This window comes from Solanum verrucosum, unplaced genomic scaffold, assembly GCF_900185275.1.
Source record: "Solanum verrucosum unplaced genomic scaffold, falcon-dt-bn FXZP01000213.1, whole genome shotgun sequence".
Lineage (NCBI taxonomy): Eukaryota > Viridiplantae > Streptophyta > Magnoliopsida > Solanales > Solanaceae > Solanum > Solanum verrucosum.
This window is the reverse complement of record NW_026020043.1, coordinates 1,114,085-1,186,173: the sequence shown is the minus strand read 5'-3', so window position 1 is coordinate 1,186,173 and position 72,089 is coordinate 1,114,085. Positions and strand designations below refer to the sequence as shown.

Here is a 72,089-nt window from a genome sequence, read left to right as displayed (position 1 = left end):
AGATCTTACTACTTTGCATGCCAGGCTATAGTAAAATTAGAATTATAATTCAATATTTAAGTTGTTTAAACAAACAAAATAGTTTAAGATATAGAAAAGACTCACATTCATGACTTTGAAGCCATTTGCAGCTTGGAACACACTCATTCCCATGACTCTTAGTCTTTTCTCTGGAGATGTGTTTCTCCTGCCCCTACCTCTTTCTCTTTTAGTAGTACCAGCTACTGAAGATGATGCAGAAAAATCAGTAGGTGCAGTAGGTATAAGAGATGCACTAGCTGCTACTGATGATGTTTTTCTTTGTCTTCGTCTTCCTCTTTTTAGTGGAGGCTCACCTTCTGATGGTGCTGATGGAGTTTTCTATACATATAAGAGAAAAGGTAAGTCATAAATTAAGAAAAAGCAAAACAAGTTCAAATATTACCTTTGGTTTGCCTCTTTCCCTGCTTGAACCTGTTGGTTCTGCCCTTACTGATGCAGTAGGTGATGGTGCACTATGTCTTGTTGGTGACTCAACACTTTCTCTTTGAAAACACCCTCTCTTGTTATGGCCTCTAACATGGCATATACTACAGGTCATTGCAAGTCCAGTCTTAGGAAGCTTCCCAGATTTCTTAGTTTCTTCAGCTTCTTTCCTTCTAGACTTAGGTGGCCTACCAGGCATGTTTGTGATTTCTGGTGGCTCAATGGTAGGGTTTGTAGAAACTGGCAACATTTTCATGTTTGTGAGTGGTTCAATATCATTGGCATAAGTCCTCAAGTAAGTTTCCTTACTATAGCAGTTGTCTATATAGTCATAAAGAGAAAACTTCTTAAAGTATAATGCATCTACAGTATATGGACATGGTATGCCCTTTAACTGCCACACCCTACAACTACAATTTCTCCTAGCAATATCCATTGTGTGTTGACGAAGCCCTTCTTTCACTTCAAATCCAGCAACTCCATTAAACCCAATGGTACAGTCCATAGACCTACTAATGTTCTCCTATAAAACCTTCAGAGCCATTAGAGAGAAATTACACTTCCAAGTACTTGGGAACTCCCTTAAATTGGCTATTCTTGTCATCATCTTCACTCTTATTTCTTCAAGCATAGTAATGATGGTCTTGTGTCTAGCAGCCAAGATCGATGCATTAAAACACTCAGACATGTTGTTTTCTACAGAGCCACACTTCACTTCAGTATTGAAGTAAACTTTGCACCAATAATTAATGTTGTAGTACATTAAGTCATCCATCATTTTATCTGGACCTAACAACTTCATCTTCTCTATATTTTTCCTTAATTGAGACTCAAATGTACTCTTAGCTACCTTCCAAAATTGTTGTCTTCTTTGAAGACCCCTCCAATCCTTAGCCAGTTAGTTAATATGTACCTAGCACACATTCTTTATTCACACTTAGGTAATACATCTGTAATTGATGCATACATTCCCTACAATATATGATAATTAGGTCACAATTACATACATAAATTGCAAAATTACAAAATAACTTCACATAGCTTCTGCATATCTGTAATCAAGGTGAGACCTTCACCATCTCCAAGTCCCAGATCATCCCTTATGCACTTGACAAACATGATCCATGAGTTTTTATTCTCCTTTTCAACTACTTCCCAAGCAAGTGGTAGCATCTAATTATTACCATCATTGGCCACAGCAACTAACAGTTGGCCTTTACAAACACCTTTAAGGAAACAACCATCTAAGCTTATGCACTTCCTACAATGTATCCATGCCTTCCTTAAAGCATCAAAACAGATGTAGAAACTCTGAAATATTGTTTTGTCTTCTGCATCAGATTCACCAACTTTTACAACACAATTGGTCCCTAGATTGGTCCTCAACACTTCATTCTTGTAGTCAAGTATTCTTCTAAATTCCACAACATGGTCAACCATTATATCTTTCAACATTTTAGCTCTTGCTCTTCTCACAGTGGTCTTGCCAACATAAAGTTTAAACTTTTTCCTAATCATTTCCTGCAACTTGAAGTCTCTTATGTTTGGTTGCTCAGTTGTTCTTTCTCTTTCTCTGAAGGCTTCAGATAAAAACTTTGCATTGCATAAGTAATTTCTAGTTGTCTTGTTGCAAGTATGCATTGGATTGTAAGTTTTTATCATGAAATTATTTGTTGTCTTGTCAAGATATCCATACAAAAGCCATGGACAACCATCTTTGCATCTAACTCTAACTTTCTTTGGCTCATTCACCCACTTCTCCACCTGAACCCTCATTCTAACTGCATATTTAGTTACTGCTTGTCTAAATTATTTCACATCCTTAAACATCATGTCCAACTGCCACACAACTTTCTTTGCTGTAAGATCATGAATGATTTTTTGAGTTGTTGTCCTCCTTTTTCTTGACAACTTTACCCTTCTTCCTCTACTAGATTCATGGTCATCATCATCACAACACTCATCTTCATCTAACTCAAAATTATCCTCATCAGAACTTCCAAAGTAAGGCTCATCACCTCCTAGCCTTCCTTCATGACTTACTTTACTTGTTCCAGTATCATCAAAACCTAGATCTGGTCCAGCTTCACCTACTGGTACCTCTTCATTGTCAGCTGGTACTTTTTCCCTTCTTTTCCTCCTTTGAAAAGTTCTTTTTTCACCCCTGAACTCCCTAACCTCCTTATGTACATCACTATCATACTCTTCCTCATCATCATCTCCAACTAATTCAGCTTCAGATTCAACACTATCCTCAGTTGAATAATCAGAACCCTCCACTTCTTCTTCTGAGAAATCAGGTCCAGCAAGACCAACATCTATATCATCATCTCCTACAACATCTACAGTAGCACCATCTGCAGTTTTGAAAAGAGGTGTGGTAGTGAAAGGAGGTGAGGTTGAAAAAGTAGCAAAAGGGTCCTCACTGTTTAAATAGTTTTCACTTACCCCAAAGTTTAAGTTTTCACTCTCACTAGGCCTTGTATTAAAAGTTGAATCAGATTCTCTCATATCCACATGACTACCATTTTCTATTAACATGGGCCCCATAATTGGCTCATCAACCAAATGTTTAACAAATACCTCCACTACATCCACATCTTCCAAGGAACACATCATGTCTAAAATATCCTTATCATTATCAACATCTATCAAAATTCCACTGTTATGAGCTTTAACACTAAAGGTGCAGGTTGTACTATATCCCAATTCTCTAATATAGTCTCTCAACTCAAAATATGATATTTTATCTACATCAACATCCATAAATTCTGTAATTTTTTCACCATTATATATTGGTTCCCCTGTACTTAAATCTAACACCCCACCATGGAACCACCTTAGAGTAATCAAAGTAAACACATACATCTCTTACCTGAAGGCAATAAAAAAAACAAAATAGTACTTATAAACATAGTATCATTGTAGCAAATTGAACATAATACTAAGACGAACATAATACAACATAGTAGCATTAGCTTCTCTATGAACATAATACTAAGACGAACATAAATGCAACACTCCATGAACATAATACTAAGACGAACATAAATACAAAATTAGGCGACTTAGACGAGAAAGGGAAAAACCTAATTTCATGAAATTTGTGGTCTAATATGGTGTAAATGAATACCTAACACTATAATGGTAAGCCACACATAATATTTCACACAATGTTGCTCTTGATTTCACGAATCAACAGAAATCCTAAATCAGTTGATAAAGCACAAACTCGAAATAAGGGATAAAGAACTAACATTTTACTAAATCAGTTGATAAACTACGAAATCAAGTTGAAAATACGAAGAAAAAGCCTTCGATTATCACCAAAACGCATATGCAAATGGAGAAGGAGATGAAAATGAAACTCGTGAAAATACGCAGAAAGGAGATGATTTTTGTGTTTTTACGTCTTTTGGCGGGAATGAAGAAAAAACAAGAGTTGGGAGTTGAATTGGGTAGGGGATCCGGCGCGTGCAATCACGCCGGACAATATATTTGATTTATGTGGACAGGGCAACACTTAAGTGTGTAGTAAATAGAGAAATATAAAGTTCGGGGGGTAATAGGACACCCGTGAAGTTGGAGTGTGTAGTTGGAATTTCGGGTATAGGGTTGGGGGGCTTTAGACCATTTTCTCTTTTATCATATCAAAAAATAAATAATAAGATAAATAATTTTAAAACCCAAACGTTTCATAAATCTAGAAATACGAATATGCACAAATGAAACTACACCAAGACTTATTGACTCAGAACACAACACTGTTTCAACTATACAAGTGTTTGGAAATCAAAATAGACAAATTCTCAATCACCATCACAAGGTAGGGGAAAATTGATCTATTTCATACCTTATATTCTAAATTATTATGTGAGAACATAGAAACATTATAAATAATTACACAAAAAATAAATAATAAGACCAGTGTTTTAAAAGGTGGAAGCGTGAGGGCGGGGCGTTTTACTTAGTATTCGGCGAGGCATAAGCCTTGAGATGTGGGGCGCAAGCCCCATGGATCTTTAAATTTTTAATTTAAAATATAGTATAATAATATAATAACACAAAATTATAAAATAAAAAAATGCATCAATACTTTGAAATAATTACAAGGGAGACAGCACAAGTACCCCCTAGACTATGACCGAAATCCTAAAGACACACATTAACTAAACTAAGGTCCTATTACCCCCCCCCCCTCCGGAACTCATTTTTTTGTAATTTTGTACAGCTTTTGGTTTATGTGGCACACCCCGTGACTCCACACAGTTGAGGCGCGTGGGAGATATTTGGATGCCACGTAAGCCAAAAAGGTGTACAAAATTACAAAAAAAAATGAGTTCAGGGGGGTAATAGGACCTTAGTTTAGTTAAGGTGTGTCTCTGAGATTTGGGTCATAGTCTAGGGAGGTACTTCTACCTTTTCCCTAATTACAAACATGATTAAGGAAACTCGGATCCGGCTCCTCTCCATTTTCCCCAAGTTCATGCTTGGATGTGAGACATATGGCATACGTAAGAATTAATGGCTAACATTTTATTGATTAAAATAAGATTCTAATTATAATTAAGATAATTAATATTTCATAAATATAGTAATGTCACAATCATACCTGGAGTATATATTATCTTGTCCATAAATATATTATAAAAGAAAATCTCTTTTTTTTCTTTTCTTTTTTTCTCTACGAGTATTTACGTTCTGTTTTTTTTTTTAATTGGGTTAGTGTTAGATTGCAATTTTGATCTTTCTCTTCAAAATTGGTTATCACATAATTAATAGCTAAAATACTCGCAGAAAAAAAATAAAAAAATAGAAAATTTTAACATATTTAGGACAAAAACAGATGATAATAGCAGGAAAAAAATTAGAAAAAGAGATATTTTTTTTATAATATATTTATGGAAAAGATAATATATACTCCAGGTATGATTGCGGCATTACTATTTTTATGAAATATTAATTATCTAAATTATAATTAAAATCTTATTATAATCAATCAAATCTTAGTCATTAATTTTTACCTATTCCATGTGCCTCACATCCAAGCAAGAACTTGGGGAAAATGGAGAGGAGCCGGAACCAGGAAACTCAATAGAAAATAAAACTTCTAACATGACTATACAAATATAAATAATCTAATATCTTAACTTTCTATTAATAAAAGAAACATTATTCCTAAAAATATTTTTTTTATCATACTATACAATTTACCCCCATAAAAGAAAATAATTAATATACTTACTAGTATTATAATAAAAATATCATTCCATTATGAATAAAAATAAAAATTACTTTCAAATAGGTAAATAAAATATGATAATTTTGAGACATATGACAAAATCATGAAGACCAATGATAAGTGAAAAGTAAAATTTCACTATGTATTTTTACAAGAAATGTTACGTAATATATAATCACATTCAGAGTGTTACCAAATAGTAAAGATGTGATACTACAACTTGTTATTTGAGTTACTCTCAATCTTTGTATCTCTATAGATTAAAAAATTATTAAGTATCATTCACTTATGCAAGAATTATGAGGGTCAACAATGTTAACTAAAGATTTTAACACATAATTTGTGGAAGATCTGTTAGACGATCCCCGAGCGTTGGGCGTTGGGCGTGCTTAGGGCGTACACACTACAGGAAAAGTGTGAATTACATGGAGATTTTCCTAGGGATTAGTATGAAAATCCGCATGAAACTTATTTTCCTATAAATTTTCATACTGATCCCCAAAAAATCCCCATGTAATTCACCCTTTTCTTGTAGTGACAGTCGGGCGCTTACGGCGTAAGTCTTACAGAACTAAGCCCCACACTTAAGTCTCGGGGAGTTTTGATAGAGCCCCGCTCCAGGCGAGTCTCAACAGAGTTTTTTAAAATACTGAATAAGACAAATAATTTTAAAACCCAAACATTTCATAATTCTAGAAATACGAATATATATGCACAAATGAAACTACACCAAGACTTACTGATTCAGAACACAACACTGTTTCAAATATACAATTGTTCGGAAATTAGACAAATAAAATGATAGTAGAAGCTAGGCTTCGCTCCGAATGTGGGTGGCTCACTAAAGTTTTGAAGTATAAATGGCCTTGGACAGTTGGACGAGTCAGAATCACCGTAGAACGTTAGTCCCAGGATCTGCATCAACAAGGATGCAACAACATCGAATAGTATTAGCACAAAAACATGAGTATTCAGTAGGCATTATAGGCCCCAGGAGCAAGGTTTAATAATTATATCATAAGAAAGAATGTTAAGATTGTAGCAATCGATAGTCAATAAGAAGCAACGCATGCAAAGTAAAATAATCATATATGATGCAATGCAATGTCCAATGTTTTTACCGGTGTACAACTCTTTTGTCAATCCAGGATAATACGAGTGTTTATTATAACATTCGAGAAATAATTGGAGGACTATTGATTGATTGACCTAGAAAGTACAGAATAACTGAACGAGCGCTTATTCACCACCAGTCCTCCACAGAATACTCTATGAGGTGGGATCCGTGGGGACTCATGAGGTCCATATATCTCATCTGAAATCTTAATATCATTTGTATTAAAACTATCAGGAACCATTTTCCATTGGATATAAATATTTTCTTTTAAATTATTGTTTTCATAGTACCAATCTTGTGATTCATGAGGAAAATGTGCACGCATAATGACATTAATAAAATAAATTTCAAATGTAACAAGTATATAAGATTAATGTCTTATATACTTGAAGTAGATCTAACTATTGGTGAATATTATTGAAGTGGATCGAACATACCTCAAAATGAAAAATGATGCAATATATGGATCCACATCTCTGCAAAGTGCCAAAGAAAGAATAATGTGTCAAGCTATAGGCCCTTTTTAGGAGTTGAATAATCTGAAAAACTGTTTCACCTTATTAAGCAAACTGTATTATATAGTTACTCATGACTTTTCAAATATACATATCTATATATACACCTCCATCCATTATAACATGAACCACAATTTCATATTGTTAATTAAAAGGTCAAATCTCTTATCCAAAAATTAAAAAGAGAAAGAAAAGATAGATCGATTTGATGAATCCAATATGTGCGCTCACGTATATATATATATATATATATATATATATATATAATTTCTCTCTCTATATATATATATATACGTGAGCGCACATATAAATTAACCAATAGGTATTTACTAATTCTAAATATTGAATTTATCTCGACCTTTGGGAGTTCTTCATCGGTCATATGTTGAATATCTTAATAGGGAATCTGCAATTCCAAGTGCTAGTGCACTAAGGACGATGTAAAATAAATGAGGATCTTTAATATTTTATATTTTCTAAAGAGCCAACGTTCAATCAAAGAAAACTAAGAATGGCTACGTGATGTAAAATAAATAAGGATATTTAATATTTTATGTTTTTTAAAGAGCCAACGTTCAATCAAAGAAAATTAAGAATGGCTACGTGATGTAAAATAAATGAGGATATTTAATATTTTATGTTTTCTAAAGAGCCAACATTCAATCAAAGAAAATTAAGAATGGCTACGTGACCTGTGAACAGCTATCGTATAATTGGATTTCCTACCGTCTGTCTATCTCTTATCGAAAGTTTTTCCATATGCCCTATAAATTATAATCAGGCGATGGCCTTTTAAGGCTTCATATTCTTTATTTACAAGTTCACACGATGTTTGAAGATGCTAACATTTTATTCAATAAGTAGTACGTATATAAATTCAAACCATCCTCTTCATAGACAAATATTGTCCACCAAAAGAAACGTGGAGAAGAGGTTAAGAGTTTCAAATGTTTTTTAATTCAATATTTTAATATTCATTATGACAAAGAACTTGATAAATTATTCCTTGAGTGCAAAAGTTGGTAAAGAAATAAAAATAAGATGCCTCCTCGTGCTATTTTTTTTTTATACATGTATCTTGGTCGACAAATGATAAAAAGTAATTCAAAATTTTGCACTAGTACTTAATAAAGTCCTTTATTGTATAATATAATGAATCGTTTTGAAAGAAAGCTTTTTTACACTAGCTAATATGTTTTTTCCCTTTCTTAGATCAAGAATAAAAGGTTAATCTTTTAGGGTATAGCTTTAACTAAGCTGAATAAAATTGGTATCACTTTTTTTGTATTTAGATTAAGCTTAAAAAGCTTTGAATAATAACAACCTTATGTGTGAAAACTTAAATAGAAAGAACAAGAACAAAAGAATATTTGGCCTTTAAGCAACCTTTGTTCCAAGTAATTCTAAAACTCTTATTCTCTTTATGGGTAATTGAGAAATTAAAGTTGTATATTTATTTTTTCTTCAATTCAAATTTGTTTTCCTATTGTTGCACAATGGCTGTGACTCATGCTGATCTTGAACCAAGTCGCCCTAGCACCAATTTAGGTAGCAAAATGGGTGCATTTCTTATGGTTTTGTCAATACTTCTTGGCCTATTTTGCTTCATTCTCTCCCTCATTGCTGAGGCTACGCGTTCTCAGGTACGGTTTTATAAAGATTTTTTACATTATTAGTGTGTTTTAACGTGTTGTAGAGGGAAACTAAATCACACACTTTTTAGACATGTTACATATAGTTATCTTTCAGATGAACTAAAAATTTGTTTACATTCTCGAAAATATGTACAAATTTTTTTGTTTAAATTTAACTTATATTCACTAACAGTTTAAAAGTGTGAATACACGTGGACTTATGTGTTTGAGGTTTGTAGGTGACAATGAGAGGTAAAGATGAATGCACATATAGTGGTAGTGGGAAGACACCTTTGTTGTGTGCTAGTGCTGCATTTTTTGTTTTGGCTATTGCTATGGTGATTGAGCACACTTACTTGTTGATTGTTGTGAGCAAAACAACTCCTCCTCATGTACTTTATTGGGATCCTCATTCCCCATCTGTCAAAACTCTTGTTTGGCAAGCTGGCTTCTTCTTTGTTTCTACGTGGTACGTATATGGTACATTTTCTTTTTTAATAATTGTCATCGTTGATAAATAATCTTCCAAGAAAATGTATGACATGTCTAATTTATTTAGTAAGGAGTCTTGTTAATTTCCAAATAGATTTTAAAAGTGTAAAAGTTAAAGGGGATTAACTCTTTTCTTCCACGGGTACAAAAAAGTTGAAGGGTAGCCCCATACATCCTCTCTTGGGCCTTGGCCCAAATAGGGGTGCGCATGATTTGGTTAAAAATTGGTTTTGTATTCATAACTCAATCAATATTTATAAATATTTTGTATTCAATATGTATAAATATTTTGTATTCAAAACTCAATAAACTGTCTTGTTTAGAATGTAGAAACCATAAAACCAAAATTTTGGACGATCCGCCTCTATAGACTATAGTATTATTATGTTGTACATGAATATAGCTTAAGCTTTATAAGAGTAGCTAATAAATGCATGCATGCTGTGTTTCATTCTTAAACAGGGTTTCATTTGCTGTTGGGGAGATATTATTACTAATAGGGCTAAGTGTTGAGTCTGGACACCTAAGACACTGGGAAACACCAAGAGAAAGTTGTTTAGTACTTGGACAGGGGTTATTCTCTGCTGCTGGAGTTTTTGGCCTATTGACAGTTTTCTTGGCCGCTGGTTTATACATCACAGCTCTCCGTGCACAACGACTCTTACTTCATCAAGAAAGCATTAGTCGTCAAATCCTGGAAACCTCTATGCTTTTTGCATCTCCGCCAAGATCTCCTCGATCAATCATTAGACCTGTTCCTAATGAAAATCCCATTTCAAGAATAGATCAGAGTAATATTGAACATGATACTACTTCATTAGCACAGTACTTATCTGACTTTGACAAGTACTTGCACTTGGTTTGAAGGAAGCCACAACAATGTGTAAATTGTAAATGCATATACTATGTGTGATCTTGAATGTGGTGGGCAGAAAATCTTGATTCCACTTCAATTCATCATATAGCTGAGGCAAAAAACCTATAGCGCGTGTTTTTTCTGTTTTCTAACAAGATTGATATGTATATAATTTTTACCAATCTTTTTTTGGTTTATGGACATAACTGTTTCTAAGTGTAACTACTTCACATTCTTCATGTTGATACAAAAAAAAAATCAGTTCTGTGTAAGGGGGCTTTCACTTCCATAATGAAAAACTTTTATACGATTACTCGTTGTAGGTGTTTCTTAATATCCTGAAAATAAGATATGATACCTGCTACAACACATTATGATTACTTGATACATCACAGAATTGACTCATTACTACTATCTTCAACTTGAAACATATATATATATATACCAAGAGGCTTGAGACAAATACAACTGTGTTAAGGATATGCTTCACAGATAAAGGAGCAGAAGACTTTTCACAGCTCCGGAACAAAAGAAAATGACAGGCAAAACCATAGTTTATACAGTTACAAGAACATCTTCTGGTTGATGAAAACTCGCATCTGCAACTATAGAATCAGCTTAACCAGGTGTGAATCTGCACATTGTTGCATTCTTTTCTTTTTACAAAAACTGTAGAACTGCATCAAAAAGCCTGAAACCAGAAGGAAAGGAATAAGTAAAAGACAAAACTGTATTTTAAAAAGAACTTCTTTCATGTCTAAAACGCAGCATTTTGTAATGTTTGTATTCAGTATAAACAACTCAATTGCAATGTAGTAGTATCAAATGAAACTATAATAGTCATAATTTGGTTAAGAGTGTCTCCAGTTAATAATAGTAATACGAATTATAACTAGTTTGCTTATCGACAAAGGCAAGGCACTAGTTACTAATGAAGTTTTCTGGTGTCCTGGGATCATTCATCGGTAATATCATTAACAAGGAAACAATTACAGTAGTACTTGTGAATACATCATTTAGCATCTTCAGAAAAAATCTTACTGATTGTATGATAGTATACCTGTCATAAAGCACACCTCACAGTAGGATGGCTTCAAAAATTATGTCATAACAGGTTTCATCAATTCGCAACCAAAAAAAAAAGCTCCAAGTGATCTGACAAGAAAGAGATAAAGGTTTGAGCCATTTTTTCAAAAACAGACAGTTAAAAAAATACAGTAAACAAGTCTGGTTGCTTCATGTACCAGCAAACGAGAAGAAAGCATACCTTCATCGTGCAGGGAAGCTTGTCGTAGGCACCACACGTGGTGCATGAGATAGTTTTTCAAATATATGACGGAGACTCTCATGCTGAACCATGGCTTCTAGTATGTTATCATCTGACAGAGAATATGAAGGATTCATCTGGCAAGTATTCACTTCATTCCTAAACAAAAGCACATCAGAATGATACTTTTTCCTCGTCTGCTGTTCGATCTTGTCAACTTCCCATTTTGATGTCACTGGACAGTAAACATGCACAACTCTAGTCTGACCATTCCTGTAAGCTCGACTGATTGCTTGCTGTTCTACTGAGGGATTCCAGAGAACGTCAAGCAAAACCACTCTTGAAGCCCCTACAAGACTTATCCCTTCTGAACATGCTTTTATTGATGCAAGAAGCACTTTTACATCACTCTTAGGGTCATTCAGAGAGTTTATTGATATCTGCCGCTGCTTTACATCAAGTTTACCATCCATATAGAGAATCTCTCGGCCTATAGTCCAGTTGAAGAGAGAATTGAGTTGCTCCTTGATCAGCTTTAGAGGATCAAGTAACTGGCTGAATATTATAACCCTCTCATTCAAGCCATCACAAAGTCTGATCAGTTCAACAGCAAATTTCATTTTTACTCCAGCATTTGGATCCAATCGACATCCTCTTTCTTTTAACTGGCTTTCTAAGTCAGAGAACTCACTCCTATTTGCCACTAACGAAGGGTGAACAGAGATCAGAGACACCGCATTTTGGTTGTAAAAGGAGCCTGGGTTCTCAGGAATTCTCTTAAGCAGCTTCTTCTGCAAATCTGTGGGTTTCAAGTGTATCACAGTGTCCCTTATACCCGGAAGGCTTTCCTTCTTTACATTTTCACCACATCTATGAACTAGTGGTGCAATCATATCCCTAAGCTCTTCCAAGGCACGGACATTCTTGTCAATGCAACTGCTAAGAGACGTCCATTTATGCTCCAAATCTGCAGCAAATTTTGGACTAACTACAGAGAGGGTGTTGTACAACTCTTTGATATTATTCTGGAAGGGAGTTCCAGATAAAAGTATACGCTTCTCTGTTTCAACCTTGTTCAAAGCTTGCCACACAAGACTTTGATCATTCCTAGCAGTGTGCCCTTCTTCAAGGACCAGAAGACCAGGTAATTTGAGAAGTATTTCTCTAATCTCTTTGGCGTAACCATCCCCATCTTCTCCCGTCAGAATCCTGAACAAGTCATAGCTAATTCCCAAGACACTCTTACTTTTAGCCCAGGATCTTAGCTTCACCATGCGTATAAGCTGTGGATCTCTTTTTCCAGCACGTGATAAACAGTGGAAGACACTAACAGTAGCTTCATCTTCCTCGAAAGAGAAATCTTTGCTGTTCAAGTTGTGGAAGGGAATGTCCACCTCCCATTTCTTGAACTCAGCTTCCCAGTTAAGAAGCAAATTGGATGGAGCTATGATCACAGGCCTACACTTTGGGAACTGCTTCAGAAATGCCTGAAGAAAGACTATGGTCAGACGGGTTTTTCCAGTGCCAGGTGGATGCGAGATTATGCATCCTCCCCTACTACCAGATAGAGGCTCCCTGAGATTTTCAAGGATTATGTCTCCAGCAATATTCTTCCACATAAACTCAAATCCTTCACGCTGATGAGGGTACATTGTTGTTTTGGCATTCATGGGGACTAAATCCCACACAGTTCCTTCCATATAAATAGCAGAATCATGAACTGCAGAAGAATCATAATATCTAAAGCCGCCAGCATCCAAGAGCGATGATGAATCTCCAAAATACTTTCTTCCATACCTCCCTCGGGTTCTGTCAGCCTGCAGATAACACAAGTCAAAGAATTTAAGAGTGAACAAAAGATAAATTGGAGAGCAGAGTTTATAAAATCAAATGTAAGGATTGAAAAGGAATATGTAACCAGGGGTATCAAGTATAAATACAACTGTATGGAATAAGAAACTATGCCAGACATTAGTCTGGAATCAGCAAAAGGAGTACACAGATGGAATATTACTTTTAGAAGGCTACTGCATGATGGGGAGTTGGAAAGAGTTGTTGAATTTTTCAAGACCTTGGAATGATTCCAAGGGTTCAAAGACACTGAAGATTCACTTATATGGAAGCCCACTAGTCAAGGAACTTGTGCTGTAAAATCAGCTTATAACATTCTGATTAGGCACAGACAGTCAACTAATTAGTAGCCATGGAGATCCATTTGGAAGATGAAGGCTCCTTCTAAGGTGGTATGCTTTTCTTGGCTAATAATAGCAAGAAATGCTTCTCACACAGGATAAACTTCAAAGAAGTGGATTCCAACTGTGTTCTAGATGCTTTTTGTGTGGAGCTGCTGGGAAAATAAATAGTTATCTATTCATTCATTGTCCTGTTACTGGACAATTATGGCAACTATTCTTGAACATGGTAGGAATAAGATGGTCAATGCCAGCAACAAGTGTTGATTTGCTGAAATGTTGGAACCAGAATGATGGGGAAGTTAGTTAGAAAAATTGGTGGAAACTTGTCCCTTCTTGCATATGGTGGACCATTTGGAAGGAGAGGAAATATAGAGTTTTTGAAAACGAATATAATTTTGTGGAGAAAATCAAGATGAATTGCATATTTTTGTTTTATTTTTGGTGTAAAGAAAGCTATGCTGAAGAGGCTGAATCACTAGTTCATATGATAGGATACTTATCAAGCAGTAGTCTAAGCTTGGTTGGGATTTTGTAAAGTCTTTTGCACTGTTATGGTATAAAAAAAATTTAAAAAAGTATATATATAATCATTACCAGTTTCAAAAAAAAAAAAAAAAACCTCACACACTAATTTACGACTAATTCCATTTACTGCTATAAATCTTTAGCATGTCCATTTAATTGAAAGAGAAAAATTAGGATGTAACAAACTGTCAAAAGTTCCACATCCAAGAACTTATTACAACTTTCTTAGGCATAGAACCAGTTGCATTGGCCCTATTCTTATCATGCACTATGTCAAGCACACTTCCGTTCTCAATTATCCTAACCGCTAAAAAGCATCTTGTAAATTGGCATGCACAAATAGAGCAAAAACTACTACTACATACAATCATTAAGATAAAAGATGGAATCTTTTAAAGTAATAACAATAGATCTTGTAAACTGTGTTCCTAATTGGAAAGGTAAGTGCTTGACAGGAACAAAACTCGTATACTTACAAAAGAAGGGAAGATATACTTCATCTCCAAATGCACATGTGAACAAACTTTACAAATGAGTCCAATTTGTTCATCTAGAACAAGTTGGTGGTTCCCCATCTGACAGTCACTAACTTTTGATCCCTGCATTGGCAAAACAGATGAATTTGTGAAGCCAATACATGATTCTAAGGTACACATGTCCATTTCGGCAAAAAGATCTTCAATTTCCTTTTGCCATTCTTGTTTCTCCAGGGGGAGAGGCTCCTCGTCTTCAAACCGGAATATTAAAGGAAGTGGTTCTTTGACAGGAACCTGTCGCTTCTCTTCAGGAGAAGGAATTTTATCATGGTCATCGCCATTTATTATAGAATCAACAACGAACCTCAGAAATTCAGAATCTTTAAGAATCTTCTTCTGAATTTTTCTATCCTTTTGAACAACATCCTTTTGTTCCTTTTGAACAACAGCATTTTGCACCGACTCATCAGCCTCACAACCCTCTTCAGAGGACGAGGATTTAGACCCTTCGTCATCACTAAGAAGAACCGGTCTACTACAACTTCCATGGTTTAACAATATCTTTTTGGACTTGGATAGTGAGCGTGGCCGAAGAAGATATGCTCGACCTCTGTGCTTTTGTACTAGCCTCCCATTTGACTCCTTATTTCCTTCTTCCTTGGATTTTTTCTTTGTAGAACAGCTCAAATCATCATCTTCTGATTCCATTCTTCCATCATAGTCATTATCAAAACCACTTCTGATATAATCAGATCCTTTTCCTTTTTCATTGTTCTGTTCTGCAAGACAATTTAGATCAAGATCATCATCATCTTCTGATTCCTTACTTTCATCATAGTCATCAGCAGAACCACTTCTGATATCATCAAATCCTTTTCCTTCATTGTTTTGATTCTTTGTAGGAGTACTCAGATAACATTTTTCTGATTCCTTTCCTCCATCATAGTCATCATCACAATCACTTCTTATATCATCTGATTGACTAGAACTTGATGTTGATGATTCATGCACCCGGTAATCCTTGTCTTCGGGCTGATCATTATCCTCATCACTTGAAGCTTCAGATTCTGACTCAGAAGAATCTGTTGTATCAGTAAACTCTTGTTGTGATTTTAAAGGATCAACAAAGTCCTCTGATTTCTCAAAATCAATGTGCTCCTCTGTTTTACGACGCTCACTAGTCCTACACATGCTCGAGGTAGATGAAATAACATCATCTGCTTCATTCAGTGTACCACCCCTTAACCCAACAGAGCCCACATTGGACCAAGATCCTGAACCTGATCCACTATTTACAATAGAGTCTGCAGCAACATCCCCAATAACAACAACATCAGGATCGGGATCGGGATCACTCTCCTCCTTCTCCGAATCATCTTCATCATCATTGTCATCGTCATCAGAATCAGAATCTGATATTTCCTGGATGAAAGGCCTTTTCATGACGGACTCACAAGTTCCTGGACTGAACTTCTTTTTAGCACTGTCCACCTTCTTTTTTCCTTTTTCCAAACTTCTCACCATACTTGCATCACCTCCACCACAAGGTGTGTTTTTTTCTTCCACCTTTATTCTTTTTTTCCTCCCACAACTCACATGATCATCCTCTCCAATATCCACACAACAAATAGTAGAAGAGTGACTAGTATTACCATTTTTATTCAACTTGTTCCTCTTCTCAATAAACTCGACACAATATTTTAAAAACTGTTGTCTAGTCCTCCTCTTTGGAACAGAGGACCCATCCCCTGAATCCATCTACTAAAGTCAAAAATACACAATTTTCTTAATCAAAATGCTCAAAGCACATTTACATATTCTTCACAATCACAACAAAAAGAATCACACAAATACTCACTCACCTGAATAAAGACCTTTGAATTCTTGAAACTGTAAAAACAGAGACTGATCAAAAGGACCCTTGCGTGACACAGGCGAAAAAGAGAGAGCGGGGTGGGTGGGTGGTGTTTTTGGTTTTGGTAAGGAAGACAAAAGAGAGGGAATTTAATTTTTTTTCAATTTTTAAAAGCAGAGTTAAATACTGAAACGGGAACAAGAAAAAAGGGGATTGGCTTATGTTCTTTTGTTTACGTATTATTAAGGAGCATTTAATGTTTTTACAGCTGTAAAAAAAGAAAATTAACAATAAAAATTGAATTATTAGTGGTAATAGAGTCTAATCATATTTGGTAGGTTACAGTTTTACAGAGTAGCTTAATCATTTTTTTTGGTAGGGTATAGACCATTGATCCGAAAAGAACTGGATTTGTTTACTACCTAGGGAAAGTAAATTTAGAGTTTGCTTGAAAAAATCATCTTTAAATCGGGATTGGGTGGAAGACGTAAGGGTGATTATGGATTTGGTTCACCGGTCATTTGATGGGTATATTTAGCGGCGTTCACAGGTCGGTTTGGGTCGATTATTGATCAAAATGAAAATTAAATTAACTTAATCGGTTTTAAAATTATCAAAACCAAATCAAATCAAATATAATATATATTTATCGGTTTTGTGATTATCGGTTTCGGTTTGATTTGGTTCAGTTATTCGGTTATTAACCATAAACAAAAATAAAAGAAAAAATTCATTCAAAATGTGAAAAAAGTGACAACAATCCATTCAAAATGAAAATAATTTTGATGTGAAAGATTTTTGTAGTTGAATTGAACCTTTCATGAGTAAATAAGGAGTTATTGTTTTTAAAAGATAAGTTGACAAATTGAATACATGAATACTATAAAATTAACATACATTTTATCAAACAAAACAAAAGTTATATGAGAATAATAGAGCCATTTTTTCATTGTCACACAACCTACAAATATCATGCAACAATAAAAAATCGGCGATTATCAAAAACATTTCAAAAGAAAAAAGAAAATAATGTTAGTTCCAAAACTTCTGTTATAATATATAATTTTCTTTAGAATTGTCTATAAATGTAAAAAATTGATTATTTGTTGTTTTTTGAAGTTGAAATCTATGGGGAAAAAATGGAAAAAAGTTAAACAACAGAACCTACAATATAATGTACCATAATTAACAAATTATTTTTCTTATTACGACTCCACTATTAGTATTATGAAAAAAAGGTAGTACTACGCATATTTTACCCTTTCCCTTTGTACTATTATATACTTTGTCAATATGAATTTTATTAGGTTGTCACTATGCATAATATTTAGTTTACTAATTTTTTTTAAATTATAACTAACACAATAATATATAGATTTTATTTAAATAGTAATTGATTTAATATTATTCGAGCGCATACATAGTACAGTCTAAGTGAGATAGTATCTAATGTGTGTCAATCTCCATTCAATCTTTAGTCATTTTGAAGCAAGTTTTTCAGTTACTTTAAACCTGTAAAATTGAAAATTTGAAGCAAGAAGATCATAAAAGAACAATTAAGGAAAGTATGTAATGATAGTTTTGTGTTGATATAATGAATTTTATTATCCTATGAACATAGAATTTCCAATATAATTAAATTTGAAATGAAAGAAAATAGTTTATAAAAAATGATTGTGAAAAAAATAAACCTGAGCAAGATATTAACAATAACATGCATATCATGATATCAAATGGCACATCCAAAATTAGAAACTCCTCCGTTTCCTTCATTATCCAATTGCTATAACTCCTCATTTGATGTTGGTTCCGCCTCTAATTCCTTTGTCCTAAAACTATTATTACAAGTAAGGAAGAAAGTGTTAATATGCCGAAGGATCGGAGTTACATTCGTGTGATTTCTCATGTAACAATAATTTTGGATAAAATCAATTAAGAAAAGTTAAAATCAAAACTTGCATCAGAAATAAAAATGTAAAAACAAAATTAAAGAAGTCCACACTAATTGAAAAAAAAGTCTACACTAAATTTTTTTTTTTTTTTTCAATATTGGTGCCATTGAAATTAGAAAATATGAAGTTTTTCATAGGTTTAATTATGAAGCGGGAGACTTTCACTATTCAAGCCTTGATTTTCTTCTTAATTGAGTTTTGCAATTCAGTAATTTTCTCTAACAAACATCACCGAATTGTCATTGCTAGGTATATAGGAGATCATACAAACATTTTCCTCTCAATATTGTCGTTTTTAATTTGTCATTCAATATGCTTTCAGTGGAAAAACAATACATGTTTACTGAGTTCATGAATTTGCAAAGTTTATGCTTGAGGATATTGATATTTGACTGTTGAGGCCACATAAGATTTATTGGTTGAATGGATACAAAAGCCTTTAATTTAACTTTTTGATAATTACCATACAGTTATCGGCAGTTATGAGTCATGCTTATCATTCATTCAGTTTTATATTTCGGTTAAATTTATTTATCTAAAAAATATTTTGAATTAATTTATAAGTAAAGATAATCTATTATCTATTATATTTATATTTTTTATATAATTGGACAAGTGAAAGCGCCACATGTCAGCGCCACAAAAATTAGAAATACTTTTACATTAGAAAAAAGATAAAATATTAAAACTAATGAAAAATAAAAAACGGTTTTACATTTTAAAAAATCTTCTATATATAATAGGAGAAGTGTGAGCACCACAAAAATTATAAATAATTTTACATTAAAAAAAAAGATAAATTATTAAAACTAAAGAAAAATATAAAAAAAAATTACATTTAAAAAAATAAGGAAAAAAATTGAAATTAAATTTTAAAAAAAATCTTCTAATCACGTTAGTCCACAAATCTCTAATTTTGAAATTTTAAATTTTAAATTATCAACTAAATAAATAAATTAATTTAATTTTTATTAAAGAAAGAGTTACTGTTTTAGAAGACAAATTAGAGTTTTTTTACCTAATTAAAATTAATTAAATATAATAGGATTAATTAATAAATTATTATTTAAATTGTTACAATTATTAAAAATCTATCTATATATAATAGGAGAAGTGTGAGCACCACAAAAATTATAAATAATTTTACATTAAAAAAAAAGATAAAATATTAAAACTAAAGAAAAATATAAAAAAAAAATTACATTTAAAAAAATAAGGAAAAAAATTGAAATTAAATTTTAAAAAAAAATCTTCTAATCACGTTAGTCCACAAATCTCTAATTTTGAAATTTTAAATTTTAAATTATCAACTAAATAAATAAATTAATTTAATTTTTATTAAAGAAAGAGTTACTGTTTTAGAAGACAAATTAGAGTTTTTTTACCTAATTAAAATTAATTATATATAATAGGATTAATTAATAAATTATTATTTAAATTGTTACAGTTATTAAAAATTTCAGATAATGGTATGAAACTTCCAAACAATTATTTTTTTACGGTTTTACTTTTAGCGGATAATAACTCACGAATTTTATGGGCAACACTGTATTTTTAAAAGTGGGGGACGAATACAACGATTCATTTAAAAAAGTGCAGCGTATCAAAAAGTTCACTCCTTTAACAATACATGCATTGTGTTATATGCAGTTTTTCCTTTTTGGTGGAATTTGAATTGTATATAACTCTCAAAAAGGTTATTCAACTTTATACTAAATCTTTTAAATTATAATAGATTGTTTCTCTAAATATAGTAAGAGATTGTAGATTTATAATTCAAATAGGTGTGCTTCAATCGTTTTTCAATTCATACGCCTTTCAGCAAAATATGCAATGGAGATTGAAAGTTGGAGCTATACAACGATGGGACGTACCATATCATAAGCATTACACATCTTATTTTTTATTGAGTTGATAGCGCCTACGTGTTAGCGCCACAATTAATCTCTAATTTTTAAATTTTAAATTATCAACTAATCAAATATAATAATTTGTTTTTAAATAAAGAAAAGAAGTTACTATTTTAGAAGAAAAAAACGTTTAAATGAGTAGTTACATTCTTGAAATTTGAGTTTTTCTAAAAATAATTAAATATAGATAGTTAAAAATTGATAAACAAAAAAGTTTAAAAAATAATAATAACAACCCACGTCCTTTGAAAAAACATATTCTTTTATATATATATATATATATATATATATATATATATATATATATATATATATATATATATATATATATATATATAATATAATTAAATATTAAAATAGTATTTTATTTTATAACTAAACGTTTTTTTAAAATTTAAAACAATTCTAAAAAGTATAGAGTGTGTTATTCCTTTTTTTTGGGGGGTGCGGGGGGGGGGGGGCGGGGGGTGGGGAAGTTATCATATTTTTTAAATAATAATAATATTTTATTTTTAAAGTCTTTTATATAATTATTTAAAACAATTAAATTGAAGAAACTAACTAAAAAAATCTGTTATATAATTATTTAAAACAATTGAATTGAAGAAACTAACTAAAAAAATCTGTTTTTACTTTAGAAGATAAAAATGTTTAAATGAGTAGTTACATTCTTGAAATTTGAGTTTTTTACAAAATAATTAAATATAGATAATTAAAAATTGATTAACAAAAAAGCTTTAAAAATAATAATAACAACCCACGTCCTTTGAAAAAACATATTCTTTTAAATAATTAAATATATATATATATATATATATATAAATAAATTACTATTTTATTTTACAACTAATTTTTTTTCTTAATTTAAAACAGTTCTAAAGAATAGGATGTGTGATTCCTTTTTAAGTGGGAAGTTATCAATTTTTTATTAATTTGAATAATTAAAAAAAAATATTTTTTTTTTATTATTTATTAATAAAAATATGAAAACTTCCCAAAAAAAATTCTATGTTAAATTCGAGACTAAAAATATTTTTATTTATTAAAGAATTATTATTATTATTATTATTAATAATATTAATAATAATAATAATAATAATAATAATGATAATAATAACAATAATAAGATCCACCAAAATAACATCCACCAAAAAGTTACAAAAATATTAAAAATATACAAAAATAATAATATTTTTTTAATTTCTAATTTCTAATTTTTAATTTGAATTGATCTTAATCCTTATCTGATTAATGTTTTTGAATTTCAAATTAATGACAACTTTTCATCAACGGTTTATTAACTTCTCATAGTGAATGACTTTTTACTGCATTACAATTATCCTATAAATATACCTACTATTCCCACTTTCCCATTTCCTTTCCTCCGCACAATCACATCCCCACTCACTATCACATTTTTTCAAATTCTCACATTAATGAAGCAATGAATTTTTTCTTTTCAAAAGTTAAAGTACTGTCTTCGTCATGAATAGCACAATATTCAAAGGAATAAAAATGGTAACATTCAGTTGATGCATATTATTTTTATATATAATATCTCAAAATTATAGTACTAATTTGAAATTTGTATTATCGTTTGTTTTTATTTATCTATCTTTTTTAATTATACATAGTATTAACTTCTATATTTGTATTGGTATTGATTATTTAGACGAAGATCAAACTCATGCCATGATTAAAAGGTTTGTGAATTCATGTATTATATCTAATAACATTTAATTTATGAAAACGCTTGATTTTCTATTGATAGGTATGTGTTCAAGGCTCATAATTTAAGGTAATACAACATTTATCAAATATGATTTTGTTTGATTAATTATTTTTCCATGAAATATTCTCAATTTTTGTTAAAGTTATCTAAGATTTTATGTTATCTTTCTAGAGGTTAAAAAGATAAAATGTGAAGATTTAGTGGGAGTTTAAAGACATCCAAAAGAACTAACTAGCAATCACCTTCATTAAAAGAGAAATAAAACACTCCGAACTTTTCATATACCATCATTTTAAAATTTTAAATATCTTTTTTTAAAATTTGATAAATAATTATGTCAAAATCTATCAAATGCAACTACCATAAACACCACGTAATATTTATATATTACTAACTTGCATATTTTTTCAAAAAATTGAACTTATTAATAAAAAAATACTAACAAATTACAAATACCTAAATTACTATATCAGTTTATCTCCTACATGGGTTAAATTAAACTTGTGTAATTGTAGTTTTTTTTTTTCATATTGAATTGCAGGTCTAAAATTTAGGTAACTGATCAAGATTTGTTTTTTCTTTTTTAAAACTTTATAATTCAAATTATTTTAATTTGTAAATTGAATTTTAACAAAAAAAATTAAGCGATAATTTTTAACAACGACATTTGGTAGTTTTAGAACAAGGACAAAACAAAAGAAAAAAAAACAATTAACTATTTGATTAGAAAATAAATTAAAAAATGTCATGATACAAAATAAATTTAAAATAAAACATGTAACTGAAAAAAAGAAGAAGAAAAAGTAAACATTAATAAAGAAATAGCTTAAAATCTATAGGTAAAATAAAAAAAACGACAATTATCTAAATCATCTACTAAAATCTCTCACCCACTTACTTAACTATCTTAATCTCTTGAAATTCAACTATAAGCCAAAAGTGCTACGTATCAATTCAAAGTTTTAAGTTTATATAAATATGACTTTAAATATTTCAAATCTCCATTTTGTAAAAAAAAAACAAAACATGTTATCAGAATGATTTTCGAATTATCATTTCTTAGAAAGGATAAATTTAAAATACTATAAATTCATATTTTGCAATTAAAGCCACATGTCTCATCAATATAAATAACAATTTTTTCCGTTTGATTTTTTTTTTTTTGAAAAAAACTACATCCAGAAAAACATAATTTAAATTTGATAAATAATTATGTTAAAATTTGTCAAATAAAACTGCCAAAACACAAAATTGATAGTTATAATATTTTTAATAATTTGGAGATTTTCTCAAAAAATAATTTTATCAATTAAAAAAACACTAACAAATGTTCTTATTTAAAAAATAAATTACCGATAAATAATTTTCAAATTATAATATATTGAACAAAAAATAACGTTAGGTTATATTTACTTAAGAATAAAATATACCACATGTTTAAAAAAGCTAAAAAAAATCTAAAAATCTCTCTCTATATATATATATAATAGGAGAGGTGATAGTAATCAAAGGAATAGAAGATGCTCCATTTTTTTATCTTTCAATTTTTTCTTTGCACGGAAAAATATTAATTTGATAATTTATTTTATGTGGGATATATAATTTTACTATAGTAATATCTTTTTTAAATTGATCATTGGAAGTCCTTCTTTTCTACATTTTTATTTTATGAAAAGATATTTGATTAAATAAAGGTGATCTCATTTTGCAAGATTGAACGAGAGAGGAGTGTGCTAAAGAGGTTGCAACATGCTTTGCAAATTATATATTTAGTAATTACTAAAAATATTTAAAATATTTTTAATACTAAGTTTATATTGATCTATGAATTTAAATTTTAATTATACAACAAATATCACTTCAACACACGCCACATATGCTATTAATCTTCATTATACTAGAAGAAGTTGTTAGAATAATGTTTAGTATTTTTAAAGAATATATCCATATTTCACATAAATTATGCTAAAATTTTGTTAGCATGAAGTGTATATTATAAAACTAAAACATTATATATGATTATACATGCACTTTTGTTACTCAATAATAATTTGTATTAGTTATTTTTTAAGTTTAACGCAGCAGATTCAAGAGGAAGTTTAAGAGAAATGGAATTCTATATAGAATTATTTTTAAATATTTTTTTAAATTATAAATTATTTATTTTTAAAACTTCTCTAATGTTAATTTCAAAAACTGTTTCAATTAAGGTAGGAGACTCGTGAGAAAATATAGGGGAAGTGGGATTTTAAATAGTATTATTTTTAAATATTCTATAAATTATAAAGTAGTTAATTTATCAAAAATAAATTGAAATCTATATATAAAATAATTGTGAGTAAAGGAAATCTCACTTTATTCACGACACTCAAGAGGACATTTAGGTGAAGTGGGATTTTAAATATTCTTAAAATTATAAATTATTTATTTTTAAAACTGCTCTAATGTTAATTTAAAAACCGTCTCAAATAAGGCAAAAGACTCGTGAGAAAATTTAGGGAAAGTGAGATTTTATATAGTATTATTTTTAAATATTCTATAAATTATAAATCTTTTATATTTAAAAATACTTTAACGTTAATTATAAAAATTGTTTTAAATTTGTGCTTTTTAAAAAAAATTGTAATTTATTATTCAATATAATTACATATATTTAATTGTAATTTATAGAAAATAAACGACGATTTAAGCATGCATTTTGTATCATGTGTAAAATAAATATAATAATAATAATAATAAAAATCCTAAAAAGACTACCCATTTCCCACGATCCACTAAAAATTTTATTTATGAAAAAAGTAGCAAATAAAAAAAAGGGTCATTAGTTATGCTGCAAACGGTTACATTAGTATCTTTTATTTTTTTTTGTTAGAAAATTTATTTTTATTTCCAGATTTTAAATTGATTTTAATAATTTATAAATTCTAGAAATTTTATGGTGTTGACGTGTGTCACTTTTTCCTCTACTATTATATATAGATAGATATATAGATAGATGCTATATCATTATCCTTATTTTCTCTTAATCTTATTTCAACAATTAAAAATCGCTAAATATGTCCTTAATTAATTAAGTCACAATTGAGAATCTGAAAAGTAAAACTTATAACATAAATTAATATAGTTAATTTCACGTGTGTGTGAGAGGAATGATTTAATGTGAAATCTGCACTGAAGATTTAAAGTTAAAGACATGTAGCTATTAGTGAGTTAGCATAAAAAAATACGTTAATAACTATACAAATCAGATGATTTACGCAACAAATTGTACGTTTGAAATCTTATTATATTTATATATATATGATAAGCTCCAAATCCCTTTCAACCAAACTCAGAACCTACTTCTTCTCCGAAGAACAAAGGTGTCCGATCACTTCATGCCATATAGTGAAGTTATGCGCAAAGTAGAGAAATTATCATGAGATATAATAAAGTTAATAAGCCGAATCAAGTGGTAATAAAAATTATTGAAAAACGCATACTTTCTGCAATTATTTTATTAACCACTGTAACAAATCTGATCAACTGCCAAAATTAAATTAATTAACTGAGAACATTAAAGCAGGAATGGAGGATTGAACATTTCAATTCCTAATTATCATAGACCATCTCTCATGATCATATTTCCGTGTGCCTATTTGGATGACCTTATAAACAAAAAATCATAAGTTAAGAGTTTTATTTATGATTTTTGACTTATTTTTACCCTTTTAGCTTAAATATAAATGCTTAAAACACATTTTTTTAATTTTACCAAACACTATAAAAATATTTAAAAATCATTTTAACTTAAAAACACTTAAAATATGTCAATTCAAACAAATTCTATATTAAAAATCATTTTAACTTAAAAACACTTAAAATATGTCAATTCAAACAAATTCTATATTATACTAACTTTGTTTAAAATAATGCAATATATTTGTTCATTTTTTTTTCAAGTAAAACACAAGAGCCTTATTTTAAATAAAATAAATAGTAAGAATTTCACCTTTTACTCTTTGGGCATAGTAAAGTGAAACTTCGGATAGCTGCAATTATATATCCAAGACGAAAATAAACACTGCAAATTAGTTCACTTTGATTTTGTTTCTTTTGAGTTCATGACTTTAAAAAATAATAATTAATAGGTATATTTTCTTAAAAATTAAATTTAATTTGTTAGATATGTTCTAAATAAGTCTACTGAAAAATTATTTATTCATAAAATGCATTAGTTGTTGATAATTTTTATACCAAACATCTATTGAAAAAGCTTCAACAATGATAATGGTAAAAAAAGGTATAGTTATATAGATAAATAAGAAGAAAGAAAGAGTAAGAAAAAAAAATAGGCAACTCACTCTCTATGCCAACTCATCACTTAAGAGATTATTTATTCCATTTTAAAGTAGTTCAGGGGGTAATAGGACTCCCACGAAAAATAGGTGCGTAGTTAAAAATTCGGTAATAGGTTGGGAGGTCATTTGGCCATCCAAAAATATTTTATATGTATATTTTCTAGTGTATAAATATTCAATACCATATATACTAACATTAACTTTACTTTTAAACAATTATGTACATTACTACTTTTAATATTTTATACCGTATATTTTAAAAGATATAATTAGATACACAAATTCCTTAAAACTACGATTGATTAATTATCTTTATATTTAAACACTAAACTTAATGGTCCAATTATAATTAATAATTTTTCTCTCTCATCAACTGTTTCTCCTCCATCGCCTCCACTAGGAGTGTACAAAATCGAATCAAAAACCGAACCAAATCGCAAACTGAGAAAAAAAACCGACTATATTTGGGTTGGTTTGATTTTAACTAAAAAAACCAACCCGAGACCAAACCAACCCGAAATTATATATATAATTTTAAAATTTTATTTTATACATAAAAAAATTTACTTTGATATAATTTTTAAATATTTCTTATACTTTTTCATAGTTTTTATCTTTTAATATATTATTTCAAGTTTGAAACTTAGAATTCTGAATGGTTCAATAAAGATTATAGTCCACATATGTTGGTAATTATAATAAAACTTAAATCAAAATCAAATTAATACTAATGCAAAAAGAAAATCAATTCAACACTAAGAATGACAATAATATTGAATATTTGTTCCTTGGTTTTACATTGGTTTAGACAATTCAAATACATAATCTAATTTTAATTTCCTTTAATATTTAGTCATGTAACTAGTACTTATTAAACTTATTTTAGCATGATTTAGTACTTTTAAATTATGATCATTTTCATTATGACTTGTAAATTTGCAATATTTGTTTTACGCGATTTTGTTACTATTGTATTATTTTTTTGTTGGATATTTTAGTGTCATTACTCATATCATATTTTGTGTTATTTTTCTAAAAAACACCTTAGATAGTTGTATTTTGTAGGACTAAAGAAATATTTGAAGTACAAGTAAATTATATGTTTGTATGAATACTTTACCGGAAAAATCCGAAAAAACTTGAGGTTGACAAACCCGAATTTTATTGATTTAGTTTGGTTTATGAATTTAAAAATCCGACACAAATGATTTGATTTGATATTTAAAAAATCCAAACTAACCCGGTCATGTACACCCCTAACCTCCACCATTTCTCTCCCTTCCTTCATTATCTCATTACACATTTTCATGTTCAAATATCATAAAATTGATTCTTGCTCACCAACGTTATAAGTAGAGGTTTGTTACTGTTTTGTTTCATTATTTGTCATGGTGAGGAGAAGAGCACAACGAAGAACGAAAGGTTTCCTGCTAGTTTGGTAAAGTTTTGTCGGAGATGACGATTTCATGATGGCGATGAAATGAGCAACGGAGGTGGCTCTGGTCTCTATTATTGTAGAGGAGAGAGATACGAAGGGTAATACACATGTATCTAGTTAAGAATTCATGTATCCGAGTTAAGATTATATGTGTTTTTGTGAAAAAAATTCAGATGCTAAAAAAAAAGAAGAATTTTAACAAAATTTACTTTTTTGGATTAATGATAATGACAGATAATCTACGGTCGTGATTTGTTCTTGAATTCTTGTGTTTCAATTACATTCCATATTTAGATACACACAATTAGATGTATCAGCTTACCATGTATCATAGATACATGTTTTTGGAGATAACCTATCAAACTGATATACCAAATTAATAGTAGATACATAATAGATGCATGAAATTAATACTAGATCATATAAATAGATACATATAATAAATATATATAATTAATACTAGATAATTCTATGATATATACGAATGCACTTGTGCACCCATGTATCATAGTCTACTTGTTCATATGGAATAAGAGATTAATATATCTCTATGATACGTCTGATTGTATTTGTGTCTATCTTATCAAAGTCCATCATTATTTTTGTATCTAAGAGGTTAGTACGTGTTTATGATACATATAAATGTATATGTGCAACCGTACACTCATACATCTAAGTGTTTAGTTTGTTGGATACATCATATATTGATAATAGATACATCAAATTAAAGAATTTATTATTTTAAGAGTAACAAAATGAAATTAATCAAATTACATAACCAAGAAATACATGATTTTATCTTTTATTAATACTATTAATGACTTTGTTATTTCAAAGCGTAATAAATGCAATTAATTAATCGTAGATACATGCTCCATAATTTCTGCCTTATATTAAGGGATTCGATTAATTTAAATTTTCATAATCAATTATCCATATTTTATGAAAATCCGCGATTACTCATTTAATTAAGAAATCAGTTACAACCATTGAATTCAAACTATCGAATACATATATCTGACAAGTAATGGTATATGTATCCCAAATGATGAAATATAACACAAAAAGTAATATTTGAAACTATCGTGAACCCTAGTAATTAGGACCTAAACTAGTGAGATTTATATAGTTTGCTCTTGAAGTATTAAGGTGAGAAAGCACAAAAAGATTAAGAAGGAAAAATGCCTTGAAAATTCGTTCAAAATGAACCCCAAATTAGATTATATGTTTAGCCATTCTCAATATCAATAATGTAACCCAATTAACCGCCCAAAGTCCGTCCAACAAAAATTAAACCTAGTATATACTTAGAAGCTAGGTTTTCTCTTGTGTTGCGTCATTCTCATCTCTCTTTCCTCTTCAAGCAAAGTTTCAAATCCTTTCACCACTAACAAGTGCTTCTCTCACCATTTTTGTGCAAAACTTGAAAGTTCCTCTTTCCCATTTCACGCTTCAAGGACGTTCATATAAAAAATACAGTCAAAGCTTTTCCATTTTTCAAAGTATAAGAAGTAAAATACGTTTTCTTTGTTAAAATTTTAGAGTATTGTTCATGTTTTAGGCAAATCTTGAATAGCACGTCATCTTTTACGCACTTTTTATTCCTATATTGTGAAAATTTCCGCATATCTAAATACTATATGCCTATGAGTCGTTATAGATGTTGGATATAATATTATATCAAGTGAAGACAACAAAATAAGTTTAATATAGAACTGTAGTTCTCAAAAGATATTTTCATGGTGTGCGTCTAATTCATTGAACATGTTTATTATCTTAATTTTCTTAAAGACCATGTATCCAGACTCTTTAAAAAATTAAATATCAAATGTGATTTAAGAGCTGGTTATTCTTTACGTTAAATATGCTTTTAAAATCATACATAACTCGTTTCCTCTATACTAAGATGACTACGTTAAAAATTATTTTTGAAAAATATTACAAATTTTAAAAATTTCATTAGTTATTTCTTCCCCCCATCCCGAGCCACCCCCTAGCCACTTTTTTTTTTTTTTTTTAAATATTTCAAAAATTTAAAATTTCCTTTTTACACCACCTCTACGTACCCTCAGCGCCCCCCATAAGATTTAAAAAAAATATTATTTTTTGAAAAATATTTCAAGATCGGAAGTCTGGTGGGATCATGCCCTAGTTCAGATGTCAGGGTTGGGTCCTAGATCGATTATCCGGGTTGATTTTAGGTCAAAAATTATTTTTCTAAAGAGTATTTTCTAGTCTCAAACAAAAAATAAAAGATATTTTCTGAAATTTATTTTTCATTCATCAACCAAACATTAAAAATATTTTCTATCACTAACCAAACATAAAAAAATAGGTTAGAAATGCACTTGTTTTCCTTCCTACCAAACCACCCTTATAATAGATGATAACTTGTACTCTGTGTCATAAAAATCAAAGAGCAGCGGTTTTGAGGGGTTGTATAATGACCCAAAAGCAGATGCAGAGAAAAGCTTGGGCTTAAGCCCAGAAAAGAGGGGAGACCCGGCCCATGAACAGAAGAAGACTAGAAGAGGAACTCTGTCCCAAAACCCTTGTCATTCACGGTCTCCTCTCTAAATATATTTGGTATATACTCTCTCTCTCTCTCGATTCAATTATCGTTGTAGGGTTTTCTGTAATTGCTTTTAGTATCTCATCTCGTTTTGCAGTTTTCCTTCTCTATACCAACCAACATGTCTCTGAGGCCAAGTGATAGGACCGAGGTTCGTAGGAACCGATACAAGGTTGCCGTCGATGCCGACGAAGGCCGCCGCCGGCGAGAGGACAATCTGGTTGAGATCCGTAAGAGTAAACGAGAAGAGAGTTTGCTCAAGAAGCGTCGTGAAGGCCTTCAAGCCCAACAACAACAGTTCCCTGCTAATCTTCAAACTTCCACCGTTGAAAAGAAGGTCAGTCTTTTTATAGTATAATCTGTCTAAAATAATGATATCTTATCAGGAGTAAAGTAAAGCTCCTTGATCATTTGTTAAAAAATGATTTTAATCAGAAATCCATCAGCTGTCTCATAGTTGGGATTTGATTTGGTTTTGGGTCGTTCTATGCTTTGTGCTCATTTGATTGTTAATCTGGTTTTCAAATGATAACTAATTCTTGCTTTACAGTTGGAAAGCCTTCCATCAATGGTTGCTGGTGTTTGGTCAAATGATAACAATATGCAGCTGGAGGCGACCACACAATTTCGTAAATTGCTCTCTATTGGTATGACTATGCCTGCTACAGCTTCTGTTCTGTTAATTTTATTCAATTTGCTTATAACTTACATGCAAACTTTGATCAACAGAAAGAAGTCCTCCTATTGAGGAAGTTATTCAATCTGGTGTTGTTCCTCGTTTTGTTGAGTTTCTAATGAGGGAAGATTTTCCGCAACTCCAGGTAGAGAGTGATGTGTGCCTTTAGCATTTTGTGGTTGTAGCTTCATTTACGCTTGATTTATACTTATGGTTTTGCGTTTGTAGTTTGAAGCTGCTTGGGCGCTCACAAACATTGCGTCTGGTACCTCGGAGAATACCAGAGTGGTGATTGACCATGGTGCTGTGCCAATTTTTGTAAAGCTTCTGGCTTCTCCAAGTGATGATGTTCGTGAGCAGGTATGTTGAAAAATTGGCAGACACCTATTCTGTATGGACTGAAGTTATGTTGATTAGTAGACTGATTGTATTTTCTTTCCAACTATAGGCTGTGTGGGCATTGGGAAATGTTGCTGGTGACTCTCCTAGGTGCCGTGATCTTGTTCTTAGTAATGGGGCGTTGATTCCATTGCTGTCTCAGTTGAATGAGCATGCCAAGCTTTCAATGCTGAGAAATGCCACATGGACCTTGTCAAACTTTTGTAGAGGCAAGCCACAACCTCCATTTGAGCAGGTTGGCTGTTGAAATTTTTTTATGCTTGCAGTTATTTGATTCAAAATATTGTGCTTTTCTTAATCATTCAAAATGCCTCATGTTGACGGCCATCTTATTTGGTAAAATGAAAGAACTTATTGGATGCTTTGCATGACTGATGACAATACATTTATCAGGTGAGACCAGCACTTTCAGCTCTTCAGCGGCTTGTTCATTCAAATGATGAAGAGGTTCTAACAGATGCATGCTGGGCACTTTCTTACCTTTCTGATGGTACAAATGACAAAATTCAAGCTGTCATTGAAGCGGGTGTTTGTCCACGGCTGGTTGAGCTCCTCATGTGAGTGGAGTGTTCTAATTTCCTCATTTGACCTACCTTTTTATTTTTATTTTTTTTATATATTGAATGTTTGATTGAATCTGATGTATATGTCAATTGATCCGCAGGCATCCGTCTCCTTCAGTACTCATCCCTGCCCTCCGTACAGTAGGAAATATTGTTACAGGAGATGACCTCCAGACTCAGGTATGTAGGGTTTAATGAGCTTTTAGAAGCTTTCAAGGTTGAATCCAAAGACTTGGCCAATGAAAAAAATAAAAAAATAAAATGATTGAAAGGTGGATGCATCTAAGGCATGATTTATTGAGAAGATATTTCAGCATTCCTAGAATCAGATCTAATTTGGTTGTTGTTGGTCCATTTCTCAATGTTACATCATTGTGCTTTGTTTCCTCCTGCACTTGGTCTGGTTCCTCTTTGCGTCTGAGCAATCTAGTACAAACTGCAATCATAGCTGTCATTTTTATTACCTACACAGCTGTTCTAAGCTTACAATTTTGTGGATAAGATAAATACATTTTTATTTATTGTAGTATGAATAGTCAGTAGCATACTGGTCTTATTCCCATTCTATATGCACGCCATTTTTTAGCTTCAAGAAATGGGCTAAAGCCACAATAGGGGACACGATTCATCAATTAGCAAACCTTACCCCTATCTTTGTGATGCAGTAAAGATATTAATTACTCTGTTCCAAATAATTTAATGACACTAAGGACAAAGAAATGGAAATTAATTGTTGGCATTTGGAACTGTTTAACTGATGTTTGTCCCACAAAATATAACCACCACTACAAGAACAGTGAAGAGGATACTGAAATGTTGTAAAATAGATTTGGGCTTGTATTGAATTTTTCTATTTTGTATTGAAGTGCCTTTTCTCAAGTCCTTTTTAAAGATAGTAATTACTGAACTCCCAAAACTAAAAAATAGTAATTATGGGAATTTTTTGCTGGCACTTGGTTGGTGTTTGCTACATTATTTTCAAGGCAATTTTAGTGTTCCTACTTTTTTTGGGGTTTGAATAAAGCATCTGGCTGGGCAGATTTTTTGGTACATTTTTAGTTTTTCACTAACTAACCCCTTTAATTTTTGACGACAGCAGGAGAATATCTTTTTTGATGTAAGTTGGTAATAGGCAATGGTGGATTCAAATTTTTCATTCAGTGGGTTCGAAAAATAAAAGTCTAAACGTGTGAATAGTAGTATATAGTTTATAGGTACAAAAAGTTAGTTTTGTTACAAGAGACTTTAGCACGTTTGGATTTTTTTCACGTTTGGATTTTCTTGGGTTTAAATAAAGAAAACGTGAAAGATTGGTCCTGAAACTAAATGAAAAGAAGCTAAAAAAAAGAACATGTTCACAATGGGATTCGAACCTGGGACGTGAGGGTCAATTTAAATGGAGATCTACCACTACACTACAACTTGCTTCTTGTTCATGAGGAGGTTCAAAATCAATATATCTACATAAATATTGAAAATTTACCTTATATAAACGGTGTAATTTTTTTGCTGAGGGGGTTTGGATGAACCCCTGGAACCCATGTAGGTCCGCCCCTGGTAATAAGAAATTGCAAGTTGTCTAGATTTAGTCTGAAATGCCCAGAGTTTGTGATTCACACTCTCGTTTGTGGCCTATACTTCTGTAAATTGTCAATAAGGTGCTGTGAAGGCATTATACGTTCATGAAAATCGTAAAATGCTCAACAAGTGTTTCCCAAGCTATGTGATTGTTTTGCAAAATATGAGTGAAGTTATGTGGTATTGTTTGAAACGAGAATTCAGTTTTGTTTAGCAGGGTAACTTTTTGCACATCCAGTTCTTTCATAACCCATGTTTTGAAGGGAAAGAATTTAATCACCCTTGTAGATTGCCAGTGTCTTCGGATTGGTTTGCTGGAGATCATGAATTATATGTCTTCCTTTACTGTCCTGTACAGCTTCTATAGTATCACCCATCCTTCAATTTGTGGATGAATGCATTGTGCAAAGACCACACCGGAAAATGAATTTTTTTCTTTCTTTTCTTTAAAGCTTCTGCTAAAATGTAACTGCGCTAGTCTTGCGTATTACTTTTTTATGGTTACTAATATCAACCATCTTCACAACAGTGCATTATTGAACATGGCGCCCTTGCTTGCCTGCTGAGCTTGTTATCTCACAGTCACAAAAAGAGCATCAAGAAAGAGGCCTGTTGGACTATATCAAATATTACTGCCGGGAACAAGGAACAGATACAGGTATAAATCCTCAAGATTTAAAGGACAGCTAAATATGGTTTATAGTCAGCTCTTGGATACATTGTTTGCATGTCTTCTAAGTTCTAGCATGTTATATAAATCTATGGGTGGTTAAATTGGTGAATATGATAATATAATAGTATGTGTAGTAGTTGGAAATAGAAATGGAAATTTTAAGTTGAGGTGTTTTGTCGTTTTTATTTTATTTTTGTGGACTTCTCATTTGAAGGAACCACACAGTATTTGCCATTTATCTAATATTTTTTAATTTTTGAGCAGGCTGTGGTCGAGGCTGGATTAATTAGTCCTCTGGTCAATTTGCTTCAAACTGCAGAGTTTGATATAAAAAAAGAGGCTGCCTGGGCTATTTCAAATGCTACTTCCGGTGGGAGTCATGAGCAGATCAAGTATGTACTTCCTTTGGGGGTAATCATCTATGTTTTTGCTGATATTCTTACTGAATTCAGTGTTTTATTGTGCTTTTGGCTACAGGTTTTTGGTGAGTCAAAACTGCATAAAGCCTCTGTGTGATTTGCTTGTGTGCCCTGACCCAAGGATCGTCACCGTCTGTCTAGAAGGATTAGAAAACATATTGAAGGTTGGGGAAGCAGAAAAAGCCAACACTGAAGGCATTAATTACTATGCTCAGCTGATTGATGATGCGGAGGGATTGGAAAAGATTGAAAACCTTCAGAGTCATGATAACAATGAAATATATGAGAAGGCTGTTAAAATACTGGAGACATACTGGTTGGAGGAGGAGGATGAAACAGTGCCAGCTGGTGATGGAGCACAAAATGAGTTCAATTTTGGCGGAAATGATATTCAACTTCCATCTGGTGGTTTCAAGTTTGGTTGAAAGTACTACTACACTCATCCTCCAAATTTCTCCCTTGACAGGTGGTTAGATTAACATTGCACTCGAAACATTTGATCAGATTCCTTAAATCTGCATGCTCTTTTTGGATTGAAAAACTTGAAGGCATTTTTGTTAATCGTTTGTTCATGTGAAGTGTTAACATGTGCAGGCTGTGTATGGTGGATGAGAATTGCAGTTTGAAAGATGACATGTTGGTACTGGTGTCATGTCAAGTCGAGTCAGATCACCTCCCCGAGTCTGGTCAGTCCGGGTCAAGAGTCAGTCGTGGTTGAGGAGGTGTGCCGAAAAGGGATGGTCGTAAATAAGACTGCGTGAAGAGTCTAAAAGGTAAAAGCAGTGGGCATGTTGGGAATTTGATACACGATTCCCGTGCATGCTTGTATTGTTTGGTGAAAAGTATGAAAGTTATTTTACTATTATCAGTGATTTAGCATCTCAAAGTGTGGAGTCCTTTTTCCAGTCAGCACATGAGATGTATCTGCAGTAGTCTGTCTGTCTGGAAAGATTGTCGTCTAGATTATAATATTGAGTTGGCGAGTGAAAGTGTATACTTTATGAGTCATTTCTTATTAAATATTGCTATTGAACACGTTTGAGCAAATTTTGATCATTCTTTTTGGTTCACCTGGTTGCAAGATTTAAGAAATTCGGGGTTTTCGTTTTGTTTCAGATTTTCGAAAAATTATAATTGAAAAAGCTTAAATCTGTGTGCATATTCTTTTTATTAGAAAAAAAAATTGATTCTTCTTAAATAACTTAGGTATAGGAGCTTGTGCCACCACATGCACAATATATGTGGAGTACTTTTTTAATTTTAAAATTATTCAATTTTTTTTATATGTTTTCATTATATTTTAAGTCGTCAATTGTTGTAACTAATAGTAGTACTTTTTAGTTTTTATGCCCTTTTTATAAATAATATATGTTACTTTCTTTGTAGCAAACAATATATAAAATTTTGAAACTTTATCAAATTCTTTTGTATGGTTTTTAAATTATCAATCATTGTTATTTATAGTACTTCTATATAATTTTCAGATAATATATCTTATTATTTCTATCTCAATTTATGTACTATAGATGAAATTTTAAGACTGATCAAAATTTTAAAATATCATCTAAAATATGTAGTAATGAGCAATATTGAAACCAATTATTGGAATCTTTTTAAATCTTAGTAATGAAATGTGGAACGACATAAATTTTACAAGTTAATTTTGACGGCATGAAATAATTAATTTTTGGACGAAAACTCAACGTTGTCTGGTCTCTCTTATAATGGAAGGAAGGTTAATTAGCATTATCAATAATTTAAGCAGCATATGTTTGATCTGAGAGAAGATCCAAAATAGTCCCTCATCTTTGGGTTAAGACTCAAAGTCATTCTTGAGTTTTCACGTGGAACACTAATTGTCCTTGATGTTTACAATATTGATGCACTTTTGGTCCTTCCTAAACTTTTGCCTATTTTTTAACATTAATTTCGTCCATAATTTTATGTAAGGAATGTCCCATTGTCTTTTTATATATTTAATATAAATAATAACTCTATGTGAGAGAAGGTGAGAAGAAGAACATCTTGTTCTGTTTAGTAGAAATATTACTGTAGCTAAACTAAGAAAATTTTAAAATATGACATTGCAAGAAAAGAAAAATTTGTACTATTGCACGTAAAATCGTCGTGATGAACCTCTTGACTTTACCTGCAATACGATTTTTACTAAACAAAATAAGGTATTTTTCTTCTCACAATCTCTCACACGGAGTCATTATTTCTACTAAATATATAAAATGACGATTAAACATTCCATACATAAATTATGGATAAAATCAATGTAAAAAAAATAGGCAAAATTTTGAAGGAGGACCAAAAGTGCACCAATATTGCAAACATAAGGGACTTTTAATGCACCATGTGAAAACTCAAGGATAACTTTGAGTCTCTTATAATGTTTAGTTATGATAATGCTAAGTCGCTAATGATACATTCTTGTATTGTGCTTTTTAATAATAAAGATGTGCGGTTCTTACAAAGATTCGAACGCTCAACTTAAGGGCCGAGAGAAAATATAACAATTGATCTAGTAATTTTTTTAATTTTTTTTTAACTAAAAATTTTGAGCACAAACAATTTAAAAGAAAGAAGAACAAAAATTTCATTTAGTTCAAATAACAAAATTACGAATTTTGTATGGTAAAAAATTAATCGGTATTTAAATCATAAATATTAAATATATAAATTTAAATAGATAACAATGGCTGATAATATTTTTATATGAAAAGGTGGAAGGGGGATTCTCGAACCAAAAACAAAGTTTGAGGGTATGTTTAGATCAAAAAGTGAAAGATTTTCGAATCATTTTCAATAGATTATGAGTGTTCTAGAGCCAAAAAAATCGGTTGGGGGTATCTTTAGACCAAAAGGTAAAATGAGAGTATTTATGAGCCTTTTTTCATAGATGAAGGGGTCCGTATGTATGAGCCTTTTTCCTTATTTTTAATATACTAAACTAAATATACATAAAAAATAATCTTAAGAAATTAATGCAAGTATAGCTAATACCAACATCACTAAGAGCCTGTTTGGCGGTTGGGAGCCTAAAAACACTTATATTGAGGAAAACACATTTTTCTTTTTGAAAAAATAGGTGTTTGGCAAACCTGTAGAACTACTTTTAAATAGAAGCATAAGTAGTTTTTCTGCTGTTGGTTAAATTTCATTTAATAATTTTATTTTCTATTTCTATATAATAAATTTTATATTTTATTTTACGTTTCTGTATTATTATTTTATTTATTATTTTACAAAATTAGAAAACAAAAAGAATGTAACAACGATATTTTTGTAAGATTAGAAGAAAAAAAAAAGAAGAAAAATAACAATTAAAGATTTCAACCCTTCAAAAAATGTATAATATTGATTTAAAATTTGAATATGAACATTTAAATTTAATAAAAATAAAAATTTGATTTAATTTTTTGTAATAGATGCTTAAACTAGTTTCTCTCTGTAAAATAATCTTAATATTAAAAGTTCATTGATACTTGCCTTTAATCGTAATTTAACTCTCAAAAGCACTTTTTGAAAAATATTCGCCAAATACAATTTGCTTATAAGAAACACTTTTCAAATGAATTAGCTAAACATAAATTGTTTTTTCCAAAGCACTTTTTCGAAAAGGTGTTTTAAAAAAGTGCTTATTAAAATAAACACTTTTTTTTACAGCAATACCAAACATGCTGTAATATCAGTATTACTAATACATCATATACTATATTAATTATACACCTTACCAAACGATTATTGAGCAATTTCATCAAAGATGCATATCTACTATCTCATTAGTGATGTTTATTAGTTTAACTAGATGAGGCCTACCCGTGCTAAAAAATATTAAGGCGTACATTTGCATTAAAAAAAATTCTATCAAAGATTAATGGTTTGCGAGAACTTGCACATGCTTTGCACATTTTTGGTAAAATTAGAACATAGGGATACATGTGTATATCATATTCTTTTGGAAAAACTAAAGAATATGGCAAACATCAATATACATTTAAAATAAATAGTTACAGTTTATTTTTTGTTATGTTATATGGATATATTTTTTTGAATATCAAATTAGGACTCGGGATCCTTTTTATTGAAAGTGAACACAGATTTCATGGACTCCCAACAAGTCCATGATAGAATAAAAGTAAATTAATTTATTTACATTTGCACTTTGGCCCACCTAATTTGAATACCTCTAAATTCTCTCTGCTTTCCTTTTATGTTTGGCTATTGTGGTTGTTGCTTATTCTCACTCTTATTGTTGGTAGCTGACTCTTGTCCATATTCAGTATTATTGTCTTTTCCATGCTTCGTAGCTGAATGAAACTGTGAAATTGTTGTATGCCTTGTTGATCGATTGCTATATTTGCTATGAAATCCGCTAGTTGGTTAGCTTCCCTGAAAATATGAATTATTTGGAAACTTACTTGACTAGCAATTTCTTTGATTTCTTCAATCATCTCCCAAGGTATTTTCCATTCCCCTCTGATCGTTTTCATCATTTCCATTCTAATGCATGTATAATATCCTCGGCCAACACAGTATTTAAGCCCCGCTATGATGAGTTCTGCCTCCATGTTTGTCATTACTCCTAATCCTTGTGCCTCCGCATACATGAGATCTCCATCATGATTTCTCCTAATCCTTTTGCTTGCCCCATCTGTGTTACATGTTATCCAATTCTCCTCCACCTCACAATTTGATAAAATAATATGGGTTTGTACTCTCTTATCATTTCATTAAGCTGGTGGGGAAATTGTGATCTTACAAGCTGGTACATAGTCAGTTGACATTGATATATGAGATCATTTTTCCATGTCTTATAGCATTCCTCATCTTCCATAATTCCCATATAATAATGGCAGGAAATGCCTTCATTATCAGCTTCACCTTTGAGTTCCCATGATAGCTCCACCACTTTTGAAGGAGTTGATAAAGATGAACTCCTTCAATGTTGATACCTGCACATGAAGCAAACTGCCTCCATAGTTTTTGGGCTATGGGGGCAGTTAGGAATAAATATGTCATGGCTTTCATTGTTCCTTGCTCACAACAAAAACATCTTGATACAATTTGTATCCTCATCTTTTTCAGATTTTCATCAGTTGCAATCCTTTTCTTCCATACCCTCCAAACAAACAAGGAAATCTTAAAAGGTAACCCTTTCGCCCATATATTCTTCAACCAGTCAACCTCCTCCTTTCTTTTTCTTAAAATTTGATATGCTGATTTCACCGTAAACTCCACTTTATAGTTTCCTGTCCACCATGACTTATCTATATATCCTGTCATGATTCCACCTAGGTTTGATATTATCGGCTATGTGCATAGCCATCTCATTTGAAATATGGAGTTGTAACTTCTCTACATCCCATGATCCATTAATACTGATGAAGTTTTTCACCTCTATCTCTTCCCCTCTTCAGTGAAATATAATGCAGTCCAATTGTCAAACAAAAAATTTGAGTTTCCAGCATGTACTTGCCAATAAATTTCATATTCTACTTCCTCCCTAATGTCCAACATTCTTCTCCATCTATGTGAAGTTCCATTACTACTCACAATAGTAGGATGAAACTTCTTACAATATTTATTCCCCATGAAACTGGCCCATAGAGAGGAGATAGTCCACCATATCTTGGCAATAAGAGCTTTAGAGACGTCATGCATGTAATGATCTTAATCCAAGTCCCCCTTCATTCCTTGGGTAGCACATCTCTTCCCACGCAACCCAGTGTTTACCTTTTATTCCTCCAACATTTCCCCAATAAAATTTTGCAAAAAATTGATGAATTTGCTCAATGACTTTTTTTGGGGGATTCATAGCTGATAAGAGGTAGAAAGGCATCGATTCTAAAACATGATTGATGAGAATGAACTTTCCTCCAAAAGAAAGCAATTTGTTATGCCATGAAAGTACTCTTCTCGTCACTTTTCTGATAAGCTCTTCAAAATGAGTACTGCTCTTCCTCCCATAAAACACTGGGCACCCCAAATATATAAACGGAAAATTCCCTTGTTTGATCCCTGTCAATTTTCTCTATCGGATAGCTACTATCAAAGGTGTTTTATCATGTAGATAGAAAAAAGCTCTTCGATTTATTGATCATTTACCCGACACCTTCTCATAGTCAGTTAGAACCTTCATCATCTTAATAATAGAGCCCTTGTCACTAGATCCAAAAAGAATAGTATCATCCGCATATGATAAATGATTGATTTCTGGACTCCACTTTGGTAAGCCATAACCCTTGTATTGAGGATCTGTGTGCAACTTATTTAAACCTCTTGACAATACTTCGGCTTCTATTATTGTAACATCTCGCAATTTGAACTAGCTAGGAAGAAGCTTATAATTGGAAATAGTCATTTTTTTGAAAGAATTAAAATCTGGAAATTTAGTTAAGTTAGGAAAAGTGAGTTTGTGGTCAACTTGAAACAACCATAGCTCCTAGCTCGAGATGAGTTAGGTGTAGTTCCAGATATGGTTGAAAAGCACTTGGAATGATCTTTCCAACGCCGCTAAGTTTGCACGATTCCGAGTTCGTATGTGTAAGTTATGTCTTTTGGAAGTTGGGCAGTTGGAATAAGGAAAGTTCAATCCGAATTTTGGTCTTTTCCTTACCCTTTTATTTTAATTCGGTTTTGGTGATTAATTAGGGGTCTAAGCTGAGTTAGATCAGTTTACACTTTTACCAAAAGAGTTAGGGTTTTGAGAGAAGAGAAAAGAAGAGGAGAAAAGAGGAGAAAGGAGAAGAACGTTCAAGATCCGTCAAGATCGTCGTGATTTGCTTGTGGATTTCATCGGGGGTGATCCCTACAAGGTATGTGAGATCACATGACATAGCGTTGGGTTAATTCGCCCACGCGCTAATCATGATTTATTTCAGCGAATTTAAGTTCTTGAAAGCTTAGAAATTGAGTTCTTGAATGGGTTTGTTGAAGTTTCATTAGATTCTTGTTTCGTTGAATTCGTTGAGGAGTTGTTTGATCCTAATATGTGATTTTAGGTTCGATTTTGAGTAGAATCTGATGTACTTTGAACATTTAATCGATTCTAAGTGTTTGAAAAAAACCGATGGAGTTTAGAGATGAAAAACGAAGAAGAAATTTCGTTAAACGAAATCTAGCAGTGGTGGCACATCGCGGAGCTGGTTCCCAGAATTTGGGAATTTTCGTTTCGCGTCGCGGAGCCGTCACGGAGACTTCTGCCTCAAAATTCATTTTTGAAACTAAATTTTAAAAGCTTCTCCACGTCGTGGACCCACCCTCCAATATTGATTTTCGGTCTTTTCTCATGTTTAACTATCTAAAATCATTCCTAAACATCATGAGATCTTTCCAATCACAAATCACAATCCTTGAATCCATAATTCAATTCAAGGACCAGTTAAGAGTCAAGTCAAGAACAGTTAAGATCAAAGTCAAGAGTCAAGTTAAGGGAAATCCTTCAAAGTTTTCAAAAGTCTTTTATAAATGTTTTAACTTTGTTTTAAGACTTAAAGTTCAAGTTGAGTAAAGAGTAAAGTTTGAAGTTCATATCTTCAAAAGTATATGGGGACTATGTATTCCCAAAGGGTTTAAAATGTTTTCACATTTAAATAAGAAAGGAAAACCTTGAATTCCAAAGAGCCTTTGAGCTAGTTTTCAGAAAAGAGTAAATGCTTTCATAATTAAGCAAGAGGGGAAACTATGATTTTCAAGATAGCCTTTGAGCTAAGTTTTGAGCAATTATCTCAAATCACAGAAAGAAGTATGTTTTAAACATAAAGAGCTAGTATATTTTGGGAGTAGTATTGAGTACCGATATGGGGACGAGGTTAAGTTCAGATAACTCACGTTTCCATAAACCATGTATCCATCATGGGTAGAAAAGGGTCATACTTTTTAGATGAATCCTTTTCGCATAGACTAGTGGATCCACTTAGTAGTTCAGATCCTATACCTTTGGCCGGGTATAGGATGTGCTGGCAGCGTGAGGTAGATCGCTGTATTATCACTATAGCTCTTAAGTGATGGTTGTCGGTTATAGAAACTCCCACAACAGTAATTGCATGGTTCCTCAAGGGGTTCTGGTTAGTATGAATGGGGGTATGGAGCTTCATTCATGCATTGCACAAGTAGACTTTGAGAGGGAGAATGGCTTGTCTTTTATGATATTATGATTATGAGTTGACATCATGTTTTAAACAATTTCCTTTTTCTTTATATTGCACTTGTTTTAAACTGCTTTATAATGAAATGAGTTCAGTTAAGTATTCATGAGTTGAGAAGAGCCAAGGTAAGTGTTTCTTTCAGAATCTTTTCAAGCCTATGTTGTATTTAGCATTCCAACTCGCATACTCGTACATTCAATGTACTGATGCCAGTTGGCCTGCATCGTCTTATGATGCAGACACAGGTAACCAAGATCAGCATCCAGTGCACCGTTGATCCAGTGAGCAGTTCAGAGTCAGTTGGTGAGCCTCCTTGCATTCCAGAGGACTCATTTTCATTATTTTCAGTTTTATTTTCAATTGTTAGGATGATCGGGGGTCTTGTCTCGACATCCATCTCAGTTATTAGAGGCTTCATAGATAGACTGTTAGCAGTCAGTTGTCTTTACATTGTCATTTATTATGTACTATGAATTGAGTTGCCATTTTGGCAAAGTTGAATGTTTTATCTTTAAAAACGTTCTAAGTTATCTTTTAAAAAGTTGAGTAAGTGCATTTTAATCCTTGTATTAATGCTTTAAGTCTTCCGCTGAGTTAAGTAAGCCAGATCAAGGGTTCGCTTGGGGCCAACAATGGTCTTTGAGTGCCAGTCCCGCCCAGGGTGTAGGCTCGGGGCGTGACAATTATGAATAAGGTCGGGGATAATGGATCTCCTTGCTTCAAACCCCTCTATGATTTGAAAAATCCATGTGATTGACCATTAATTAGTACCGAGTACCAATTGTTTGAGATCAATCTCCAAATCATATCAATTATCACTTCTAAGAGATCAAAGGCTTTTAAAACCTTTGTTAAAAAAATCCATGACACCCTGTCGTAAGCCTTTTCCATGTATAGCTTCACCACCACATTCGTGTTCTTGTTTCTCAAGTTAATATCCCTTATTATTTCTTGAGCCAACAAAACTTTTTCTGCAATCCTTCTTCCTCTCACAAAACCCCCTTGAGTATTGGAGATGATTTTAGGTAAAACTTGTGCCATTCTCTCATGAACCACTCTTGATATGATCTTATTAGTGAAAGAACTTAAACTAATTGGCCTCATGTTTGAGAATATCTTAACTCTTTCCTTTTTGGGGAGAAGTAGATTAGTGTGAGTAATGAATTTGGGTAATTCATATCCACAAAAGAAAGCCCTAACCATCTTGGTCACGTCCTCCCCAACTATATCCCAACTAATTAACTTGAAAAAACTTTCTAGAAAATCCATGTGGCCCGCATGCACTATCCCCATTCATATAAAAAACAACTCCCTTTACTTCCTCCTCGCTAGGCAGCCTCATCATTTCCTCATTCTGCTCTACAGTGATCAAATGTAGGATGTGATGAAGCATTGTGAAATCGTGATTCACTCCCTCCTCTTTGAATTGATTATAAAAGAAATCTACTGACTCTTTGCTGATTTGTTGATTATTCTGAATAACCATCCCTCGTGAATTCGTGATTTCTGCTAAGTGCAACTTCTTTCTTCTTCCCTTTAATAAGAATGGAAGAACTTAGTGTTATTATCTCCTTCTACAAACCACTTCATACCCTCTTTTTGTTTCCAATATTCCTCATCAACTTCCAAGTATTTTTTCAGCTCTGCCTCTATTTTATTCAATTTTGCCCTATTTTCAATTGACGGGTCAATCTCCAGCTGCACCTCCCTTGCTTTTATAATGTCTTCAATGGTGACAATTTGTTGAAAAATGTTTCCAAATGTACTTTTGCTCCAGCTTGTCAAAGCTTTCTTCACTCTCTTTAATTTAGCCTGAAACTCCATGAAAGGATTACCTGCGAAATCCACTTTCCAGTTTTGTCGTACAATTTTTTTAAACTCTACATGTTTGGTCCAAAAATTTAAAAACTTGAAAGGTCGAATGACCGGTTCTTCTGAGGAATTATATATCATGTGAAGTGGCGCATGATCTGAACCTTGTCTTATAAGGTGGTGTATTTTCGATGAAGGGAAAATGGTTATGAAAGCTTGGTTGACCAATATTCTATCCAAGCGTTTGAAAATACTATCCTCTACGATTCTCCCATTCCACCAAGTGTATCTACTTCCTGTGAATTTGACTTCCTCCAGTGCACAATTATTAATACAGATCGCAAAATCAATTGCTTCACCTTGCATAAATGCTAGGCCACCCAACTTCTCTTCCTCATTTATGATCACATTGAAATCTCCTCCTATAATCAATGGGTCTTCAATTTCCTCTGTCAAATGGTTCAAGTCCTCCCATAACTCTAGTCTCTCCAAAGTATTACATCTAGCCTACACCGACGTAATGAAGAGAGATTTCCCGTCCTTGCAGAACTTCATTGACAATTGTTGAGTTGAATCTAAGATTACACTGCCAACCCAATCTTCCCTCTAGGATATCTAGATCTTGGCTGAAGTATTTACTAAAGCATGATTCATTCCCAACTTTCTTTTAAATTGATCTAGCACAGATGGTTCTTGAAAAGGTTCCATTAATGCTATGAATGAATAGTGATGTCTCATGTTTAGATTCATTAATCTCTCAAAAGATTTTTGAGTGTTAACGGATCTAATGTTCCAAAATATAATTTTTTTTCAATCATTGATCACTTGTAGTGATTTTAACCTTTTTACTCCTTGTTTGGACTTGAAAGAGGAATTGTCAATTTTCCTCTTTTTGTACCATTCTTCAAACTATCCATATGTCTGGGAGATAAATCCCCCGCTTTACTAATCTGCTGAATATTGTACTCCATGTTCTCATCTTTCTCCAATTCTCTTCTTTCTTGAATCTGATCTTCCCTTTCCTCCATTAAGTCGGGAGCTTTTTTAAGTGACTCATCTTTGTCTTGCATATCTTCCTCCTTATTCTTCCTCATGGCCTTTTCCTTGCTTATGTCGTTTCCCTTCTGATTAGTACTTCTTGTTGAGTTGGGAGTGTCCTCCACGACAGTTTCATTCTCCTCACTGGAAATTTCTATCGAATTTTCCCCCCTCCCAGCTATTGATGATTGGCTCTCTGTTTGTCTGTCCTTTTGTCCGCTGCTTGATGAAGCTGATTGATTTATGTCCCTCTTTTTGTCTACCTTATTCTCATCGATCATTTTGTCTTTCTCTTCTCCTTGATGACCTTTCTCATCGGTTGTCTCCTTCTTCTCCTCCTCCTCCTCCAAAGCATCAAACTTATTTTCTATAATTACTCCCACCTTATTCCAGACTTTTTCTTGCTGATAATTGTTTCTCCTGCTGCCCCACTTCTTATATCTATGTTCTTTGAATTCCTCATTGTGTCCTGCTTTCGGGTGTTCCCCTTCACCTCCCTTTTTCTCCATTGTATTTTCCTCATCCTTCTACACTTTTCCCTCTCCGTTTACCTTGTCTCTGTCTCCCTCATCCTTATTATCATTCCTTGGGTGCAATTTCGGATGTTCAACATAGCATTGTTGACTTGTAAAGGCTTTCCTACTGCCGATGCTAAAGAGAACACTACTTCCCTCCCAAAAAAATTAGGAGGAAGAAATGGGAAGGATATCTACGCAATAGCAGTCGTCGTTTCCTCCTCTGGATCAAAGAGAAGATCCCTTTTCAATGTCCTCATTGGGTAAGACCAGTTCCTATGAGTGATGTAAAAAATCGGCTTTGATAGGAGATTTACATAATCTTCCAGTTGGCTAGCCCTAATCAAAACATGTCTATTGTTGAGTAAACCAATGTTACATTCCCCCTTCAACTCACATTGCTTGGGTATTATTTTCCGCAATTCATGAATATGTGGCCAGCCGTAAGAGAATTTCCCAATCACTGCATATCGTAGATTCTCATTCACGATCATCTGATCTATTTCCTCCTGTTCCCATATGATCCGTGGTTGTCCATGCAGATATGAAATTGGTTTAAAAGGTATAGGTTTGATATTTGTGACAATAAATAGCAAAGTTAATTATATATAAATAAATAGGAAGTTATTAAATATTAAATAGAAAAATTATTATTACACACATAATTAATTATGTCTAGGCACATTTTATGTGATTGGTCTCCATATTTACCCTCATTAATACATTCTCTTTCATCAATATCCCTTTATCACAAATTTTCTATATTTCCCCTACAAATTCCAACCAATGTAAGATTCTTTTACATAACTCTAGGATCAATTTTTGTGATTTGAATTCATCATCTTCTCCGGTGACCTTTCATTTCTCCGATGGTTGTTTAGAGCTTTTGTCTTTTTTTATTTTATTTTGTCTTTGCTGTCTTGGTATGTTTGGTTCTTCTTCTTCTTTTAGTTGATTTGGGCTTAAACCAAGTCTGTATCATTTCCTTTTGTTTAATAAAATGGACCATTGGCCCTGTCTTTGAGGGAAAAAAATATTTTCTAATTGAATTTTTTCCTCGTTTTTATGAAAATTATATTTGTATACATCTATATTTTCATCTATTTTTATAAGGTTTCAATTGAAGACTTATTTGTTTCTCCATTATAATGGCTATAGTTATAAAAAAAATACAAGAAGAACACGAGCAAAAAGAGATTGAGGTTTGTGTGATTGTCTAATTTGTATATAGTAGAATACTTATATACATAGATATTTGTATTGTAATAGTAACACAAATTGAAATGGTGATTCGTGAATACAAGTATATATGGATACATAAGTAATCTATCCAATTTGAAAGGTTGATTAGGCCATACAAGTATAGTTGGATACAATAGTACTATATTTTATAAACAGATACCCGAGTTAACACCAAACCTCAACTATTACAAGAAAAATTTGACCAAAAAGAGATTGACGTTGTTGGCTTTTTCAATTTTTTATACAGTCGCATACCTACACACTTTGATACCTACACATTCTATTATTTTTCATTTTTCTTGTTTTTGGCTTGTCCAATGTATCCATTTTTTGTTTAACAACAATGTATTCATATGTATGCTATGTTGGTGTATCCATTTTTGTTTAACAATAGTGTATCCATTTTTCAAATTCTCGTGTTCATATACTAAATTGTTATACTTTACCTTGTTTATTATATTAATACATTAAGTTTTTATAAATACTGGTATCCTTGATATATTAATACTTTAAGTTTTATAAATAAATATACCAATTTGAATCCAAAATATTCATATGCTAACTAAACAATTAACACATTTTCCTTATTTAGTTCATTGTAATTAAAACTGTATCAGTGTATAAATAGAAAAATAAAAATCATATACAAAACTACAGCTAGAAAAAGACATAAATTGTAGTTAATTTTTATAAATAACATACTTATAGCTATTGAACATTAATAACCCTATAAATGTAGTATTTTTGTAAGTTATTACTCTTTTCCTTTTTTATTAATTACTTTTTTAACTCTATTTTATACTAATTAATTATTAAGATTCTCTAATAATTATACGTTTTTCATCTCTAACTCTCATCCACTTTATCTCTAATCTAATCGGAAAAATCATTCATTTGAATTTATATCACAATTCTCTTCGTTTTCTCCGGCGAAGAACAACTAACCCATCACCACCACAAATCCAGCTGCACAACGCCATTCCTTCTTCTTTTCTGATAAACCATTAATCACCAAACACCCACCTAAACCTCCACAAAACAACCACTCAAAATCCAAATCAGTCACCAACAAACATCAAACTAGACCCCCTTACTTTATTCCTTTGCGATTTCATTATTTTGATTTATTTTGTAGGTGTGTGGGTGAACTCAAAGCTTCAGCCATGATTCCGATAAAGTTCCAATGAGCTCCACATGACTTTCAGATCTACCAACAAACAACCACAACAAACAACACTGGTACTAGATTTACGTCTCTGTGAATCTTTGAGGTCGTGATGAAAAATAAAAAATTGTGATGAAGAATAAAGAAGGAAGAAGAAGAGGGAAAGGGAAGGAAAATTTTGATTTTTAATTCCTTTTTTAACTTTAATTTTTCTGATGGGCTATTTTTTTTTATTTTTTTTACCACGTCTGTTTTAGAGAGTAAATACTACTACTCCAATTAACACTACCACAAGGGTTCAATTGACGATGCCTCAAATCCAAATTTCTCAACATTTTTTTTTTTTAAATTTTATGCAATGCTACCATTTTTTTTTACATAAGCATATGTTAAATCATATGATTAAAACAACACAATGAGTCATATGATTTACTTATATAATTTTAAAAGAAATACTACTACTCCAATAAACACTACCACAAGGGTTCAATTGACAATGCCTCAAATCTAAATCCCTCAACAAAAAAGTAAATTAATTTTACGCAATGCTACCATTTTTTTACATAAGCATATATTAAAACATATGGTTAAAACAATACAATGAGTCATATGATTTAAATAATACAACAAGTCATCTAAAAGCAATTTTTTTACCAGCACTTTGCCTGATAAAGTTCAACTTGAACAAAAAACATTTATCGACATAAATTTGATTTCACCCTTATAAGTTATTTGGTTTAATGAAGCTTTCATTTCTAAGAAGGTATGTATTATTTTCTTGCATAAGTATTTACTAAAAATATTAAAAAGATCATTACTCTATAGATCAAAATGTCTCAAATAATAGTTGTATCAAATAAAATCAAACTTAAGTTAATCTAGTTATGAGAGGAGGGAGGGAATATATATTACTGAAATTGAAATTCAACATGCCAAGTCTTACACATATAATAATATTGATTAAACAACAATAAAATAAATTAAGCTAGTAAAATAGATGACTTCAATACATCAAAAAAACAAACAACATGATAAAAAGAAAAGATAAACAATATGAAATATAAAGGTAAAATACATTAAATAAATATGAAAGTAACATTGACTCAACAACAAAAATATAAAATACTTAAACATAATTATTTTTTGGGATGCTATCATTCTTCTCTTCAATATTGTTGTCATTACCTTTTATTGGTTGATCTTCTTCTTGCAGTTGTTTCTTACGTTCATCAACTTTAGTCTTCTTAAGAGCAATTAGCTTTATCATACCTTTAAGTTCTCTAGCATCGAGTTCCAAATAGCTTTTTCCATCAATAACTTCATTAAACAACAACTCCATTTCTTTCTCCTCATTCTCCTGTTCCATTATTCTTATGTTTTCTTCTTGAGCCTTCTTCTTTTTTTCAAGATTGGTTTCATGTGTAACAAGATTATCATTCCTTGTGTCCCAACGAAAACTTAAATAATTCTGAAATCTTTCCTTAGCTTGACTTGCTGTTGGCCATAAAATATCTTCGCCTGGAGTGTAAATAACTATCCCAGGTTGTACATCACACAAAGTTGACAATTCTTGTGCTTTCTCCATTAAACTTGCTATTTTTTCATAAAGGGTTTTTTTTGTATTACCACCACTTGATTCTGTATTGTTCTCAAGGCACTCCTTATTAGACATATTTTGTTATACTTGATAAAGAGGAGAACTCTTTATTTGGGAGAGAAGAGACTACAATTGAGCAAGTTAAGTGAAGAATATAAATTCATATATATAGGCCTAAGAATATTTTTATTGACATATAATTAAGTAAAATATTTATGTATATTCTTAAAATACTAAAAAAATCATTTATAGTTTTGAAAAACATAATACATGAATCAGATTTTGTTCCAAGAGAATTCTTCATGTATTTTATTAAAATGTTAAAATTTCAGTTGTGATTTTGGAAAGTGTAACTAATGAAGCAGATTTGATTCCAAGTGAATTCTTTATATATTTTATTTAAATGCTTATAATTTAATTGTGATTTTGGAAAACATATTTCATGAAGCAGATTTGGTTTCCAAGTGGGCTCTTCATGTATGTTTTAAGGAAAAATTACCTAACTACACACCATTTATTATCATATTTTCTTATTTTTCTTACCATTTCAAAAAACATCAAAAATCCCCTCTTTTTCTCCCATCATACCCTTTTCCGGATACATTAATTTGAAATCTCATATCCATGATTTTCTTTCCTTTTTTCAAGCCACAAATCTCTCTATAGTTACCAACATTAATCCATTTTTGAATTTCAAATCTTTTCTCTTTCCAATTAATGATTTTAAGTTATTCAAGAGGTAGATTTCTTTCCATCACTTCAATTTTCAATTTCTTTTAATTTTTTTTTTTAGTTTTTTCATCTTAAAAAATTATTGAATTTGTTACTCGCGGTCTCTTTATTGGAAGAGGGGTGTAAAATGTTGCTAATGCAGAAACTTCATCTTGTAGTGCATTTGGAATTGTTCCGGGAATTTCTAATGGCGGTCTTGATATACTTCAATTCATTGGTCGATCTTTCAGTATTGGGCTTACCCAATTAGTCCGAGAAGGATACATCTTCGTTGCTTTCCGTTGATTAGATTGTTGATTTTTTTTTCCAATTTTTTGGTTGTTTATCTTTTCTGATACATATAGGTTCAGATTTTTAATGTATCTAGTTGATTTTGTTTCTTAAACTAATGTATACTACCTTCGTTTCAATATTATGATACGTTACAATTTATCATGCACACTGTATCGTGTTCAAATATTAGTTTTGATACATAACCTTAATTAGTATTGATACTTGATACAAAAATTCTACCAAATGTATCATTTATCATGTATCAACCTTTTCATCTACAAATTTCTACTACATATGAATTTTGCTCTCAAGCAAAACAAGTTACATAAATAATAATGTATCATGCACTAATTTTTAGGCATGATACGTAAACTCGAATTTATACTAAATGTATCTAATACATAACAATTACCAAACAGTAATGTATTGATCTCAAACCTAACATCTTATGGGTAACAATTTCTTATTTAACGTATCTAGTAGAAATACAACACTTAACGATCTCTAATTCAGTTGCAATGACTGATTTGAGATTCACAAACCTATATTTTGACCAACAACAATTCCATCACTTTTGTATCGGTCATACCTCACCTCACTTTCTTAGATTCTGGAATCTCTCAACAAGATCGACATGTTCATGTTGTACCAGTACAATTTGTCGACAAAAATTTGATAAAAAAAAAGAGATTTTTTTTGAAAGAATGGAAAAAAGAATTTAGGGATCTAAACACACATTACATATTGTGATATGATCATTGATGACTTGGGAAGTCATACTACATAAACATTGATGGCATATCTAGATACCACACTGCTTAAAAATTGATGGCATACTCGACTGTCATACTAATCATGTTTTAAAAACTCTTTCTCAGAACTCATCTTTACTTCCTCAAAAACTCAGTTTAACACTCAAGTGTTGGCTTTAAAAATCTTCTCAAGATTTATAACTCAAAATAGGGTTCATGCTGAATTATAGACATGAACAAATCAACTCAAGGGTCTCAATAACAATATAGAACTCAATACTCAGAACTCAAGAACTCAGAACTCAATGACACTTCTCATCTAAAGAATACTCAATTCATAGGGTTCATGTTGAAATATAGACATGAACGAATCTACTCAAGAATCTTAATGCATAACATATAACAATTCAATAATTAGGAATAAAATTTCAAAAAAAAGAATCAAGAACTAAAAATCAACTCATCTCAAGAATACTCAAATCTAGGGATAGAAACCTAGATTACTCTTTTACTAATTTGAAAGTAGATGTCGGGCGCGAGGATGAACTTGTCCAACACTATGATAGTTTTACATTCCTAAAAGAACAAGGTTTTTGAAGAATCTTGAAAAAGAACTTGATTAGAAGCCTTGAAACCCTAGCTTGAAGGAGAACAATCAAGAAAATCTTTCTTGAGATTCTTGAATTAGTTTCTTGAAATTTATATGGCCAAGAATTATAATTTTCATTAGTGATTCATAATTGTATGAAGAAATTTGAGTCTAAAAGAATGAAGTTCTTGGAGAAGGACTTACCTTGAAGAAGAATCCTGAAAAAAGATTGAAAAAATCTTGAATGAAAGTCTTCTACTTTGATTTTTCCTTAGGTTTGAGAGAGAAGAGAATGGGGATTAAGAGATGAAAATCTGACAGTTTTGAGTCTTTAATTAGTCAATAAATTCATTTAAGGTTTTCTTAGAGGTAAAAAGACAAAAAGGATCCTTTTTAATATTTTCCCGTCGGCTAATTCGTCACTGCACTGTATCAGATTACTAAAATGGTCATAACTTTTTACTCAAAACTCAGATTGTTGCGAAATTGGTGGAGTTGTAAAGAAGATTCAAATACCTTTAATTTGATATTTTATGAGTCACGTAACTCTTTATATTCTAAGAGATATGGTCGTTTGAAGTTGACCCAAGTAGAATCTTATATCAAAACTGAATCGGTAAGGAAACTTTTAACTCAACTTTGTGCTAGGGGATTCTAGTGACCTTAATTGATATCCAAAATCATTCCCACACTAAATAATTTACCTTTACACATATGGACAATTTAATAATTACTCGATTCAATGTTCCATGTAAATGAAGAATAGTTCGAGCCTTAGGTTAGAGATTTTCTGGGTGTTACAATATCTCCCCGTTGGGATCATTCGTCCTCGAATGACGGTTAAACTGGGAATGGAAGGGAAAGGATTCACTATCACTATATCTCTCGACTTCTGAACTTGTCTACTAATATAGGCATAACTGATTCATACTGAGAGTTTTGAAACTAGACTATAACACATATATAATGAACAATATGGGTTTGATCATAGTTACACTCTATCTGAAATTATTTGAAATGAAATAAGGATATCTGGGTATGAAGTATGAATATAAATAATATGCCTTGACTAATATGACTGCAACTTTCAAGCTCAGAGACACATTTCAACTATGCTCTTCTTTCTTATTACTACTCCTTATTGGATGCAACTCATAGCTCCCACAAGGGTATATGACTACTTTTACTAAGGTCTGAGTCTAACTGTATGCTCTTACTACATTCTATCCTAACTCAAAATCACAAATTACTTAACATAAGGTGATTATTCTAATCTAAATCACAAGATTTGGGTTCTATACCTCTATAGGAAATCTCATCCCAAGAATATTACTCTTTACTTCTGCATTTAACCAACCTCAAGTCTTAATCAAGAACCACCTAATGCATCATGCATTCATCCACATAATGCCAACATCACATTTAAGTCTAGTGAGCTTAACCACTCCATGAACTCCTACTAACCAATCCTTATAAGAATTCCTCATTCTCTCGTCACTTGTACCAAACTGAACTTTCATGCATCACTACTAGGAACTGACTTATTACTCATCGTAAAACCTTATCTCCTTCTTCCTCCACATTTGTAACCTTAGGTGGAATAAACACACCATCACTATCACAATAAACAATAGCAATCCTCTTCTCAATTATCACACAACTACAATCATCAACACCACTCTCAAAACTAAACAAGATCACTGAAAGAGCTTTAGGGTGAAAGATCATAAGCACGATTCATTTGAGAGTTCTGATATAAGAATATGCATGACATAAAATTATTTTGCTAGCCATTAAGATTAAATCACAAATTTGTGAGATTGAGCTCACTATGAGACATGAGTGCGTATATGAATAGGTTCATATCATGAAGCTGATATCCATAACTTTATGGAGTAAGATTGAGATCAATGGGCTAAAGTCTTTGCCCCTTATTATGGAAACCGAGCATAGATGTGAATCTCTGTGAAGTGTATGAACATAGATCATAAACACAATTTTGATATAAGAAACATCAACAACATGTTGTAATGACTGAACTTTGAGGAATACACAAGATTATGGATGGATTGGTATATCTCTAAAACTCTTTCTGAATACATCTCTATTTGATTCGCCATACTTGACTTGGTTTCTCATCTTATCATCTTCTCCTTAGGTCTAAAGCTGACACTTGAAAGCTATGGATCTATTCCATCATCTCTAAGCTGGTCTATATTTCCTTTACTCCTTTACTCGGGAAAGGCTTATCTCATGGCTAGTGAACCCTCTATAAGAAGGTTCTAAGACTCCTTCTAATACCTCTTTCTAAGATGTTTCTATTAACCTCTTCTCATTAGCTTATAAGGCCGCTTCATCTAACTTTTAAGGAAAAAAATAATGCTTACATCAGCCTATTCCACATTGAAAGCTCAAATATTCTATCTAGTCACATATGAAAATCATTAACTTAATTGGAACCTCATGTGATTACATACTATCTCGGGTACATCTCTTAATGCTCTTGTTACTCTTATGACTTAGCCAAACTTCGTTGCCCTTATCTAAAAGTTAGGATCTCTCACTTGTACCACTCATATTCATTGCAGCTAACATCTCAATTCCTCACCTACTCTATGTCAAGTCTAGCAGATCAGATCTCAAGACTAACATCATCACCATCATGCTATCATTATTTTGATCACAACACTCATATCAAATTCAAGCTTAATATTTATTACTAAACTCGGATATCAATGTGATTGCTCACTCACTATACTAACTTACAACTACTATATAAAAATTAAGAAACACCCGCTCCCTAAGATCTCATGACAAGTAGTAATTATTTATCTCTCAGTCTACATACTTACAATTTACCGTCACACTTCCTTTCACAACTTAAGTACTATTTACTCATTCGCTATACCTCATTGCCTAATTGATTTTGTAACCATCTGAATACTATGGGCTCTTCCTTAAAAATCATAAGCCTAGCTTAGATCTATTACCTCACGAATACTCCTGTTGTTTTATTCAACACCTATACTTGGTCGTTACTAACACAATGACACATTATCATAAACTCCTTTCTGATTAAAGTATACTCTAACTCGTCCTAACTAGTAACTATTCCTCTACATTCTATCATGACATCTACACGAACTCATCACTTCTTTGTCTACCCATAAATGAAAACTCTTCATTAATGACTTACTAGGTACTTCGGTACAACTTACATACTCTACTCAATAACTATCCCCAATTATTAGGTTACTACACCTTTAAATGCATACTTCTAACTCTAGGCACTTCTACTACCCAATCTCTAAAACACACTTCCTCGAAAGGGTCTCAAATGAAACAAAGTTTAAAGAAGAGAGTTTAGGAGTACATCTCGCTTTTAGCTCAAACGCATGATTCATATGAATAAAAGTGCATTCTTTCAATCTCAACACTTGAGCTATATCATAAGCTTCTTTTAAGCCCCTCTACAATCTCATGACTTTCTGAAGACTTTTGCTGAGAGTAACTCCTCGATAGGATTTGGGCTTTGCTTTTCGACTACCTTGAGTATAAGGGGTAGTAGAATGGATTTGAGAAAATGCACGAGTTTGAATAGGTTCCTTGTGACTCAAGTCTATTGCACGATTTAGAGTATGAAAGAAGAAATTTTTTTCTTAAATGTCTGTAGTCCCTCATTTGTAGAAGTGGGCCCTCACAACCATAAATACGATCCTACTTGAAATGGCTTTATAAACACCCTAAGATACTTCAACTCTGTGCTCTAATACCAAGTTTGTCACAACCCGAGCCTACACCCTGGACGTGGCCAATACTCGAGAACCATTGCTGCTTCCCAAGCGAACCCTCATCCTGGCTGACTACAAGCGAAAGACTAACTCAAGCAAACATAAGTATTAAATTGAAAGAAGCGTTTGGAAATAATTTACTGAATCTCAAAACTGAATTGAATATACTGAGTATGAAACATAAGTTTTAAATAAAACATCTGAAACTGAAAGACTCTCTAAAACAGTCTATCTATGAAGCCTTTACTGAATATAAAGATTAGTGTCGGGAGAAGACCCACGACTGCTTAAAAACTATTACTAATAACTCAGAAAACTGGAGTCCTCCGGAAGCAAGAAGGTCGTACTTCAAAGCTGACGAGCGGATGAAGTGATCTCAACAGACTCTTGTTGAGGATCCTAAGAACCTGCATGTGCATCATTAAAAGATGAAGGTTGAATGCCATTAGTACATTGAATGTACGAGTATGTAATATAGCTGAATAACAAATAGTTGAACTGATAAGACTGCAATAGATAAAAGATAAACTTAACTGAATGTAAAGGATTAAAGGAATGAAACCATTTAAGACTTTATAAAAACACTTAATCATCTCTGAATCTCAACATAATAAGTGATATAACCAAAATACATTTTAAACTAAATTTGGGAGATTCTCTAATCGATAACCATCATTATGTGCTATGTGATGATACAACGTCTCACCCACACTGCCAGAACTGTTCTATACCTTGCCGGCATATAGAACACCTCAACTAAGTGGATCCACTAAGCTCTACTTGAAGGCACTTAGGATTCATCTAAAAAGTATGATCCTGTACCCATGTTGGAATACATGGTTTATGGGGAATGTGAGTTCTCTCATCCCTATATCAGTGCTCAATACTGCTCCCAACAATATGTACTCATGCTCAATGTTTAAAACCATACTCTTCCTTAAGTTTGAGATATGTCACGACCCAAAATGAGTCATGAGTGACACCCACACTTAACCTCCTAGATGGGCGAACCAATGAATTCAATCCCTACTTATATTTATTGCTCAACTTACGAAATACTAACCATATTGCGGAGGCTTAAATCTTATTAGTGTAAGAAACACAAATCGACTAACGTCTATTAAATATCATTTCCCAAACTCTGAAAGTCCTCACGTCAAGGACGATCTAATATTCAAATAATAAGTCTAAGAATATCAAAGACACCAAAATAAATGAATAAAATAGTTTATGTCCGAAAACTAAGGACATCATGCCATGACCGAGAGAATCCAACACGAGCTAGAATGAATGGCTCACCCTGAACCTGATGTGCTGGAGACTGGCTAGAGTTGAGGGTAAGTCGAAGTCACTGGTACACTGGCTTCACTCCAATAAAGGAAAACGAAGAAAGTACAACTAGGGATCAGTACAAGGCAGCATGTACTTAATAGATATCATCGGGCCACTTAAAATAGTAGCTGATATGTATAAAGTAGTAACATGAAATCAACTATAGCATTTAGCAGGTGGCAAGCAACGAGCAATATGATCAAGTGACAACAACACTGAAACAAGTACGTAATCAGTCACAATACCAAACACACACACGAGGACTCATGCCTCCACACCACACTCATTTGGGAAATGGGTTCTTTGAGATTGAGAACATTAAGTTATTTCAATATGTTTTCCTTTAATGTTACAGTGCCGAAAAGTGACACCCGATCCAATAATACCGTGTCGAAACGTGACACCCGATCCAGTAATACCGTGCCGGCTCGTGGCACCAAATCCAAATATATTGTGCCGGCTCGTGGCACCAAATCCAAATATATTGTGCCGGCTCGTGGCACCAGATCTAACTATATAGTTAATTCATTTGTCAATCTTTATCATCTCTTTCCACTTCCTTAAATGTATTTCATTAAGCTTTCTTTATTCAAGGCATCACTTTAATAGGACAAGTTAAAGATTATGGATTTCGCGGTCTTGGGATTACAGACCAATCACAACCACACATAAATTATCCAAACCACAACAACCAAGTACATAGAAAAATTCACAATATCACTCAATGACTATCAATCACTATTAAGAGTCTATCTATTACGTAGAATAGATCATAACCTACCTCCACCGAGGAGCCGAAGTCAAGCAAGCAAATTCCCCAATGTTTTTCCTTCCATAATGTCTCAGAACGCTTCCTATCTATCAAGTATGCATAATTCATAAATAATCGAGTCGATAGACACCCATATTACTATATGTCTAGCCTAGACCCAAAAATTCACCCAAATCTATAATCAATTTCCTAAAGTTCAAGCCTAACGGTAAGTCTTAATTCCTCCAATTATCATTTTTAATGGTATTAATATAATACAATACACCTAATATTCAATTACCTATACTAATTTGTCAAAACTTAGATTATAATGTGATAACCGTAGAAATCCCCATAACTGAAACCACAAATTTGTCCAATACTTTAACTACGACAAAACATACAAAACATACTTTGTTCCTTATACAATTTCCAGTGACTGACTATTCAAAGCCAATTATTAGCATCACTATAGACAATTAGGGTGTGTTTGGTATGAAGGAAAATATTTTCCAAAAAATGTTTTCTAATTTTCTCATATTTGGTTGGGTTAAATGTTTTTCAAATCAACTCATTTTCCTCAAATTTAAGGAAAATGACTTCCCTTCAAAACTTAAGGAGAACATTTTCCAAAACTCTATTCCAACTTCAAATTACAATTATTTTTTTGTTGAAAAAATCAATTTATTTTGTCCCTACCCTCAAACCAGCCCCCCCAACCACCCCAAAAATAAAATAAAATTTTAAACCTTGTTTTTAAATTCAATTTTTTCACCCCACCCTCACCCCACCCGCACCCCCTACTACCACCCCCTCCCAAAAAAAATTAAAAGTTCTTTTTAAAAGATATTTCTGATTTCAATTTTTTATTTTTTTACCCCCTACCCCTTACCCTCCCCCCCTCCCATCAGCCCCTATCATCCCCCCACCCCCTTCAAAAGAAAAAAAAATTAAGTTTGTTTATAAAAAATATTTTCAACTTCAATTTTTTATTTTTTCATCCCGATTCTCAACCCCCCCCTCCCCCCCCAAAAAAAAATAAAAAAATAAAATTAAGTTTGTTTTTAAAAAATATTTTCAACTTCAAAAATTATTTTCTACTCTATTAAAAATAAAAGATATTTCTCAAAAACATTTTTCATTCATAAATCAAACACAAAATCTTTTCCGGAAAATATTTTCTACTCACCAACCAAACATGAGAAAATAAGTCAAAAATCAACTTGTTTTCCAGGAAAACATTTTCTAGGAAAACATTTTCGTTCGTACCAAACACACCCTTAATGTATCACCTTTTCCCAACTCAAACTTGTCCCTTTAAGTACTCATTTTAACATAAAATCAATTTAATTGTTAATTCTTTTCCTCCTAAACCGACGCCACACATAACCCTTTCACTGAACATGCAATGTACGTGATTCACTATTCTCAATTCCCTCATTGCCATTAACCAATTCCATTCAAGTCAACACAAACATACAGTTAGTATACTAAGAAAATTTGAAGTAAAAGAGTCACCTGAAGCAGATCTCTCGCCACTTTCTTTATTCTCCTCTTCCCCTCTATTCTTTTCTAAATAAAATTATTATGTACTATAAGCGACAAACCCTACTAACTTATTTTAATATATATGGGTCAAGTGGTACTAAATAAATTATGGACTTGGTCCATTAACCACCAATGAATAAAACAATTAATAAGTTTAACCCATCAACTAAATCACTGTAGTTAAATAACTAGTTCAACATCACCATTTAAAATTGAGGGGAATAGTCGAAATAACTCTAGTACTCATAATGACCTAACAGGTCGTTACAAGATAATTACTCAAACTATCCTCTTAAAAGAGGTAACTGCTCTGAACTATCTCTGAATTCATTAACTCATTTAGAAATCAAAGTTTGTCTATTCTCAATGTAAAAGCTGATACCTTTGGGAATACTTAGTTCCCTTATACTCTTACTCAATTCATATTTTAAAACTCTTTCTCAAAAATATATCAAAATCATATTGTGATATGATCATTGATGACTCGGGAAGTCATACTACATAAACATTGATGGACTATCTAGTTACCACACTGCTTAAAAATTGATGGCATACTCGACTGTCATACTAATCATGTTTTAAAAACTCTTTCTCAGAACTCATCTTTACTTCCTCAAAAACTCAGTTTAACACTCAAGTGTTGGCTTTAAAAAACCTCTCAAGATTTATAACTCAAAATAGGGTTCATGCTGAATTATAGAGATGAACTAATCAAATCAAGGATCTCAATAACAATATCGAAACTCAATACTCAGAACTAAAGACTCAAGAACTCACAACTCAACGATATTTCTCATCTCAAAAATACTCAATTCATAGGGTTTATGTTGAAATATAGACATGAACGAATCTACTCAAGAATCTTAATGCATAACATATAGCAATTCAATAATTAGGAATAAAATTTCAAAAAAAAGAATCAAGAACTCAAGATCTCAAAATCAACTCATCTCAAGAATACTCAAATCTAGGGATAGAAACCTAGATTACTCTTTTACTAATTTGAAAGTAGATGTAGCCCGTGAGGACGAACTAGTCCAACACTATGATGGCCTTACATACATGAAATAACAAGGTTCTTGAAGAATCTTGAGAAAGAACTTGATTAGAAGCCTTGAAACTCTAGCTTGAAGGATAACAATCAAGAAAACGTTTCTTGAGATTCTTGAATTAGTTTCTTAAATTTCTATGGCCAAGAATTATAATTTCATTAGTGATATATAATTGTATGAAGAAATTTGAGTTGAAAAGAATGAAATTCTTGGAGAAGGACTTACCTTGAAGAAGAATCTTGAAAAAAGATTAAATAAATCTTGAATGGAAGTCTTCTACTTTGATTTTTCCTTAGGGTTTTGCATTAGGATTTGAGAGATAAGAGAATGGGGGATTAGGAGATAAAAATCTGATTATTTTGAGCCTTTAATTAGTCAATATATTTGTTTAGGGTTTTCTGTCACGACCCAAAATGAGTCATGAGTACATTAAGTTAATTTTAATATGTTTCCTTTAATGTTATTGTGCCAGAACGTGACATCCGATCCAATAGTATCGTGTCGGAATGTGACACCCGATCCAATAATACCGTGTCAGAACGTGACACCCGATCCAATAATATCATGTCAGAACGTGACACCCGATCAAATACTACCGTGTCAGAACGTGACACTCGGTCCAATTATATCGTTAATTAATTTGTCATTCTTTTATGATCTCTTTCCACTTCCTTAACAATATTTCATTAAGCCTTATTTATTCAAGGCATCACTTTAATAGAATAAGTTCAAGATTATGGATTCCACAGTCTTGGATTAGAGACCAATCACAACAACATATCCAAGACCAATCACAACAACACATATATTATCCAAACCACAACAACTAAGTACATAGAAAAATTCACAATATCATTCGATGATATATAAATCACTATTAAGAGTCTATCTATCACATAGAATAAACCATAACCTACCTTCAGTGAAGAACCGAAGTCAAGCAAGCTAATTCTCCAATGCTTTTCCTATTCCTTGAACGTTTTCAATCTATCAAGTATGCATACTTCATAAGTTAACGAGTCCATAGACATCCATATTACTATATGTCTAGCCTAGACTCAAAGACCCACCCAAATCTATAATCAATTTCTTAAATTTTGATACCAACTAATATATCAAGTCTCACGTGTCTTAAATTCAAGCCTCGTGTTAAGTCTTAGTTCCTCCAAATAACATAACCTTAATGGTATTTAAATAATACAATACACCTAATATTTAATTACCTATCTCAATATATTAAAACTTGAATCATAATATGATAACCATAAGAAAATTTCACACCCAAAACCAAAGGTATGACCCGTAACTTTAACACTGGAATAACGTATAAAACTTTGATCCAAATTTCAAATTCATTCTACAAACCTAATTAAGTCTCAATTGGTGACCATTGGTCAACAATAGCAATTGACTGGCCACCAAGGCCTTGTCCTTAAATCAAAAGACAAAACTACAATTTTTACTCTTTTGCAGGTTCAACTCATGCAACATTAAAATTTTCTTCCATCCTTAAACGACTGCGAACATGATAATACTAATAAAAATAATAATATGACCTCTACCCTAGAAAATGCATAGGTTGAGTTCTTACCGGATGCAGTTGGGTGTTGTTCCTCGTCGTAAAGGTATGTTTCCTGTTGTTCTCCCTTGTCATATTTTTTTCTAATAAATGGGTCAATGCTAAGGGTATTTAATAAAATATGGACTTGGCCCATTAATCACCAACTAATAAAAAAATATTATTTAATAAATACCCATCAACTAAATAACCTTAGTTAAATAAATAGCTCAAAATTCTCATCTAAAATTTATCGAAAGGTCTTTTGTAAAATAAAAAGCTCTAGTACTCAAAACGACCTAATGAGTTGTTACATTAGATACCAATTTACCCATCGTTCGTCCTCGAACGATCAAAAGAAGGTGAGGGTAAGAAAGGGGTACCTAAATCGACAAAAAGATGTGGATATATTATGTGCATATCATCCTCTATCTCCCAAGTAGACTCTTCAACTGGACGATTCTTCCACTTGACCTTTATAGATGCAATCTCCTTTGACCTCACTTTGCGGACCTCCTCATCTTGAATAGCTACAAACTCCTCATGATAGGATAGATTATCATCAGGGAGGACCGAATCCCAATGAATAATGTAGTTTCTATCACCATGATATTTCTTCAACATAGAAACATAAAACACCGTGTGCACTTCTGATAACCCTGGAGACAAAGCTAATTCACAGGCCACCTCTCCCACACATTTTAGAACTTTAAACGGCCAAATATACATTGGACGAAGCTTACCTCTATTACCAAATCTCACCACACTTTTAATGGGTGAAACCATCAACAACACTTGCTCTCCTTCCATAAACTTCATGTCCCTGACCTTCTAGTCTACATACACTTTCTTCCTGCTTTAAGCTACTAGAAGTTTCTCCAATGGCTCCTCAAAATATCAGTACCTAAGGTTTCACCTCAAATACATCAAAACAACTATTTAGAGACCTACACCTCCTATCATATAATGCCTCAAATGGGGCCATCTAAATACTCGAATGATAACTATTGTTGTATGCAAACTCAACTAACAATAAACTATTCCCAATAACCACCAATGTTAATCGTATACATGTCTGCACCATGTTCTCAAGGGCCTTGACACAATCGTCAGGAAAAATCTTTTCTCACATAACCATGATAAAATTCTAAATCAATACTGGATACAATCAAAAGTGAACCTAAATCAACCACCACACACTCATAATACACAAACCATCATAGATCTTATTAATATTTCCTTCTCACAACACAAACTTTTCACGAGCTTAAGTTATAAAAAATTGATCTTTAAACATCCGGTACTCATCAAGGGAGAATCAAACTTATTGTAACATCTCGCACCTAGAAACGACTATAAAGAGTTTAAAATATGAAAATATTGATTTTTGGAAAGAATAAGGAAATCTGGAAATTTTTGTCTAAGTTAAGAAAGTGAGTTTGTCCATTTTCAAACGGCCATAACTCCTAGCTCAGGATGAATTAGGAGCGGCTCTTCATATGGTTGGGAAGATCTTGGAGATATCTTTCTAACTCCATCAAGTTTGCGCGATTTCGACAATGTATGAGTGAGTTATGCCTTTCGGAAGTTAGGTTGTTGGATTGAGGAAAGTCCAAATCCGGATTTAAGGAAGGGTAAACTAGTATTTTCTCTAATTAATTTCCTAATTCATTTTTAGGGATTTATTGGGGTAAACAGAACTTAATTCAGTTTTGGGAAATTAGAATACGCTTAGGGCTTGGAGAAAAGAGAAAAGAAGAAAGGGAGAAAAGCCAAGATTTTGCCAAGAACGTCAAGCATTTGGAGTGGAATTCGTCGGGGGTGATCCCTATTAAGGTATGTGAGATATTTTAGTGATGGGTTAGTTCACCCACACACCAACTTGTTTCAATTCAGCGATTTTGAGTTGTTTACATGTTAAAAAGTGAAGTTCTTGAAGGATATCGTTAAGTTCTTGATTGGTTGTGTTGTTGAAGTTTCTTGTTGATTTGATTCGTGTTTCCGGGTGGATTTTCGAGTTAGATCTGTTGTAAGTTGAGAGTACTAATGACCTTAAGTGTTTGGGAAAGGAACTAGGGAAGATTGGATGGTTTAGAGATGAAAAACGAAGGAGAAAAGTCGGAATTTTCTGGGTAAAGGGGTGGGGCGCCGCGCCAGCCAGCGCCCCCAGCATGTTCTCTGAGGTTTGGGGCTTGGCGCTCCACGCCTCTTAGAGCGCCAAGGACGGCGTTCACCCCATTTCTCCCCCCCCCCCCCCCCCCATCTTTTCGTACTAGTTTCTAAGTGATGTACCTATGTTTCCTAGTTGATTCTAACACTCTAAGGTACAACTAACCATCATGAAATCATCCATAAACATGAGATCATGAACCTTGAATCCATAATCCAATTCAAGGAAAGTTAAGATCAAAGTCAAAGAAGTTAAGAGTCAAGTCTAGAAGTTAAGAAGCAAGTCAAAGCAAAGTTTCTTAAAGTTTTCAAGAGTCTTTAACAAATGTTTTAACTTCGTTTTAAGGCTCAAGTTTCAAGTTAAACAAAGAGTAAAGAGTTGAGTTCATTTCTCAAAAGCTATAAGGGAACTAAGTATTCCCAAAGAGTTTATAAATGGTTTTACACATTTGAGCAAGAAAAGGGAACATCGATTCCAAGAGAGCTTTTAAGCTAAGTTTTGAGTAATTACCTCAATTAAAAGAAAGAGTTTTGTCTTTTTACAAACATATGAGCTAAGTATATTTTGGGAGTAGTATTGAGCACCGATATAGGGATGCGAGTTCATATTAACTCAAGTCTCCATAAACCATGTAGCCATCATGGGTAGTAAAAGATCATACTTTTTAGATGACTCCTTAAGATGCTTTTAGCTTAGACTAGTGGATCCACTAAGTTAAGCGTTCTATATGACGAAAAAGTATATGACAGTTCTGGCAGCGTGGGCAAGACACTGTATCACCACTTAGGCTCATAGTGGTGGTTGTTGGGTAGAGAATCTCCCACAAAAGTTATATTACTTTTTTATATATAAGTAAAGTTGAGTTTGTTATTGCTTTATCTTTAACGAACTAAGTTGTTTACACTGTTTTACAAGCTTTATATATATATATATTGCACGTGTCTTATTGCTTTATATTGAGTTCAGCTATTCATGAGTTGTACAGAGCCAAGGTAAGTGTTCCTTCTTACTTTTTTCACTCGTAAGTTGTTGTTTAGCATTCCAACTCGTATACTCGTACATTCAATGTACTGATGCTAGTTGGCCTGCATCGTCTTATGATGTAGACGCAGGTAACCAAGATCAGCATCCAGCGCCTCGTTGATCCAATTGAGCACTCAGAGTCAGTGGTGAGCCTCCTTGCATTCCGGAGGACTCTTTTATTCGCTTTTAGTCTCATTATTAGGATGTTGTGGGGTCTGTCCCAACATCCATCTCAGTATTATAGAGGCTTCATAGACAGTTAGACAGTTAGTTATGAGTCTCTCATCTATGTATTTGCAGATACTTTGTTTTGAGACAAAAGTTGCCAATTTGGCTAAAATGTTATCATTTAAACTATTACATGAGTTTATTTTTTTTGAGTTAAGTCTTCCGCTGAGTTAAGCAAGCCAGACCAAGGGTTCGCTTGGGGCCATCAATGGTCTCCTAGTGCCGGCCACGTCCAGGGTGTAGGCTCGGGGAGTGACACTTATTTAACCCAAAGAAGGAAATGATCAAGTAACCACACATCGACCGATACACCTAAGCATAAAAAACCTCTAACAATACTATTGAAATGCTAGATTAGTAGTTGTGACAGTAGATAACCCTTAAGAACGGTAGAACTAGACTTAATGGTCTCCACATTAAACCACAATAATCAGAACATGACTTCGATGACTAGATGAAAATTAAGACTATAGGATAACTGTAAATACTTAGGGTAGTTCTTCTATAAATTTTCATAAGCAAGGTGGTACATGTAGAACCACTAAATACCTCAATAGCTTCCAAGACAACACCAATTATATCATCTGAGATAACCAAGTCTGCCCAAACATCCTACCCAACCAAGAGGACATTGGAAGATCGATACACCCGATCCACCACTAGGGATTCACCCGCAAAAGTGAAAACACGTGTGAGCATATCTAGTAAATCATATGCCAAACCATGTACAAAATGAAATAGGTGGTCACATAAGAATGTATGGAGGCAAGGTTAAATAACACTAAATTCTTCCTCTAAGGAGCCCATATAAAATATTTACATTCAGCTAACTACATTTCATTGATTTTTAGCTACCCACAATCCACCGTTTTGGTTCCCATTACAATCGTACATATACTCTATTTAACAGACTCCACATACTCTTCACATCATACCACTGAAGCTCACACTCTCAAGACTAACAATTATCATAGCCACTCCGGTCTTTTTACCTTACTCTAATCCAACATATTTAGTCCTTTAACCATCAAAAGTATCAAACTTTATGACCCAATCCATGCATAAGTCTTTCCAAATGGTCAAAACACAATGCAAGCGATCATTTATTACCTTACAAATTCATACCTTGAAAAAACATACGAATATTGACTTACAATGAAAAATTTGAATTGTGATCCAACTGTGTAACCCAATCCCCTCATCTATTAACATTAGCTCATACCTTAAAGATTTTTATGAATTTATGTATCTTAGCTTATCATTTATCACCTCTCCATCAACCTTACCATATCATTCGCTAAAAAGCCATCTGTACTATTACAAAACTCAAAACCACAAAAGAACTTATCATCACACTTTAGCTGAACGTCTGTACAATCCTTTCTGAACTCTTATCCAATAGTTTTTAACCAATCTAATGAACATGTGACACTAATACCATAATCGAAGCAAAATGGGTGAAATCACGCGTCTCTGAACCCAATTATCAACGCCTTTTAAGATACCTCTTTAGCCCTTTCATCAGAGAAAATATTCTTGCTCTCACCTCTTTTTGAAGGCTACACTACATCCCACTATTTTTATTTTATTTTTTTTTCCTTATGATTCTAACTCCTTTAAATTCTATTAAGCGGTGTCCTAGCTTCTCCTAAAACTTTTCATACAACCACGTTACTCACCAAATAGTATAAAATCACAACCTTAGATACTCGCAAGTCGTTATTACTATACACAATTCGTTTAAGCAACCATAATTATTATATAGTTGCATTTCAATTCCAATCCATGACAAACTCTTATTACCATCATGCTCAGTTATTCTTTTTCATCACCTCGAAGTCAAACTTTTCATCGATATGACCCTCAAATCTAGTTATTTCAATCAAATCCAAAGGACTAACCCAATTTTATATGCATTTTCTTACTAAAATCATCAATTGCATTTGCCCAAGTATACTCACTTGGACTTTCTTTACCCATAAGTTTGTCATTCTGGTATCAGTCCACTTTTTTAGAGCTTAAGATAAAATCACCAGTCCTTATTTAGAATCCTCAAGATGCACTTCACAACCTAAATGTATTATTACTGTACCAAAGATCCAATACTAAAATTTTCCTTAAAAACAATGCTTAATCCAAGCGTCTGTAGTAACAAACTAGTTGGTTTCCAAACGTTAATGCAACATCGAATCTCATTATCTGAACATGTCATACAACTAATAACTCCTTAAATAGTTAGCTTTCCCACTTGACAATCAATGTATTCATTTCCATATAACTCTAGTACCATACCATGAAGATCTGTTAGAACCATCACTAGAACACTTCATAACAATCGAGAAGATCATGCCCAAATAGCCTACACATTTCTACCCATTAAATAGCTCCAAAACATTATCAAATCCGTATTGTCTCTAGCCCAAGCAATTTGCATTCTTTGTTAGATTAGGTCAATAACAAAAGCAACTCACTTCATAACTCCAACCAAGTAAGCAACGGTACTGTTGTAGTAGTCGTATCATGACCCTCTTTGATATATACTCAACCTAAGAAATGTAGTAGAGATTCTGACCTCAATTAGCGCAACACAATTTCATCATTCGCTACGCAACCCATACATGTTATGACAATTTTACTAACTGTATTTTTTTTAAAGTAATGGTGTTCATTATCTAGCTGGCATTACAAAACTTCTTGAATGTTGTCACCTTGACAAAGGTATCTAGCTTCACCCCCTCTACCTTCATCATAAAATCAACCACTTCCTAAAAGTTTTTTTAATTGAAGCAACCACCTATAAATCTTGACTCTGCAAATCTGACCTCAATCCCTTCACAAAACAACGAGTTTGCTCTTTAGGACTGAAACAAAGTTGAGTCGCATAGTTGGATATAGCATAAAATTTGACCTCATAGGCTGCAACAAATATCTTATGTTGCTCTATATTTAGGAACTGGTCTTTTCTTCTATCTCTCAAAGTTCGGGGTATATACTTCTCCATAAAAAATCTAGAAAATGATGCCCAAGGCATAGGTAGTGCCTTTACTGGTCGACACTCAACATGAGACCGCCACTATATTTTGGCGTCTCCTTGGAACTGGTATGTCAAAAAATCAACACCAAGCGTCTCCACTATATTCATCTTATGAAACAATTCATGACAACCAACAAGGAAATCATAAGCATCTTCATATTCAGTACCCGTTAAGAATGGGGGTTTCAACTTTAAGAACTTAATTAAAAAAATCATGTTGATCACTAGTTATTATAGGCCATGTAGTCAATCGAGATAACATACCTATTTCCAAGGACACATTTTCTCTTGTTGGCGCTGTTGTTTCCACTTCTACTACTCTAGTACTAACCATATATACCAATTGGATTCAAGTAGTAGCATGAAAGAAAGAAGGAATGGAGTTTTCCTAAATTCCTATAGCCCCTCGAAGAAAAGTAAATGCGTCTCCGTACCGTTCCGCAAGACTTTACTAGACTTGTCCTTGGTGTGATGAGATCACCGAACCCAAAGCTTTGATATCCAGTTTGTCACGACCCAAAACGAGTCTTAAATTTTGATACCAACTAATATATCAAGTCTCACGTGTCTTAAATTCAAGCCTAGGTTAAGTCTTAATTCCTCCAAATAACATAACCTTAATGATATTTAAATAATACAATACACCTAATATTTAATTACCTATCTCAATATATTAAAACTTGAATCATAAAATGATAACCATAAGAAAATTTCATACCCAAAACCAAAGGCATGACTCGTAACTTTAACACTGGAATAACGTATAAAAATTTAATCCAAATTTCAAATTCATTATACAAACCTAATTAAGTCTCAATTGGTGACCATTGGTCATCAATAGCCATTGATTGGCCACCAAGGCCTTGTCCTTAAATCAAAAGACAAAACTACAATTTTTACTCTCTTGCAGGTTCAACTCATGCAACATTAAAATTTCCATCCACCCTTAAACGACTTCCAGCATGATAATACTAATAAATATAATAATATGACTTCTACCCTAGAAAATGCATAGGTTGAATTTTTATGGGATACAGTTGGCCGCTGTTCCTCGTCGTAAAGGTATGCTTCCTGTTGTTCTCCCTTTCTTGTCATATTTTATTTTATAAATGGATCAATGCTAAGGGTATTTAATAAAATATGGACTTGGCCCATTAACCACCAACTAATAAAAAATTGTTATTTAATAAATGCCCATCAACTAAATAACCGTAGTTAAATAAATAGCTCAAAAATCTCATCTAAAATTTATTGAAAGGTCTTTTACAAAATAAAAAGTCTAGTACTCAAAACGACCTAATGGATCGTTACATTTTTTTAGAGGTAAAAGACAAAAAAGACCCTTTTTAATGTTTTCCGTTGGCTAATTTGTCACTGCACTGTATCAAATTACTAAATTGGTCATAACCTTTTACTCAAAACTCGAATTGTTGCAAAATTGGTGGCATTGGAAGATGATTGAAATACCTTTAATTGAATAGGTTATGGGTCACGTAACTCTTTATAATCTAAGAGATATAGTTGTTTGAAGTTGACCCAAGTGGAATCTTACATCAAACTTAATCGGTAAGGAAACTTTCAAGTCAACTTTGGGCTAGGAGATTCTAGTGACCTCAATTGATATTCAAATCATCCCCACGCTAAAGAATTTACCTTTACACATGTGCAATTTAATAATCACCTGATTCAATTTTACATGTAAATGAAGAATAGTTCGGGCCTTAGCTTAGAAATTTTCGGGGTGTTACAAAGGGTTTCAAGCGTTCATTCAAGGATTGAGAGATTTCGCTAAGAAACAAGGGTTCTTTCGAGGTATGTAAGCTTCTTATAGTGTTGGGTTGTTCACCCTCACGCCAATCATGTAATTTCCTTCATAAATTCGTCCATGAAATTGTTCATATTGAGATTCTTGAGAAGTTTTTGAGTTTTAACACCACTCTTCAACAATGGAGGTTTTTGAGTTCTTGAGGTGAGAGTTTTGCGAATGAGTGTTATTTCTTGGTGGATTTTGTGTGGGATTTCATCGAAATTGTTTTTTTTTTGAATCAAAGAGAGCTAGGAGGAAATCATTCGATTTTAGATGAGTTAGAATTGAAATTTGAGCAATAAAATTCATCGGGTATCTGGGCAGGGGCATGAGGCGCGGCGCCAGCCATAGCGCCCAAACTACTGGTCAGTAGATTAGGGCCTGGTGAGCTGTGCCACTCAATGCGCCCCAAATACTACCTAGTAGTTTAGGGGCTGGCGCCCTACGCCACTCAGTGCGCCAAGTTCCTTACCCTTCGATCCGATTGTAGCCAATATTGATTCAGGATCTTATCATGGTTATGTTAGATAATATTTTTCCTGATGGTTTTGTAAAGGTCTAGTCGGAGAATCGGTCAGTTGAAGAGTCCACTTGAAAATAGTTTTGTTGTTAGTTGAGTTTACACCAACAACAATTATCACTAGAGTAGTGAGATGGACCATTTGAGGCATTGTATGGGAGGAGGTGTAGAACTCTAATAGGTTGGTTGATACTTTTGATATGAGACCTTGGGTACTAATTTTTCGAAAGAATTGTTGAGACAACTACCCTTTCTTACCCTCACCTTCCTTTGATCGTTTGAGGGACGAACGATGGGAAAATTGGTATCTATTGTAACGACCCTTTTGGTCGTTTTGAGTACTAGAGCTTTTTAATTCATAAAATACTTTCTTAAGATCTTAAATGAGTATTTTGGACTATTCGTAATTATAATTATGAAATTAGTGGGTAGTTTTAATAATTAATTTTTTTGGTGGTTCAAAAGAAGATAGAAGTAAAAAATTAATAGTGGGTCACTTTTACCACTTTTATT

At 32.5% G+C, this 72,089-nt stretch overlaps 5 protein-coding genes across 5 annotated transcripts; 2 read left to right on the top strand and 3 right to left on the bottom strand.

The window, feature by feature from the left end:
• The first annotated feature begins 8,801 nt into the window (after positions 1-8,801).
• On the top strand, positions 8,802-10,437 carry LOC125821676 (uncharacterized). The gene is made up of 3 exons (XM_049501074.1): positions 8,802-8,982; positions 9,213-9,442; positions 9,928-10,437. The coding sequence occupies exons 1-3, from the start codon at positions 8,836-8,838 to the stop codon at positions 10,328-10,330; spliced, it is 780 nt and encodes a 259-aa protein (XP_049357031.1). The 5' UTR covers positions 8,802-8,835; the 3' UTR covers positions 10,331-10,437.
• A 1,153-nt stretch (positions 10,438-11,590) lies between these two features.
• Positions 11,591-16,542, bottom strand: LOC125821677 (SNF2 domain-containing protein CLASSY 4-like). Its single transcript, XM_049501075.1, is given in 3 exon segments — positions 11,591-13,405; positions 14,785-15,539; positions 15,702-16,542. Coding segments are annotated over 3 exon segments (3,411 nt in total).
• A 14,050-nt stretch (positions 16,543-30,592) lies between these two features.
• On the top strand, positions 30,593-35,945 carry LOC125821673 (importin subunit alpha-2-like). The gene is made up of 11 exons (XM_049501071.1): positions 30,593-30,920; positions 31,134-31,230; positions 31,313-31,404; positions 31,488-31,619; positions 31,708-31,893; positions 32,052-32,215; positions 32,323-32,401; positions 34,329-34,457; positions 34,737-34,864; positions 34,950-35,357; positions 35,486-35,945. Exons 1-10 carry the CDS (start codon positions 30,705-30,707, stop codon positions 35,314-35,316), a joined length of 1,590 nt encoding a protein of 529 aa, XP_049357028.1. The 5' UTR covers positions 30,593-30,704; the 3' UTR covers positions 35,317-35,357; positions 35,486-35,945.
• A 12,649-nt stretch (positions 35,946-48,594) lies between these two features.
• LOC125821705 (agamous-like MADS-box protein AGL92) lies at positions 48,595-50,491 on the bottom strand. The gene is made up of 2 exons (XM_049501091.1): positions 50,005-50,491; positions 48,595-48,677 (listed from the first exon to the last, which is right to left on the bottom strand). The coding sequence occupies exons 1-2, from the start codon at positions 50,489-50,491 to the stop codon at positions 48,595-48,597; spliced, it is 570 nt and encodes a 189-aa protein (XP_049357048.1).
• A 12,630-nt stretch (positions 50,492-63,121) lies between these two features.
• On the bottom strand, positions 63,122-63,613 carry LOC125821704 (uncharacterized). Its single transcript, XM_049501090.1, has one exon. The coding sequence runs from the start codon at positions 63,611-63,613 to the stop codon at positions 63,122-63,124; it is 492 nt and encodes a 163-aa protein (XP_049357047.1).
• Positions 63,614-72,089: the final 8,476 nt, after the last annotated feature.

Excerpts from the sequence above, each read along its gene's own strand:
- LOC125821676 (XM_049501074.1), top strand. The coding sequence starts at position 8,836 with ATGGCTGTGACTCATGCTGATCTTGAACCAAGTCGCCCTAGCACCAAT. Across the intron at positions 8,983-9,212 it reads CTGAGGCTACGCGTTCTCAG|GTGACAATGAGAGGTAAAGA; the intron begins GTACGGTTTTAT and ends TGAGGTTTGTAG. Across the intron at positions 9,443-9,927 it reads TTCTTCTTTGTTTCTACGTG|GGTTTCATTTGCTGTTGGGG; the intron begins GTACGTATATGG and ends ATTCTTAAACAG.
- LOC125821673 (XM_049501071.1), top strand. The coding sequence starts at position 30,705 with ATGTCTCTGAGGCCAAGTGATAGGACCGAGGTTCGTAGGAACCGATAC. Across the intron at positions 30,921-31,133 it reads CTTCCACCGTTGAAAAGAAG|TTGGAAAGCCTTCCATCAAT; the intron begins GTCAGTCTTTTT and ends CTTGCTTTACAG. Across the intron at positions 32,216-32,322 it reads CGGCTGGTTGAGCTCCTCAT|GCATCCGTCTCCTTCAGTAC; the intron begins GTGAGTGGAGTG and ends ATTGATCCGCAG.
- LOC125821705 (XM_049501091.1), bottom strand. The coding sequence starts at position 50,491 with ATGTCTAATAAGGAGTGCCTTGAGAACAATACAGAATCAAGTGGTGGT. Across the intron at positions 48,678-50,004 it reads AGAAGATCAACCAATAAAAG|GTGGGTGTTTGGTGATTAAT; the intron begins GTAATGACAACA and ends GTGGAGGTTTAG.
- LOC125821704 (XM_049501090.1), bottom strand. The coding sequence starts at position 63,613 with ATGAAGTTTATGGAAGGAGAGCAAGTGTTGTTGATGGTTTCACCCATT.